Source organism: Felis catus, chromosome B1, assembly GCF_018350175.1.
Source record: "Felis catus isolate Fca126 chromosome B1, F.catus_Fca126_mat1.0, whole genome shotgun sequence".
Lineage (NCBI taxonomy): Eukaryota > Metazoa > Chordata > Mammalia > Carnivora > Felidae > Felis > Felis catus.
In genome coordinates, this window is record NC_058371.1 from 159,122,137 (window position 1) to 159,194,225 (window position 72,089).

Below are 72,089 nucleotides of genomic sequence, written 5' to 3' on the forward strand. Positions count from 1 at the left end.
TATGGGCCAATGTCAAAGAGGTCACTGCCTGTGTTCTGCTCTGGATTTTTATGGTTTCTTATCTCACATGTAGGTGTTTCATCCATTTTTAATTTATTTTTGTGTACAGTGTAAGAAACTGGTCCAGTTTCATTCTTTTGCATGTTGCTGTCAAGTTTTCCCAACACCATTTGTTGAAGTCGCTGTCTTTTTTTCCATTGGATCTTCTCTCCTGCTTTGTCAAAGATTAATTGACCATATAATTATTGGTTCATTTCTGGGTTTTCTATTCAGTTCTACTGATCTATTAAGTTCTAATGATCTACTGGTCATTTTTGTGCAGTACCATACTGTCTTATTCACTACAACTTTGCAATATATCTTTAAGTCTGGAATTGTGCTGCCTTCAGCTTCGCTTTTCTTTTTCAAGATTGCTTTGGCTGTTCGGAGTCTTTTGTGATTCCATGCACATTTTAGGATTGTTTGTTCTAGCTCTGTGAAAAAATGCTGTTGGTATTTTGAAAGGGATTGCATTAAATGTGTATATTGCTTTAGGTAATACACACATTTTAACAATGTGTTAAAGACATTTGTTCTTCTAATCCATGAGCATGGAATGCTTTTCCATTTCTTTGTGTTGTCTTTAATTTCTTTCATCAGTGTTTTATAGTTTTCAGAGTACAGATCTTTTACCTCTTTGGCTAGGTTGATTCCTAAGTATTTTATTATATTTGGTGCAATTGTAAATGGGGTTGATTGCTTGATTTATTTTTCTGCTGCTTCATTAATAGTGCAGAGAAATGTGACATATTTCCATATGTTTTCTATTCTCAGAGGATTTTTAAAGGGTGTTCCCAACACTGAGCTGAACAGTGGTCTACAGGGTCACTGTTCCTCTTCCTGACATTTTCTCTTTTATGTTCCCCAACCCACTCCCTCCTGATAATGGATAAGTTCATTGTATAGAACATATGTTTTATTATCAAAATTAACACCTTAAAAATGCTTTAATAGTGACTCAAGGGTAGATTCTGAGTGACTTCTATAGGCCTAGCATTGTGATCAGTAAGAGGTGAAGACTGAGGGGGCAGGGAGAATGAGGAAAGGCAGGGACAGTAAAGAGAGATCTGTTTGTACCCACAAAGAATTCACAATTCACTGGATGGACAAGAATATCATTATAAAATAAATTTAAAGGTAACATAATATGGTGCTTTGTGCCACAGAAACAATAGCATATTTAGCACTGGAGGAGACCAGATTCCATATGCTTTAACCTGGAATAGGTCTTGAATGGTATGAGAACAAAACAGAAAAGATAGAGGAGGTCAGTCTCTAGATAGGCCTGGCCAAAGTCAATCACCCTGTCCCTATTGGTCTACCACTATGTGGCCATATAGGGCAATGGGAGCCACAAATAAACTCGGGAGAGATCAAACAAGCCATGGAATTTTGTTTTTTAAGTTTTTATTTTAATTCCAGTTAGTTACAATACATACATAGAGTGTTCTATTAGTTTCAGGTATAATTCTACTGCATAATACAATACAGTAATTCAACAGTTCCATACATCATACCCTGTGCTTATCACAAGTGCACCCCTTAATTTCCATCATCTAATTAACCTATAAACAGGCCATAGGTTTTGGTCCCACGTTATGTTCCTCCTTAGGATTATTCAACACATAGAACCAATTCTCAGAAAACACAAAATTAAAATACTGCAACTAAGCCAACAAATTCTTCCCTTTCTACAGAGAACCATTCTATGCATATATTTATGATCAGCTTTTCTCCAATGTGAGAATTTTTAAAGAATTTTTTTTTTCAACGTTTATTTATTTTTGGGACAGAGAGAGACAGAGCATGAACGGGGGAGGGGCAGAGAGAGAGGGAGACACAGAATCGGAAACAGGCTCCAGGCTCCGAGCCATCAGCCCAGAGCCTGACGCGATGCGGGGCTCGAACTCACGGACCGCGAGATCGTGACCTGGCTGAAGTCGGACGCTTAACCGACTGCGCCACCCAGGCGCCCCTCCAATGTGAGAATTTAAAACAGAAAACAGCTAGCAAAAAAATTTTGAAAGCAGGTATGAGATCAGGGCAAAAGGGCCAGGTCCCAGGAAAACACGGCAAGAGTTAGTGCTTAAATCCCAGGCAGAAGGAATGAAGTCTTCCAGTGCAGTATAGTGCCATCCTGGAAGTGACAGTCTCCTCCCACTAAAACCCTTTATACTCATGTAAGTATGACCATACAGGTCCTGGCTATATGACTGCATGGCACATTACTTACATTCATATAGAGAATGGGACAATCCTACCCACCTCCAAGGGTACAGACGCTGGAAATAATATAGACAAAGGTTTAGGATGGGGCCTAGGCCAGAAATTATCAAGTGGCATTTATTATTAGCATTGTTAATAATAATAATTTTAATATCATCACCCTTCCTATCAAAGCTTCTTGTTTCTTTCTGACTTTTTTTGCTATACCCAAATAACTAAAAAGTTATATGCTCAGATCCCCACAGGGTTTTCTTCTCCTGTTAGTACTGTGGGTCATCCTGGTTTAATCAGTCCTTTTAAAGAATCACCAGCCATTCTTCTGGCTGACATTTTAATCAGGTTTTCCCAAGAATCCCAAAGGAGGGGAGAAATAGAGTTGCAGTGAAAAAAATCCACTTTTCTCTACATGCCAGTAAATTATAACTTTGTAGCCGCCTCAGAAAAAGAACAAAAGGCACATGGCAGAACATTTTTCTGGCTGAAAAAATTGACAAAGCAGTAGAATCAAGTTCCTTGCAGTATTGATGGTGGGGTGGGGGTGCCAGGCAGGGGCAGGGAATAAACACAGTTCTGTAGAAGCTCAAAAAACGCTTCAAATAGTGAATGAATAAATGAATGATGCAGGGAAGATTTAAGCTATTATTATTCACTTTTTATATTCTGCTGCTTCCAGAAAGGATTTGAGGAGGTTGAGGAATTAATTATACAAGTCAGAGTTTATATGTTCTGACAACTACCATGGAAGGTAAAACAGAGAAAGATTCCAAATAGCCCAAGATTGGGAGCATTAATTAACTAATGCTAACTCTTCCTACCTGAGCAAAGGCCTCAGGCTAATAACATTCTGAAATTGCTTAAAAGCAGTTATAGTCACAAAACCAAGGTACACCAGGAGTCCATTGGGAACTTTAATAACATTACACCTGAGCTCTTTATGTGAGAAGGGAGCTCAAGAGACTGTTCACAGACTGAAGCAAGATGGGGAAAAAGCCTCACTCAGCAAATAACATGCCATTAACTTGGTGTGTGTGAATGGTACTCAGGGAAGCAGTAATTGAGTCAATAAAAAGTCAGAGTGGATAAACAGGCCAAAATGGGAGGGGGGATGAAACTGCCAGTTGCCAAGGAAATACACAGTGAGACAAGTCAGAATATGTGGGTCACTATATTAGAGTCTTAAATACAATGCATATTAAATAAATGGTAGTAGTGATATTATAATGACGTAATGGAGGAAAGAAGTCATTTAATAAAAATAATGGCTCAAGTGTATCATGTGCTTACTACATTCCTGGCACTGTTCTAAGCACTTTACCCATGTCTAATCCTCATTTAATCCTTCCAACAGCCCCACAAGGCAGGTTCCATGATAATTCTTACTTCACATTTGAGAGAACTGAGGTACTGAGACCTTAAGTGACTCACCTTTCATCTATTATCTCATTTAATCCTCAGGCCAATGCTCTGAGGGAGTTACCATTTTATATATAAGAAAACTGAAGCACAGAGAGGTTAGTAATTTGGCCAAGGTCACACACTAGTAACTACTAAACCAGGGCTCAGAGCCATCTGACTGACTCCAGAGCTGGTACTAACATGCTGGCTGCTGCATGAAATCTGTCTAGTTTCACCACAAGCAATACCTAGCATGAAAAATTTGGTTGTGTATTCATAGTAATAATAATAGCAAATCCTTACATAGAACTCACTGTGTGCCAGGAACCGTTTTCAATAATTAACTTATCCTTACAATATCCCTTTAGGGCAAGGAGTACATTATGCCCATTTTACAGATGAGGAAACCCAGAGAGGTAATATGCCTGGCACAGAGTCACACATTAAGTGGTTGAGCGAGAGCATTTAGAGTCTGTGTTTTTAACCACCCTGCTTTCCTGTCTAAGAAGGATACTTTGAGGCCATGTTGAACAACATGACGATCAATAACGGTGAAAAAGAAATCAGCAGCAGCAAGGAATTTCCTTCCGAAGCCTCCTCTTATCACACAAGGGTATTCAAATCATCATTATGTCTCAATGCCAACAATTCCTTTTAAAACTGGTGGTCTAATCTGGGGGAAAATCTTCTTGTTCCCAAGAAAGAGAAAGCATATGAATGGAAGCACTGTGCTATATTGCAGACTATGACAAGATGCAGAGAGAGGGCATGCTGTATCCCAAACACCTGTCATTGCCATCCCAAATAGCAAAACCTTCTGCTTCCTACTGGATGGGTAGCAGCCATCATAACTGTTGAGGTCGCCCACGACTAACTAGAACTACAGTTCCACTCCAGTATCCTCTCTGTCTTTGGAGAGCAGGCCGTGATTTTATTTTATTTTTTCTAGACCCTGCTGTTTTTTTCTATAAATGCTATTGTGCAAAAAGACCCATAAGGAGATAAAGCTGAGAGATGCTGGCCTGTTGAAAATACGTTTTGTAGCCACTCACAAAATGTGAATATGCCTGCCACTGCTAACCGTGCTGATGGGAGGCCCTTCAAAGGTGTAAGCACTGCCTGCTCTCCCCGCTGCTAAAACATCTCCATCTGCAGTGAGTACTGTGGAGAGGCAGTCACAAAAGATCAAACAAAATGGCTCAAAAGGATTACTCTCCATTTTTATTAATGTTCTAAATTCCAGGAAAGCCCGTATACTCCAGTGGCAGTGTCTGTCCCACAGGCAAGGCTTTTGACCCACAGGGTGACCCATACTTTTGAGACCTTCCCATTTTCATCAGTGATTCCTTTCTGCTAAACCCGCTGAGATGGAAATCTTGTCCAGAGTATGCCTCGGGTTTGCAAATCAAAGGAGTAGCACCAGGGTCCAGATTTAGGGAACCTCAACTAGATGCCTCATTCTGGATTCCTATACTACCCTGTGTTTACCTCATCTCAACACACATCAGTCACCCTGTCCTGAAACTGTCCAGGAACGTGATGGTGTATCTCACCCAACAGGCAATAATTTCTCTGTGACCAGAAAATAGGTTTAGTTTACTTTTGTTTCTGCAGAACTTGGAATTGTGCCTAGCTGATATAAGCACTCAATAAATATAGTGACTCAGGAGGCAGCCTATAGGGGTAGCCCCAGTCCCAGCTATGTTCAAACAAAACCAAAAAAATGGGGGCTTGTTTTCAAAATCCTTCATTGAGTGCTTATGCCACTGTAGGAAATATTTTGATATCTGTCTCATTTTATATTTACAAGTGACCCTATTATGTAAATAACATAACTATCCTTATTTTACAAATGAGGAAATGGAAGCTCAGAAGGACTAAGTAACTTGCCCAAGATCACACAGTTAGTGATCTGAGCTGGGATTTGAAACCAGGAAATTTGATTCCAGCTTGCATGAAATTAAACAGACCTTTCCATACATCCCCTCAAGTTGCAAGTTCCATTTTTCTGTTTTGTGATTTTACCTCTTCCCCCACCCCAGCCTTCTTTTCCCCTTTGTGTTCTTTATTGTTAACTTTACAACTAAATAAAAATGGCTGAAAGGTAGAATACACAGCACCATCAGTACTGACCCTAAATGCAGACTCAACTCTTACATTTCAGATCAGACCAGATAGACCTAGGTTGGAACATCTTGGTCCTGAACAGAATCCATCCCTGTGGTGAAGAGTGAGGTCCTTCTGGTGGAGGTCTATGCTCCAGGACCAACTCTGCCTTGGGCCCACAGCCCAGGTGACCTTGGGCAAGTTTCCAAGTTCTCTACCTATTTAAAACATGAAGATAATAATCCTGCCCTGCATTTTTCCTGGACTAGTTTCTGTGAAGACTGCCTAAGGCCACTGTAAATGAGAACACTATGAATATCCTGTTGTATTCTCTGCCAGCATGATGAGATAGTGTTGGGATCCAATGACTCTTATTTAGACAATGGAGGTGGATTGCTGTTATTCACTTATCTTCTGGGTCTAATCAAAAGGAGCAAGAAAGAAAGCTTCCTTCCCAAAAAAGAGAGAAAGAAAAGAGAGAGAATGAGAGACAAAAGAGAAAGAGAAAGGCAGCAGAGAGATGGGACACAGGCAATGAGACAGGGAGGGAGAAACATAGACTGAGACAGAATCAAAGGCAAAGAGACAGAGAGAGGAGTCAGACAGAGGATCCAAAGCTAAGACAAAGTTTCATTGTCTATTTCTTAGATGTAATACGTAATTGCCTCCAAGACTGGGCACAAATCTAACTTTAATAACTTAAATTCTTTCTTCCCCCTACTGGTTGATCTTGAACTTCCTCCTCTTTAGCTGTCCCTCCACTACCACACAGTACTCAACCCACATCAACCAATCACTTAAGCATGTAACAAGTAGGAGTAGGTACTGTCTAAAAAAGCTAAAATGTCAGGGGCACCTGGGTGGCTCAGTCAGTTAAGCGTCAGACTCTTGGTTTCAGCTCAGGTCATGATCTCACAGTTCATCAGTACTGACAGTGCAGGGCTTGCTTAGGATTGTCTCTCTCCCTTTCGCTCTGCCCCTCCCCTGCTCATGCGTGTGCATGCTCGCTCTCTCTCTCTCTCTCTCTCTCTCTCTCAAAATAAATAAACTTAAAAGAAAGAAAGAAAGAAAGAAAGAAAGAAAGAAAGAAAGAAAGAAAGAAAGCAAAGCCAAGCCATATTGTCACATGAAGAAGCATTTCAGTTGCTCCTGGTTTATGACTTGGCATTTTCCCACCTGAGTCTCCTGGAGCATTCCCTGCTCTGCATCTCACCCTCACTGCTATTATCAGCCTCTGGGCAAAGATGCATTGGCCATCTTGGGGCTCACTGAATGAGGCTGGACTGCACCAGGTAAACTGGGCACAAGGGCCCAAATTCTGCCCAGTGTTCACATGAAGACTACCAACCTGCTACAGGCCCAAGAATGATAAGCCTACTTCTGTAGAATGACAGTACTGTTCCCTTCTACTCTAAAGGTAAAAAGTAAGACCCATGTTTGTGGTGAGAACATAAGACCTTAAGCCCAAGTCCTAATAGCCTGATGACTGACTCTTCCAGAGATCTAGCTCGTGGCTATTGTATAGATCATCTCAAAGACTGCTCATTTAGGGCACTCTTTCCATGGTCTTTACTGACACCCTTCCTACTTTCTAGATAGAAGTGAACAGTTACATGCCTTATATTTGTCTCTTGCATCAGTTTCCCTTTCACACACATCTGATCCTCACAGCCTCCTGAAGTGATGATAAAGATAAGAAAGGTGAGTCTCAAAGGAGTATGTAGGCTGCTAATTAATACTCATGGAGCATCTCCTATATGCCAGGTACTGTCTGAGGCCACGACACAAGCTACCTCATGGAAACTTCTGATCCTAGCAGCAAAGAAGTTATTACTTGCCCCTACTTTAGAGATGTGGAAACTAAGACTCAACAGGTTGAATGGCTCAAGTACAGTCATGTAGCATTCAGAGAGCTGCGGCTAAGACCAACACCTTTGACTCCACATTTAGGCACAACAGTAGATCTCCCTACATTCACCCAAGATTTCAGAGGTAGATTTATTTTTGAAGGGAAAAAAATTTCATAGTGGGTAGATCAGGTTTGTCCTGGCCAATACCAGCTTGAAAAACAAAGTTATGGAGCCCTCCATTTGTATACTATGAACAATTCTTTGACTTGCCACTTCACCTCTCTGTGCACTCAATAAAATGGAAGTGCTGGCTACTTAAGAGGTTTCTAAGAAATCCAAAATCTTACTTGTAGTAGTACCCTTACTACAAGTGTCTTGAACAATGAAAATTGCTTTCCTAAGTGAAACTAGACTCGAGTGGTTTGTTCTGCCCTGTTATAGTCATCCAGTCAGTAGAAGTGTTTGTGTGATTTTTTTCAAAGTTCTGAAAACAACCTGAGGAGATAATAAAATACCATCCTCTTTATTGAAGTCTGAGATTCCCTAAAGCTGAAGACTGCAAATTGTGGTGTTTGATTGCCCTAAATGAAAATGTTGGAAGATAAAGAATCCCCTTGGCTCTAACCTTCAAGGAGCAAACCATGCCCAGAGGCAAGGAAACACAGCCAGTATAATACATTCTCCCTTTGCTAAATTCTACATTCTGCAAAAATTCTCTCTCCTACCCAACTACATTAGTTCAGAAGGCAATCAATACAAAAATTCCAGGCTCATCCTAACAGATCCCAACTGCAAAACAAAAACTCTAAGCAGCTCAGTACCAAAACTTAAATGGTTAACCCCTTATTCTCTGTGTGGCACCCTCTTGGAGATACTCACGCATCTTGGTTTTCAAGGTGAAAGCTTTTCCTAATGAACCGTGAATTATGTTGTTACAGTCTGATGTAAGGCAAGGCCTTTGTAACCAATTGAAGGACAGTCCAATCAGAGACCCTTTGTTTCAGGAACCTTCAGAAAGGATTGGTTTAGGTTTATAGCACCCTCTGATAAGACCATCACATCTCTAAGACAACTACATACAACAATGCCTCTACATGTCCTCTTCCTCCTTTTAACTGATTCACGGTTTATGTCTCAGGTTGATATAAGAAAATGCTCCATACTTTCTGAGAGAACACTGAAGGAAAACCACTGTGTAACAATCATAATAAATCGAATGCCTCATTAGTCCCACTCCCTTTGTTGTTACTGCTGTAGGATGTCCTGAGAAAAAAAGGTGAGAAAAGACTGCTTTAACATGACTCTACTTAATGTAGAGAACAAATTTGAGAAATAAGTCATAATGGGCAGGGAGGGCCTGAAAGGACTTTATTTAGAAAAATGAAAGTATGTATTAAGAGACTATGTGTATTATACCTTATATTTAACAGAATGTAGGTTGTAAATATCTTTAAATATTAAATCATGATGTGGAGGAGTTTTTTCATTTATGTTCCCCCCGAAAGAACTAAATGACAACCCAATTTAAGACTGATAAATTCCCATTTGACTTCTACAGAATGATCATAAAGAGTGTGGTTATTTTTGCAAAAAATATGCAAAGGTTCCTTCAGTTTTCTCATGGGTCTCTATTTTCCTTTGATATTCATATCAGTTTCTTTTGAGGCATTCTTCTAGTTATTACAGCTATGTAACAGATTACCCCCAAAATTTAGTGGCTTAAAATAACAACACCTACCTTAATACATTCTCCCTCTGCTAAATACCATATTCTGTGAAAATGCTCTCTTCTCTACCTAGCTACTACATTAGTGCAGAAGCAGCTCAGTAACAAAACTTAAATGGCGGACTCCTTAATAAGCAATTTGAGCAGGGCACAATGGGGACAGCTTGTCACTGCTCCACTTGTCATCCACTGGAGCAAAGACTGGGGGCTAGGATCATCTGCCAGCCTGCCATTCATGTTTGGCACCTGGGCTGGGAAGACTCAGCTGGAAGCCAAAACAGCACAGACTCCTCAGGCTTCTTTCTCTCTCTCTCTCCCTGGTCTCAACACATGGTCTATCCAACATAGTGGCTTCAGGTGACTGGATTTTACACATGGCACCTCAGGGCCCCTGAGAGAGAAGGCTGAAGCCACATCACTTTTTACAACCTAAGCTGGAAAGTCACACAGTATCACTGTTCTGCCATGTTCTATTCCTTTGAAGTAAATCTCTAAAGCCAGTCTATTTCAAGAGAAGAGGCATAAAGATCTACCTTTTATGGGAGAAGTATCAAAGAATTTGTGGACATGTTTTAAAATTAACAAAAGTGTCTATCATGTCATCTTCTTTGTTGATTTTCTCTTCTGATTTTTGACTGATTCAACTCTGCCAGATCCATTTGTCATTGGTTCTGTGTAAATTTGGTGTCAGGTCCATGAGGGCTAGGATTTTCATCTGTCTTATTCAGGCCTAGTCTCCAATACCTACCTAGTACTGCTACAGGGAAGGTGCCCAATAAATATTTGTTGAATTAATGACTGATTCAGCAGTTCTCCAATATTAATTTAGTCACCTTCAAGAAATCCCACATCCTGTATATGATTTGCAATTTTACTCTGCAACTAGTTTTCCTTGTCATTTTATTGTATTGTATTGTCTGAAGTTAACAACATGAGGCAATCAGCAAGAGACCAGTTTTTTAAAATGTTGATAAGATGAGCAGAGATAAAAGCTAATCCTTCCCAAAGATATTGAAATGGGGGATTAATACTGTAAGTGGTCATTTCATTTTGGGAGGAGCATAAGGAGCTCTGTTACCCACATGAAAGCTCATAAGTGCAAGAGCCCAGATAATGAAGACTTAAATAATAAGGACTCCTAGAATACCTTTGAGTAAGTCAAAATGTCTCCTCACTTCAGGCTTTCCAATTGCAAAAAAGGCATTACCTCCCAAGTTTTAGCTTGTTGATGATTTTAGGACTTAGAATTTTAGATCAGGGTCAAAGATATAGATGGGCAGATATTTATAACCTATAATAACAAAGTTAAAATTAATAATAATCAGTATCACATTTCTTGATTTCAAACTATATTCCATAGCTATAGTAATCGTAACAGGATGGTGTTGGCATAAAAACAGACACACAGATCAATGGAACAGAAAACAGCCCAAAAATAAACTCACACATATACGGCCAATTAATTTACAATAAAGGAGCCAAGAATATATAATGGGAAAGGACAATGTCTTCATTAAATGGTATTGGGAAAACTGGACAGCCACATGCAATAGAATACAACTGGACCACTATTTCACACTATACACAAAAATCAACTCAAAATGGCTTAGAGACTGGAATGTAAGACTTGAAACGATAAAACTCCTACAAGAAAACATAGACAGTAAGCCCCTTGACATCAGTCTTAGTGATGATTTTTTTGGATCTGATAGCAAAAGTAATGGCAACAAACACAAAAATAAACTGGTAGGACTACATCAAACTAAAAAGCTTCTGCACAGCAAAGAAAACCATCAACAAAATGAAAAGGCAACCTACCAAATTAGAGAAAATATTCACATATCATGTATCTAATAATGGGTTAGTACCCAAAATATATATAAAGAATTCATACAACTCAATATCAAAAAAAAAATCTGATTTTAAAAAATGGCCAGAGCATCTGAATAGATATTTTCCGAAGTCATACAGATAGCACGCACATGAAAAGATGCTCAATATCACTAATCATGGGGGAGATGCAAATCAAAACCATAATGAAATATCACTTCCTACCAGTCAGAATGCCTATTATCAAAAAGACAAGAAATAACAAGTGTTGGTAAGGATGAGGAGAAAAGGGAACCTTTGTGCACTGTTGGTAGGAATGTAAATTTATGCAGCCACTATGGAAAGCAGTATGAAGGTTCCTCAAAAAATTACAAATAGAACTACCACATGATCCAGCAATTCCACTTCTCAGTATTTATCCAAAGAAAACGAAAACACAAACTCATAAAGATCCCCCACATTCACTGCAGCATTATTTACCATAGCCAAGACATGGAAACAATCTAAATGTCTATCTATGAATGAATAAATGAAGAATATGGTGTGTGTGTGTGTGTGTGTGTGTGTGTGTGTGTGTGGTATATATACTATATTATATATATATATAATACACATACATATATATATATATATATATAATACACATACACATGGAATACTATTCAGCCATTAAAAAGAATGAAATCTTGCCATTTGAGACAACATGGATGGACTTGGAGGGTATTATGCTAAGCAAAATAAGTCAAACAGAAAAAGGGATGATCTCACTTATATGTGGAACCAAGTTCATGAATATAGAGAATAGATTATGATTGCCTGGAGTGGGGTGATGGGAATAAGTGGGAGAGGGTTAAAAAGCATAAATTTCCAGTTATAAAATGAGTGGCCATGGGAATAGTAATATACAGCATGGTGACTATAGTTAATAATACTAAACTGCATATTTGAAATATGGATCTGAAATGAAATATGGATAGTGGATCCTGAAAATTCTCATTGTAAGAAAAAAAAATTTGTAACTATGCATGACAATGGATGTTAACTGTACTTACTTTCGTGATCATTTTGTAATATATACAGTTATTACACTGTATATGTAAAACTAAGATTATGTCACTTATACCTCAACAAAAAAAGGCTTGAAAGTAATAAAAAATACTGATGTTTAAAATAGCTATCATTTACCATGTATCAGGAATTGTGCTTTCTATATATTATCTCATGTAATCTTTACAGCAAACCTTTGAAATTGGTGTTATTACTTCCATTCTTGCAATGCTCAAATAAATTACAGACTTTTCTCTGGTAATGTGATGGAAACAGGACCAAACTCCAGACTAACAGCAGAGCCCATGCTGTTAACAGCCATGCCTTCTCACCTCCCATTACTGCAGTGCAGAATGATTACATTAGGCCTGGCTATGAAACTAGTCATACTGGGACAGGGAACCCTAGTAAGGATCTGTCCCAAGCCTCAGCAAAGGACATTAAATTACAAGAAGGACCAGAATGACCCAATTATAACCCAGGTCCATAAACAGCTTTGCATAGAAGCTGCCACACATATCCTTCTCTCTGCTGTTTCTGTACAGTCTCTCTGAATAACTCTAAATCAAAACTCTCTCTTCTCAATTAAGTAGAGCACATTTTTTCCCTGATGATTAAGTCATTGCTGCCACCTTATCTTAAGATTACACAGAATAAGGGTCTGACCCATTTTTAAGTAGTATGTTCAGAACACCAGATTTTTTAAGTGAACTAGAAATTAGAGATAGCAAGGACCTTTGTCCTTAAAACTGATCTATAAAGACTCAAAATAGTTTACAGACAACATAAAATTCACTGTCACAACAAAGCCAGCATTATTCTCTCCATTTTGCTTATGGAGAAACTGAAATAAGAAAATTAGAGCCTGACTTTGACACTGTACAGAAGTACTTCTGTTCACCCTATTACAGAAGCTGGCTGGGAGGACACTGGCAGGGAGGTAGACTAGAAGTGGTCTAGACCAGTTTTCAAACGACTTCATCAACACAGCTCAATATCCTGGAAATAAGAGGGTGGCTAGATGAGCAAGACTCTCTTCAACTAGAAGAGCCCAGCTCTGCATAGAATTTATCTGCTTTATAGATTAGGATTTTGTGAAAGATTTTCTTTTAACAAAGGCATCAACTTCTAAACGGATAAAACCACTGACCTGGAGAAATTTAAACTATACCACCTAAAGGAGATATTTAAAATATACCACCTTTAACAAGTAAACATTTAGTAATATCCAATGGTAATTCAAAAGTCCAAAAATGACAAACCCTGAGTTTCTCCGAGCTCGGTACTATGCTCAACACCTTATAGGCATTAACAGTTCATCATGGTAAACTATCACCTTACTGACAAAGAAATTGAAGCTTCAAAAAGTTAAGCAACTTGCCCATGATCATCAGCCAGCAACTGGTGGAACCAGGATAAAGCCAAGCAGTTTAACAGAGAAATCTGAGCACGGGCTCCTGTGGTGCCAATCTGAAGTCTGCCAGGGTACCAGGCCGCAGCAACCAAAACACACCACTCCATCACCCTAGGGGCCCGTTATCCCTCCTGGCAGGGCCTGGCAGCAGCCAGGGGCCCAGAAGTTGCCCTTGGGGCCTTTCCACGAAGCACAGCCTCAGAACATTGCTCTGACTCAGCCCAGTCCCAGGACTCTGCAGTAGGGCAGCTGGCCTCTTCACCCAAGCCCCTTGATTAGGGAAATGTTCCCTTGCAAACACCATGGGGGATGCTCCCAAGCCTTGTCTAGGGGGGTAAAATGCGAGGTGTCCCAGGAAGGGAAGCAGGACATGGCTGAAGCCTTTGGGGCGTTCACCTCGTGGCTAAAACTAGGTGCGGAAAGGGACAGAAGGCCGAGTCCAGATACTGAGGCAGAAATTGGTTGGGTTACGATACCATTACCGTCGGGGTAGTCTAGGAGGTCGAGAGCAAGCAGTCCCAGGACACTACCTCCTACTCTCCCCAGAGGCAGGTCGATCTCGCGAGATCTCAGGAGTTGTGCGGGGCTATCCGTGCGTCCTGGGATGAGAAACACCCAGTTGCCAGAGGCCACTTCCTCTAGATGAATTGACGTGGGTTGTGGTTCATGCCACTTTTCAGGTAAATCCCAGTCCTGACGGACACCTCCCCACTCGGCCGCGCACCTCGCACCCCTGTCGCAGTCAGTGCTGCCAGGGTTCACCACAGGGACTCGTTTAGGTTTGGGCATTGTGCTCTGGCCCACCGGAAGAGCAGGGGCGGGACCGCCTGAGGCGCCGTGGGGCAGTGAACTGCGCATGTGCGGCCCTAGATGTTTAGCCCTGCAGGAGGTCAGGAGGCAGGGTCTGTGAGCGGGGTTCCTGGGGCTCCGAATCGACTTCTGCTGAACTCTGAGGTTGCAGCAACGGCAAACAGCCTAGTGCTGTGAACCAGTCTGCTACTCGGTGTCTAACCCAATTAATGACCTCACCCATTCCTCAAGCCCCTGTCCGAGATAGAATTAGCAACTTGTACTCCTTACAAAGACTACATGACAGACAAAAGCAAGGTGTTCTAACGACAAAAATTTGGATGGCCTTTGTCCTGAGTTCCTGGAAGGCAGCCTCTAAATCCTTGGATTTTCCAGAGTAATAGAAGTGTCTTTCATGCATATTTAATGAAGCCCCAGTAGAAACTACAGAGACAGTATCTTTATGTTACGCATCGAGGAGCTGAGATTGATGCGTCTTAACTCTACCAGGAAAGGACACCTCATGCTTTTGAGTCTCTTCGTTTGCCACGTTATGATTTTAATTGTAAGTGTGCCACTTTCCTGAGTTCTGAGTCATTCTAGCAAAGTCCCAAATTTGTAGCCAATTGGTCAGAAATCAGCATGGCTTGGGAAGCCCTGAGACTGAGTGGTGGCTGCGGTCTTGTGGAGGACTGTGCCCTTAACCTGTGAAGTTCGGCCAAAGTCTAGGTGGTTAGCATAAGGAGTCATTGCTCAAGGCTGTGTGGAAAATCCTGTATTGATCATTGCTTGACTGAAATTGATCTAAAGGATTCAGAACTGACCATCAATTGGCTTTGACAAGCAGCAATTCTCTGAGGGCTGTTGCTTCCATGTCCATGTTTCATTGTCCCACATAACCAGGTGATCTTACTTTAACACACCAGACTCAGGGCTTATTCATGATAATGATGAACCACCACAGCTGCAAGATCCTTACCAGAGGGGAATTTCTGCCCATTGGCTCTTTCAGATTTCCTCCCTTAATTTTTTTTTTTTTTTTTTTTTTTGCACCTTTGCTGTGTAAGAATCTAAGATTTTTTTCCTCATTAAAATAGAAGAACAGTAAGTATCTGGGTACACCTAACATTCTTTTGCAGTTCTTCAGACCTCTAACGAGCTGTAAATCTGGACACAGACTTTAAAAACACCAACTAAGTATGTTTATAAGATTAGAAGATGAAGTGTAGAATAGATCAGTGATTTAACGTAGAATATGAATTAAGCAAAGGAAAGGGGATAGAATCTTGGAATCAGGATTTATGTTACTCTTATAAAGAACTAAGTAGCAAATTTGGAGGCTATAAAAAACCTCATATTATCTAGTTCAAAACCTTCATTTTGGATGTTAAGTAGATTTATTGTGGTGATCACTTCACAATATATACAAATATCAAATCATTATGTAGTGCACCGAAAACTAATGTAATGTTATATGTCAGATATATCTCAATTTTTAAAATTTTTATCTTGTTGGTAAGGGAACTAAGGTTCAGAAAGATTACAGTGAAATGTCTTTCCCTGAATAACAAACTATGGTATCTTAAGACAGTATTTCCTTGGCATGTATTTTATTTTTAGAAATCATACTTTCTAAAATTCTTTTTTCCAAACCAGAAAATCCAAACCATCAATGAGTTATTCCCAACATAGTTTGAAAATGTCACCATTAATAGTAGAATGACCTTATGATAATGTCATGACTTAATGCAAGAATCTTCCAGCCTTTTGGAAAAAAAAAAAAGGTCCCAGTTTTTATTTCCATGGAAGCTATTCTCTTTCTAGAAGAGTAAGGAAATGAAAATCAGGTATCCTGGATTCTCTCTAGAGCTACAAAAAGTTTCTATGGCTTTTTTCCTGTATTATTCCCAGTTCTTCAGTTATAAAATTAGATGACATAAAACATGGCTTGTTTTCCTAATAGACGTATTTCTGAGAGAGGGTTTCAGTCACAATCTTAATCTAGTATGAGATTTTGATATTTAAAGAATCCTAATGTGAATCCTTTTGTAAAACCAAAAAGAAAGTTATTTGCTAATGTAAATAACCTCACCACAATTTTTCTGTTTCATAAATCCAGATTTCTATACATAGAAGTTTCTTTTAAATGAGGTTCCCCTGTATAATATATTCTACATTATTTATTCTGGGATGACATGTGAAAAAGGCAGATAAATGTGACAAAGTGGTTAGATAGCCTCAGAAAGAGTCACCTGATTCAGGTAGAACAGGAAAAAATACAAAGGCTTTATTTCCTTTATCCTGAACTTACTAGTTCAGGGTTGTTTTTCAAGATCCACTCAGAATGTGCAGCAGCAAATAGCTCACGAATGTTTAATACATGATCAAGTGCACCTCACAATTTCACCCAAACACCCAATGTATTATTCCAGTAGGCTGTGAGAGACAAGCATCAATCAACATTCAGGCTACCTCATCCTTTCTCAAGGTGAAAGAACTAAAACAACTGTATTATCTGTATGACAATCACTCCTGTTTTATTTGGAGCTGCGTTCACTCTGACCATCAGAGAAGCAATGACATAGTTTTACTGCTGTTCTTATTAAATATTATTACTGTGGTGCAAGCTTGACGGTCGAGAGAGGAGAAAAAGGAGGCAGCTTCATTGCCCAGAGGAGATCCAGTAATCAGATGGTCTGCAGCCTGAAGAGGACATCAATCTTCTGAATCCAATTCTCACTATACACGTTAGCAGTGACTGTATAGGCTCAGTATAAAATGTTGGCAATATTAAGGCAATTGCTAACCTAAAAAGTGTGTGTTTAAGAAAGAACAAAAGGGAGGGCTATAGATTCAGAACACTGTTAGGAATACTAATTGATATTTTTAAAAAACAGTACTGAAAAAATACACTGGACTGGCCATCGGATTTTTTTTTCCATTGTAGTCATTTGTCTTCTTTGACTTCTTAATGTTTTTTGTGGGGTTTTTTTAATGGCAGTCTAGCATCCAACCTACCCCTTTCCTGGCTTTAAGGAATATCTACCTCCTTGAGCATAGGCTTAGAGGGTTCCCACAGGCTCCCACAGAGGAAGCTACAGAGACTCAATCCTTTCTCTCCCCATTCCTTAGTAGGCAGTGCTGGCACACAATCAAGGCTCAGCCTGTCAGATGCTTTCACTCACTTGAATTTTGAGCAAATGAAGCAAAGATAAAGGGTTGGTTAAATGTACTCACAGCAGCAGTTTGACCACACAGAGGCATGACCAGATTCTCTTGTTTCTTGACTCTCTCATTCTTGTTCATTTTCCAAACATGACCTCCCAACCACCACTGCCCTTATTTGCTTTAGAGTCAGAGTTGTTTTCAGTTTCTTATAACCGAAAGCATCAACTGATACCCATCATTGTGAAATTTCCGTAAATGTGAGCCTGAGGCCCAGAATTGGAGACATCCTAAGAGAAAAAAATATTCTTTCCAAAAAACTCATTATTATTTAAGGTTCCTATTTTATATCTTATTATTCATATCTCTGATGTGAAGAGGCATATGGAAAATGAACACTTTCTCTTGCACTTTTAGTATTGCCACCATATGTGTGAGACCTTATTCTTTTGTTACGACAGAAAGCCTACGTCATTACCACCAGTCTCTAGGAAGTATACAAAAACTGTAAGTGCCAATGGCCCTTTAAGAACTCATTTTCAAGGTGCATCTGCAAAGACCACTGAAGAGGTTCAACTCTACAAGGCTATAGACTATTAAGTAAAGTCCCCTTGCCGGGGGCATGGAGCATCCTGACTAGGAACATAGGACCTGGAGTCAGCCAGACCTGAGTATGCCACCCAGCTGAGTTACCTCTGCAAGTCGCTTAAATCTAGTATTGTCATCTGTGGGTAATAACACCCACTTTGTAGGGCTGTCTGAGATAAAATAGTACATGTGTTATGGACTGCATGTTTGTGTCTCAAAAGAATCCAAATGTTGAAATCCTAATTCCCAGTGTGGTGACATTAGGATCTGGGGCCTTTGGGAGGTAATTAAGTTTAGATGAGGTCATGACAGTGGAACCCCCATGATGATATTACCTTTTAAAGTTATGAGGACACTTATAAGAAGAGAAAGAGACTAGAACTCGCTCTCTCTGTCATGTGAGGATACAGGAAGAGGATCCTCACCAGACACAGACTCTGCTGACACCCTGATCTTGAACCTCCCAGCTTCCAGAACCATGAAAAATAAACTTCTATTTAAGCCACCCAGTCTATGGTATCTTGTTATAGCAACCTGAATTGACTAAGAAACAATATAAAGCTTTTTGCATAGTCCTTAGCATATAGTAAATGTTCAAAAAAATAAGAAAAATGTATAAATAAAAATATAGGTAAATAAAAATAAATAGGTGAAGCCACTGACTAGGCAAGTCTGGATTTCAGTGAAGTTCAGAAAATATCTCACTTACACCACTAATCTCATTCCACAAGGAAAACAGCTGGGAAGATGAACTAGGAGGGACACACTTTTTAAATATACTTATTCTCAGTTTTTATTTTGAAGAAGTGGAAGCAACAGCTGCCACCATCCCCATGACAGGCCAGGCAGTTGACAAGTATTGGTGGAGCCTGCACAAGGCCCTGTCACGGGAACAGTGACTCTCCAGCCGGTTTCATGTGGGAAATCAGGAGGACAGATTTTCTTAGGCAATGTTCTCATTCATTCTAGTTTCTGCTTGGCCAGAAAGAGTACATAAGCTGTTTGTCTCAAATGAACGCTCCAGTAGATAAAACACCAAAAGGGGTTTTGGGAAACATAACAAAATAAGAATTGCCATGCTGGCTTAGACCAACTGTCTGAAAACAGTACCAAGAGACATTTTGTAGGAAGGAATTGCAACTTCCTCCATAATCATGGCTTCACAAGCTTGGAAGCAACTCCTAAATGTCCTTAAGTTCCTACTAATGCTCTGTCATGCACAACTTTACTTAAACCCTCCTTGAGTTTTATTAGCATTTTCAGCTAAAGCTGTATGTGTATGAGGCAATGAGGTTATTTATTTAATCAACTTTCATTCCTATGTTTTGCTCCTCTTGACTGACTGCAGCCTTGATTCACTGTGCAACCTGAAGCATGTCCCCAAGCTGATTCTGTCTTCATATCTCCATCTATGAAATGGAAAAATAATAGTGGCCCCTTATTGAGGTCACAAAGAAAAGGAATCCTGGAGCTACCTTTTTCTCTGCTATGAACTCCATGAAGAAAGAAAGGGGCCTCAAACCAGACACTTGAGTTCCATTTTCTGTGCTAATTCCTATCAATCCCATAAGAATCAAATAGTAGAATAATGGAAGAGAGAAATATAAGAGAAAGGGAATAGACAAAGTCTTGGGATCAGGTTAAATTGTAAGCCATCACAAAAATGTTGTATAAGCCACAACAAAAATGTGTGTGCCCATCCACAATTCAAAGCTATTAGAAGTAGATTGCTTACCTGGATTATAATACTATAGAATCTTATATGACTTGTACAGAATGGTCACTTAAAAATGTTTGGTGACAGTAAGAACAAAATGGCATTTTTTTTCCCCTTCAAGCTAAGGAAAACCCCAAGACAAGTAGTGCTGAATTATCAAAGTAGGAAAAATAAGTAATAGATGATTTATATACCTAAATCACCCAGATCGCATTGGAATTTGACAAGAAATTTTTATTGTCATATATCAAATTGGCTCCAGACATGAGTTACTTTAATCACTGTTTTATGTCAGATAGGAGTAATAATTACAGTGAAGATTTGGAGAGAAGAGTTGATATTTTCTATTCAGGAGGAGGAACTATGGTAAAGTATAATTATGAAGAAGTTAACATGCTAGGCAGGAAAGAGTGAGCGATTAAATGACACAGTGCTTTCTCCCTTATTAAAAGCAAAAGAAATTTTTAGTAAAGTAACATAGTCACTTCCAGAAAGCCAAAATGAGTCCAGTGTGAAACATTTGTATGTAACTAAGTCATCTTAGTTTCTTTGGAATTGAATTTTAGAATTTATTGAGAAAATAATAATTAAAAGTAAATACCCTCTAAATAATTTATTACAATCTTATGATGCTCACATTTGTTAACTATGTAAAGAGGCAAAATTTCACTGCTAAAAGAGCATATATTATAGCTAAGGTAGTTCTATTTGTTATAATGCTGAAAAATGTTTTTAATTAAATGATATTAATATAAGTGCAAATAGAATTCTTTGGGGCCACTTCCTCTTATAAAGAGGTTTTAAATATTAAATGAAGGAAAATGCAAGCTACCTTAGTTTGTCCATCTTAAAGATGAAAGTTGTATGACCTTGTATCGAGGGAATGCAGTGTAGATTAATTAGCTAATTAGATATTTGTTGTATCCAGTATTATGAAAGGCAAAGTATGCCTGTGGCCCTGGTTCAAGCCAACCCTTTTTCTGAAACACCAAGGCATTTAAGTTGACAAAAGGGACTGTCACCAGATTGGGGCAGACTAACAAACCATAATTAAAGGTGTGGTTAGCGCCTGGAAAATCAGGGCAATTTGCCCCTCGCTAGTTTTGTGGCCTTGTCAAGTTACATGACCCCTTGTAACTCACTTTCCTAATCAGTAAAATGAATGGGGTTGAGCTTTAAGGAGTTTTTCAGGATTAAAATTCTATGGCCTACAATTTTTATACATAAGAAAAGCAAACAAATCATTCTCCACATCAGAGAAAGGTGCTGATTTGTTGTGGGGGATGGAACCACATCATGCATCATTCCATGCAGGTCCAAGGACCAGTCAAGCGTCCAGAAGTCCTCCTGCCTCCCACCACTCAAGCTTCCTCTTGCCCAGCCACCAGTAGACCCAGGAAGCCCAGGAAAATCCTCACAGTGTGAAAACCTAGTGACAAATTCAGTAGATCTCCAGGAAAGCAGGTATGTTTATGCCCCTCCTCATCAGTTTCTTCTTGACCTCCGTAACTCTCTTGCCAATCTGTTTTACTAATAGCTGAGTTGTCCCTTTGGCTTAGAACACTCAAAATGCTGCCTCCTCTCTTTACTCACACAAACAACAGGTTAGGTTATTCTCATTCTTCCACTCATTGTTAATTCATTTATTTGCTGGTCTAGCATTTATTAAGCAACTACTATGGCCTTGATCATTTATTTGCTGGTCTAGCATTTATTAAGCAACTACTAGGCCTTGATCTCCTTTGACTAGAATGTTGTGTACTGTGAAGCCAGTGTGTTGGTTTGTGGTGGCTAGCAGCATCTTCCATGGAATCAGACTGCCTGAGTTCAAATCCCAACTCTCCCACTTACTGTGTTATCTTGAACAAGTGTCTTAATTTCTCTAAGCCTCAGCGTTCTCATTTGTAAAATGTGGTTAATAATAGGAACCACCTCATAAAGATTAGTGGATGGTTAAATAAGTCAATCTGTGTTTAGTGCCTCGAAAAGCACTTGATAAGACCTGAAAAGCACTAGATAAATGTTAGTTCTTATTACTATCCCCAAACTATCTGAATTAGTCTGAGATCAGCAGCCCCATGGCTGAGCTACTGATGACATTTGACACAGTGCCTTCTATATAAAACATGATATTTCATGGCTGTGGAGTTGTTTGTCCACTTCAAAGGGCCATTGGGAATGGATTTGAGGAGTATTTGTCACTGACAAGGATTAGTGAAGCAAGCAGAGTTGCTACCTCAGAGAGCTCAGGGCAATGACAGCCACTTTGTCCAAGCCTGACAATAACCAAAGGATGGCAATAACCCAAAGAAAAGAACCAGATGAGGAAGTATTGCCAGGAAAACCCCGAATGACTTGAAGATTTGCTCTAGCCATGCCTTTTTGAAGGTACATATGTCCATGTTGCATATTTATTATAAAGGTAGTGGTAGTGATTATAATTGTTGTAGTAACAGTAGTAGTAATAGCAATAATGGGAGTATTCGAAATAATAGTGATGGTATCAGAGGTAGTCAATAGTAATAGTAGTAAGAGTAACTGTGATAGTAATAATAGCAACAGAAGAGTAGTAATCATAGTGGTGGCAGTAGCAGTGGTATAGTAGTAATCATGGCAGTGGTAATTGCAGTAATAAAGCAGTAGTAAGAGCAACGATTTAATAGTAATGGTAGCAGTGGTGGTGATAGTAACAGCAATAGTAGGAGTGATACTGTAGTAGTGACGGTAGCAGTGGTGGTGGTGGTGGTAACAGAGCAGAAGTGGGGGCAACGGCGGAGTAGTAATGGATGCAATGGTGATAATCATAGCCGCAGGAGTAGTTGCAGTGCTGGGTGCAGCAAAGTAACAGTTACACTTTTTTATAGCACTGTTCAGAGCACTTTACATTTATTAAGTCAATTCACACAACTACCGTATGAATCAGGGATTATTATAAATGTCTGTTTTACAATAGTGCCTATAACATTTTGAATTATTTCAGTTCTAACTGATACCAAACTTGGTTATGCTAGTTCCAGCAACATCTCATTAAGACTGTGGTCCTCTCAGGGTGCCTGGGTGGCTCTGTCAGTTGGGTGTCTGGCTCTTGGTTTTGGCCCAGGTCGTGGTCTCACTGTTTTGTGGGTTCAAGCCCCATGTCACGCTCTATGCTGACAGCATGGAGCCTGCTTAGGGTTCTCTTTCTCCCTCTCTGTCTCTGCCCCTCCCCTGCTCATGCTCTAAACCTCTCCTCTCCTCTTCTCTCTCTCTCTCTCTCTCTGTCTCTCTCAAAATAAATAAACATTTTAAAAAGACTGTGGTTGTCTCATCTCAAATCCTCCAGATCCCACTCACTGAAGCCCCCCTACCACTCACGTAACCTGAAGCCCCAGAGCTTCTGCCTGCTTGTAGTTGCTTCTAGTGGGAAAGACATTCATTATGCAGTGTGCTTGCTTGATTTCAATAGAGGGTATCACTCTTGGCTAGAAAAAAGTGGGGGAAAAGTTTCACCTTCTGATGATGGGTATGTTGTAACGTGGTTGGCTAGAACGGCAGAGGGAAAAGAGGAGTCCCTAACCTCCCCCTTGGTTGAGGCAGAGTCATCACACTTCCTCAATGCCTGAAAGAAGCCTGTCGTCAACCTTCTGTCATAACCTGCCTCCACATGTGACTCACTCTTTCCCTTTGATAAATCAGGATGTCTCTAAAACGGCCATTTCAAGTAGTGGTTAGGAGTCAGATAAACTGGTGTGTAATGTCAGCTCTCTCCCTAACTGCATGGCTTTCAGAGACTCAGCTTCCTCCACTGTAAAATGAGGATAATTATTAGCTCCTAGAGCTGTTATAAGAAGCAAAAGAGAAGACACATCAAGAGCCTGATCCAGAATGTGGCACATATTAAGCCTCAGTAACTATTACCCATTACTATTACTGTGATTACTGCCATTATTCTTTTCCTTCAATTCATTAAATCTGTTATTGTTGTGAATAAATATCCAAGAAATTCCTGCCCCAAAAAAACTTCTTTGTGTTATTCATAACTCAGAAAATGAAATTTCAGATCTGTAGTGTCAGGGAATCATCCAGATCTCCATTCCTCAAAGACGCTGTATTAGTCTCCCATTGCTGCTGTAACAAATGACCACAAACTTAAAGGCTTAAAACAACACAAAGGTATTATCTTACAGTTCTGAAAGAAGTCTAAAGTGGGCTGTCAGGAGACTCTAAGGGAGAAAGTGCTTCTCGCTCTTGGCTTATGGCCTCCCATCATTCCACTCTCTGCTTCCATTATCACATCTTCTTCTTTGACTCTTCAGCCTTTCTCTTTCCTTTACAAAGACCTTTATGATTATATTGGCCCCATCCAGAAAATAAGGGTAATCTTGCCATCTCAAGATCCTTAATCATCTGCAAAGTCTCTCTTGCCACATATGGTAACTTATTCACAGTTTCCAGGGGTTAGAACATGAACATTTGGGGGACCATTATTCTGCCCAACACAGATGCCCTGAAGAACTAGCCATTGAAAAAGCTGAGTTGGGGTACCTGGGTGGCTCAATCAGTCAAGCATCCAAGTCTTGGTTTCAGCTCAGATCAGGATCTCATGGTTTGTAAAATGGAGCCCCATGTCAGGCTCCATGCTGACAGCACAGAGCCTGTTTGGGATTCTCTTTCTCTCTCTCTCTCTCTCTATCTCTCTCTCTCTCTCTCTCTCTCTCTCTCTCTCTCTCTGCCCCTCCCCCACTCACATTCTCTCTGTCTCTGTCTCTGTCTGTCTCTCTCTCTCTCAATAAATAAACTTTAAAAAAAAATAAGAAAACAACTGAGTTGTCTCCACTGAGTTCCCCATTCCTTATTCAGTCTTTAAACATTCATTTCTGATCTTCTGCCCTCCCCTGATCCTCAGTACATTACCCAACTTCTTTGAGAGTCAGTTTCCACATGTGTCCAACAGGAATGGCCGCACCGAATGTATCTGAGCGTTTGGGGTACAACCAATGTACTTGGGTTGTAAAATAATTAGCAAATTTTAGAATAAAGTGTCACATAAAAACAAAAGTAACAATTTAACTGTCTCACAAGTCAGTTAATAGACTCAAACTGCTTTAAGATCTTTGGATAAAAGGCATTCTTCCAATGCTAAGTATATGTTGGTGTTTTGCCTTTGTCCTCACTTTCAGCCATATATCAAAAGCACACTTCAGTGTATTTTTCCTATTTCAGATAAACTATCTAATTTTCTGCACCTGTGGTTTTCCTGAATGTCTCCTCCCCTCAAGCCTTCCACTGGCAGAAGTGTAGCTCATTTTCTTCACTGGGTGTCCTGTGGGTGGCTAGATATGGCTTCTTTCACTAGCCTTTTTTCTCCCTTTGTTCTCAAGCTACAGCTTTTGCTTTCTCTGACTTGGCTTTTGCTGTGTAGTTATGAGTTTGCCACCTCTCTTTTGAGCCTCATCAAGGGCTTCTCTGGCCTGATATGCAGGTTTCTTTCTAGTTTGACTGTCTCCAAGGGAAATGGAGTCGATATGGTTGTTCACCTGCTGAGTTAAGAGTTTGCCCTCATACACGCACCATGTTATTTTATCCTAGTTACAGGGAGCATACAGCGATTCACTTCCATGGACTCTCACATGAAAATGAAGAAGCCACTGTGTGTCCTTCACAATCCCTCATGCATTGCCTTTGCTTCCTGTAGGGCAGGGATATATACCAGCTACACCCAGGAACGAGGTACAGATGACTCTACTTTTTGAAGTTGACCTTCCCAGAAACCAGGACCTGCAGAGAAGCAGACCTCTATTTGCTTTTTAAAAAAAGAAACCAAAAGTTGCATCACATTTTTTAACATCTAAAAAAACATGACTGCATTTAGAATAATGTGATGCTCCCCTTTATGTCTTTCTCAGGAAAAATAGTTATGTGGATGTATCAGCCCCCATTCAGATATTTAAGAGAGAAGAGATTTAATATAGGAAAATTGTGACAAAGGTGTTGCAAATGCTGGCTAAGGGAAGGGAGGCATTATCTAGAGGTCAGCAACTGCAGGAAGTTGCCATGGCCCCTATAGCTGGAGGAGCAAAGGGGTGAGTATGGTTCTATCCACAGTTTACCAGTACACAGTTGCTGCCCGTATTGGAAATGATGGATCTGCCCTTGTATTAGTTACCTATTGCTATTATATAACAAATTATCTCAAAATGTAATGAAACAATAAACATTTACTACCTCCCACCCCAACTCCTCTTTCAGAATCCCTTCTGGTCCCCCTCATTTAATCAGCTGATGCCCCACTCACCACTCTTCACTGGAACCTCTCACCTAGACTTGCTTTCTCAAACTGCACTCCAAGTTCCCACCCTTCCCTGTCTCTTTGCCTTTTCCCTTCCTCAGAGCTTAGCTATCCTATGTTTCCCTCCTTTGTCTCCTCAGGGCTCTTTCTTTATCAATTAGCACTGGATGATAATGGGAAGCTTTGAGATTTATTCAATTCAACAAAATCTATTATACGAATGCTATGTTTCAGGCATTATGCTAGGGGCTAGGGATGCAAAGACAAAAAAGAAATAGTTCCTGCCCTTGGAGAGTATGCAGTTATTCCAGGGACACAGATGTCTATAAAACAAAGTGATAAGTGCTATAATACAGGTACATTCTGGCAGATTGATTGACAAACCATACAGATCTGTCCTCAATTGGCTTCAGGTTATCTGCATCCTTGGTTCTTGCTAGGGAAAAAAAAAATGCAACCTTGAATTCACAGTCATATAATCCTTATCAAATAAACTTACAATAAATAATTTATGGAGGTTTACCTAAAAGACAAACAGCCCATCTATTACTTTAGATATCCTAAATTTTACCTTCATGTACACAGAAACATAATTCAATTTTTTTTTAAATCTATAAAAAACTTAACACAATCCATGGCCTTGTTTTCATACCTCAGTAGAACTGCTTTTACCCAACTATACGTTGGTGTCTCCTCATCTGCCTAGATCAAGCAACATTTTAAAAACTGCTGAATGAAATTAAATAAGTATCCAATGTAGGAATGTTGAGAGATTCCTCCCCGACATCCCTGTGTTCATTTTCCAAGGTCCGTATGGAGTTTTTCTCACATCTCAGATTCAGGAAGAGCCTCCTCAGAACAGCTCATTTGTTTTTGTCTTATGGATACAGCAGAGTCTTATAATTCATTGTGTCTCCATTTTTGCTGTAGCTGCTGGAAGCTTAGGAGCAAATGTGTAGTCCTCCTCTACCAACCATACGAGAGCAGGTGGTAGGCATTTGTTTTGCTGCCCTTATTTCCCCTTGATCCCAAATCCTCCTTTATCCTTCTGTAGGTATGTTGGTAAGATTTCTCAAACTCTTTATAGAATGAGGAGGTTTATGTTGATTACAAACAAATTGTGCAGGCGTATATGTGGTGTTGTTCTTCTTGGGAGGAAGGATCAAGAAAATCATAGAAAGAAATGATATTTGATCTGACTCTTGGAAAATCATAAAATTTATCCAGTCTGAGAAGATCTCTCCAAGTCAGGAGAATAATATAAGCAAAGACTTAGAGGCATAAAAATGCACATGGGTTTATGAGACCAGATCCAGAGGAAGGGAGGATATAACACTTACATGTTTATTTTCCTATTTGTGCACTATCCTTCCCAGTTAAAAGGAATAGTTAAACTATTAGAATGGATTTTTACACTAATGAGCCCTTAAGGAGTGACTCTAATAATAGCCCTTTCTATCAGAAGAAATAAGTAATTTTTTATCAAGTAAGCATTCTCTGTTTATTCAATTTATAGGGGCTTCCCACTCTATCTGCAGGTTGGCTAACCTAGTGCTAGGCCACCAAGAATAACAATAGCTGTCCCAGGCCTCTCTCAGTGCGTATAGCCAGGGTAAAACCAGAGAGCCCATCCCCCAAAGCCCAGTTCATGGTCCTCTGCTCCTGCGAAGCTATCTCCTGGCCTAGTCAGGCCTTCTGTGAGGGCAAAAAGAGCAATGGGTGGGTATGAGCAGATCTTACATGTGGGGGATTTGCTCCTGCAAGATTTTAAGCAAGATACTTCCCTCTTGCTAGTCCTCATTTTCTATTACAATGTGGATGTCTGAAGTCTGATGTTTTTACTGACCTCATTATTCTATAATTACACTGCCTGTCTTGACCATATGTGATATTCATTGATTTTTCCAACCTACACACCATCTATATACATCACCATAGACTCCCAGTAGCTAGAGATGACTTTAAAAATGAGTCATTCACCATGCTTCAGGCGGGAAATTAAGACTTGTAATGTTGAGATATGAATAATTTGAGGTACCTTTTATTACTTTGATTTCTTTTTTCTGATAAATATTATAATTATTTAAGCAGCTGAAAACGTCATGTTAAAATGTCAATAAATACAGTAACAAATCTAGCTCTTAAGTGAGTCCCCACCAAGGCATCAGGCAAACAGCAATTTGCTGGAATCACACATGAAAAACATCAGGCTATTTGAGGATTTGGGGTGATTTCCAGTCTGAAAATTGGCCTATTTGAGAAGAAAGAACCATCTCCAGGAAGGAATTAACAAAGCAATGGCTTTTGTTGTTGGTTAGGTAAATTTCAAGGTTTTTAAGTGTTGCTTTTTATAAATACCAAAGGGGAAAATTGGGTAACCCGGATTGTGGCTTTACTATTTAGCTTTTACAGAGGGTTTAGGCCAGCCTGGGGCTCTAAGTGAGGGAAAGCTGAGTGCAAGCACTCCACTAGCCTGGAAAGGCATTGGCAGCAAAAGGGATCTGCAGGTAACTAAATGCCCTCCATGCACCAGCAAGAAGCAGTGAGGCAAAATGGATGTCCTTGAGTACAAATGTAAAGAAACCCTACCATGAGAGCTCTAGCCTTGAGTTGCCCACATATACATTACTCTTACTAATCCCACCTCAGACCTAGCCCTGACTCCCCCCCCCCCACCACCACCACACATTTACCCAGGCACCTCGAATCATCACCTGTGCCCACGACATTGTGCTGAGCACTCAATAAATTGTCTCCAGATGGCCTTCAGACTTTGTCTTCCTTTACAGATTTGCATGTGCAAGTTGCCTCTTTGTAGGTTATCCTATATGCCTGAGATCCATGTAGTTTTCACTGGACAAATAGCTGTGCATAGCTGCTGTCTAGATTCTCCCAAGGTGTCTTAGGCTAAGACTGTGAATACTTAGAATATTTATTTTTATAACCCTTATGTGACAGAAGTATCAAGGAAACTAGGTTCATAAACTATGGATGGAAGTATAAATTATTATAATCTCAGTATAGGGCAATTAGGTAATAACCATTGAAATCTTAAATACATATATACTTTGACCCTTCATTTTCTTATGCAAGAATTTATCCTTCAAAAAAACTATATTAGGCGTAAACAAAAATGACTTGCTAGGATATTGATGGCAATATCATCATAACAAAAACAATATACCATAGATGACAACCAATATTTGGAGAACTCCAAATGTCCAAGAGTCTATGTAGTTACAAAAAATTACAACCAATATTACAAAAAGTTACAAAATTACAAAAAGTTACAACCAATATTTGGAGAACTCCAAATGTCCAAGAGTTTATGTAGTTACAAAAAATGCATGAGTTGGATCTCTCCCAAAAAAAGGTCCAAAATTGGCTACGTGAAAAAGAGGCTTGACTGCCACACAACATCCTATTATTTCTCTGTCACAAAGTAAGCAAGTTCACCCCCATGGCCCAGAACTCTTTACACAATCAAAGAAGCCCACCTTCAGGCAGCATGCCAAGACAGTACAGGTAATATCTGGTTATTTGATAAGGATTAAAGGCAAAATAAAACTCCAGGCAAGTATCTGTCTCTTGGTGTTCTAAAATTTCCATCTCATTGTGCTGAAAATATACCAAAGTATGATCTTGCCCAGAGAGAAGAGAATGCCTATGTTTGACAGGCCCTATTTTCATAATTTAAAAAAAAAAGTTAAACTTCAATTCAAGGAAATAAAGTATACAGGAATTTCTTATTAATTTGTTAAAGTATACAACAAAATACTAATTACCAACAGTTTGCCAACACATTTAAGTAAATATAAATTTAAAACAACCAACTCTCATAAAACTTCAATTCTCTTCTCTCATTGCTTAATATAATCTCTTTCCCCCCCTGCTTTAAGAAAAAGCTTTAACTTTCCTTCACTGAAGTTCAGGTATCAAATAGCTTGTCCACAGTTCCCAGGATGCTAGCTTAGGGCAGCAGCTATCAGATTCCATTGATTTGCTGCTAGCAAATTGGAAGATTTAATGGTGTGACTTCCATATGTTGCTGGTTGGTGATCAGGTCTCACTGGGGTCTCTCCAAATGGGAAAAGAATTGCTTCCTGCTAATCTCAGGCAGCCGCATTGCATCCACATCCATTTGCTCACTGATCTTAAACAGAAAGAATACAGAGAAAGATTATGTTTCATTCTCCCACTGCGTCTACATAAAACTCAATTGCCGTCCCTTTCTGATCAGCAAGATGTTACCTTGGCAACTACTTTGTAGAGCTCTTATTCCTCCCTCCCCTGAAGCTCATCATTTATGTAAAAGTTATTTTGCCTCCTAATGACTAAGACAAGATCAGCCAGCCTGACTGGTTCCCTGGTTCCTCCAGACAAAGGTTATAAAACTGGTAGCCTAGGGGCCACATCCAACACTTAGGCATGTTTGACCACACAAAGGTTTTGGGGTTTGGGCTTTTTTCTTTTTTCTTTCTTTTTTTTTTTTTTTTTAAATGTAAGCTAACATGTATAAGCCAGAAGGTTTGACATGGAAATCCAATATTCCAGTTGTCTTTAAAAATATTTAGACCTGAAAACACTGGGCCCACATTCTCAACAATCAGCTGTAGCTGAATACTGGCTGCTGCCCTGTACTCAGACTTCTTCCTTTGATAAGATTACCTGATAGGCATTTAGCTTGTGACCCCTGTTTGAAGATATATACTCTTCTAAAAATAAAAATATTCAGGGGCGCGTGGGTGTCTCCATAGGTGAAGCATCCGACCTCAACTCAGGTTATGATCTCACAGTTCCTGAGTTCAAGCCCCACATAGGGCTCCATGCTGACAGTGCTGAGCCTGCTGGGGATTCTCTCTCTCTCTCCCTCTCTCTGTCCCTCCCCCACTATCTCAAATGAACTTTAAAAAAATCTAAAAAAATCTTTTGTAATGAAAATATTCAGAATGTATGAAAGTTGTTTCTAAGCAAAGATGTTTCTTTCTCAAAATTCAAAGGAAATTCAAACTCACCAAACATCTTCACAACTGCACCAGGTTTTCTAACATTATTCTTAACTTTTTGCCACCATTCCTAATTAAAGCCAGCAATTTAAGAAACTTTGAGGGATACTTTGAGGGTTTGAACAAGAAAAGGCAACGTTGAGGAGAAAAACAACTCATGTCTGCTGATCAGTTAGAGTGGCAGTGAAGTTGATAAAGAAGGCAATGGCCTTCAAACTTAAATATGCATTAGAATCACCTGGAGAGCTTGTGAAAACAGATTTCTGGATCTGAGTTTCTGATTCAGTAGGTCTAGGGAATTTGCATTTCTTTTTTTTTTTTTTAAAGTTTATTTATTTATTTTGAGAGAGCACAAGCAAGGGAGGGACAGAGAGAGAATCCCAAGCAGGCTCCACACTGTCAGCACAGAGCCTGATGCAGGGCTCAATCTGCTGAGATCAAGAGTCAGATGCTTGACTGACTGAGGCACCCAGGTGTCCCAGAATATACATTTCTAACAAGCCCCAATGATGCTGATGCTCTTTGTCTGGCATCCATACTTTGAGTATCATCAATTTCGCACTGTGTCAAATATATCTGTAAATGTATACTGGCCAAATACCATAGAAGTTTATTTTTCTTTCACAAAACAATCAACAGCAAGTTTATTTCATTCAGTGAGTGTGGGACCCAAGATGTTTTGAGCTGAAATCTCTACTAACCACTAGGAGCATATACAGGTGGAAGAGAGAAAAGGTGTCCAGAAATCAGACCATTTTTTTCTTCTTTTTTAGTTCAAGCATAATTAACAGTGTTATATTACTTTCAGATATATAATATAATGATTCAATAATTCTATAAATTACTCATTACTCATCACAGTAGATCTATTCTTATCCTCTTCACCTATTTCACCCATCCCCCTATCCACTTCCCCTCTTGCAACCACCAGTTTGTTCTCTATAGTTAAGAGTCTAATTTTTTGGTTTGTCTCTTTGTTTAATTTGCTTGTTTTGTTTCTTAAATTCCACATATGAGTGAAATCATGTGATATTTTTCTTTGTCTTACAGACTTATTTCACTTAGCATTATACCATCCAGATCCATCTTTTTATGATTCAGTAATATTCCATATTATTTATATATGTCACTTCTTCCTTATCCATTCCCTCTATCAATGACACAAGCTGCTTCCATAGTTTGGCTATTATAAATAATGCTGCAATGAACATAGGGGTGCACATATCCCTTCAAATTAGTGTTTTTGTATTCCAATAGTATGATTACTGGACTATATGGTAATTCTATTTTTAACTTTTTGAGGAATATCTATACTGTTTTCCACAGTGGCTGCACCAGTTTGCATTCCCATCAATAGTGCATGAGTGTTCCCCTTTCTCCACATCCTCACCAACACTTGTTGTTTCTTGTGTTTTTTATTTTAGCAGTTCTGATAGGTGTGAGGTGATATCTCACTGTGGTTTTGATTTGCATTTCCCTGATGATAAGTGATGTTGGGCATCATATCTGTTAGCCATCTGTATGTCTTCTTTAGAAAAATGTCTATTCATATCTTCTGCCATTTTTAATTGGATTATTTGGTTTTTGGTGTTGTACAAATTGTACAAAATGGAAGGGAGAACACAAGTTTTTGTGTACATCTGCACCTCAGCAGCTATGAATATGGCTCACTCTTCCTCTGCTAACTTCCTTCCCAATTACCAGAAGGCTTTTCTCCCTTCTTATTGCTCATCCACATCTCAGCCCCCTTCTGGTTATATTTTACCTCCACTAGAATTCCCAGCAAAAAAATTTCTAGTCTTTTATCTTGACAAGTAACTAAAGTAACTTTCCCAAAAGAGTCTGTTTCCTTGAAGATATTTATTTGATAATTATAAGTTTAAGAACAAGATTCGTTCTTCTCCAGTTAATCAGAAGGAAAATATAAGCTGTTTGCATGATGAAAGTTTTTGATTAAAGACTTACTAGAATCAAGTACCACGTCAAATTATGTTTCCAAAAAATAAATAGACAAAGGAAATAAGTAATGAAAAGTGCCTAAAATAATTAATATTGTGACATTATAACCTAACTACTCTCCCTGTAGTAAATTAATACTTTCTAAAGTCATCTCTAGCTCCTGGGATCTAAAGTGAGTTATAGAAGTTGATCTGTGAGCTTCTAAAATCAATCAGAACTAACAATGTGAAAATAAAATAAAGTGTGGCTCATTTACCATTGCAAGTAGCATAAAACTGAGTCTGAACTAGCTTAAGCAAAAAGGGAATTTATTGTTTCACTTAGGATGAAAAGTCTAAAGGGATATTTAGCTTCAGCCATGGCTGAATCCTGAGCTCAACAAATGTCATCAGGACTGTTTTTCTCCATCTCTGAGCTTCATGTTGGAACAGAATGGCTACACTGGTTCTAACCCTTACACCCTCTTTAGGTCCAGCAGATAAGATCAAGAGTGCCTCAGTGTGGAAGACATCACTGTGGCTCATTGGAATTGATTGGGAGTCATACACTCATCCTTAAGCTAATTATCATAGCCAGTAAAAGTAACTGTGGTGTCATGCGTGGAATCAGTTTCACTTAATCCAAAATGAGTTGGACAAGGTAGATCTTTACAGGGGAAATGTATGCTTACTGTTGGGGTTTGAGGAGGCTCAATGCCCCACCATTGGAACCAGCTGAAAAACCCAGGAGCCAGATAGGCACAAAAAGGTTACCTTTATTATATGAGTTTAGGTCTATTAACCAAGAGGGCTTGCTAATTCCTGAACTAAATGAATCGGCCCCATCACGGACATGTAGGCTCCCACAGGGGCCTGTCCCTATCAGATTTATGGCATGAAGAAGCCCAGAATGTTCTCTGCATACTGATAGGTAACATCAGAAGAGGAAATAGGGCTCAGCCACTGCACCAAAACTCACCTATCGAATAAGTCACTCTTCCCCAGTTGGGGCAAAGGGAGAGCAGCTAGGGGGTAGAGGAGTTAAGATTGTTACTCTGAAAACTTTCATACACACAATGTAGGAATAGAGAATAAATGTCACCTAACATTTAACAAGAGAATAAATGAATGCTGATAGCAACAACAGATGTTCATTACCAGTAGAAAGTAAGAATGAGTTTTAAATACAGAGAGCAAAAAATATGCATCCAAATGGTTAGATTCCTTAACCTTTATAGTTATAAAAGAATATTGATCCTACCTGCTATGAAAACACCATAATACCCTTTAGATGCTGTACTTCACCATTATTGTCTCTTGTCTGATTTAGTGTTTTTCTGTAGATGAAAGGTAACCAAGTATAAAAGTGGAATTTAATTGATGCCCTGGGATGAAACAAGAATGAGTAGCCAGAAGAATATGGATGAAAGCTTAGCAAAAAGAATCATACAAGACAAAGAGGAGACTCATATTGATCTGGACCTGATTCTAGAATATGAGTTCTGTGAGATCAAGCTCCTGTTTTCCCTGGAGAAGACACCATTGTATCTTTCCCCAGTGTCTAGAATATGGCCCCTGGCATATAGTCAGTGCTCAATAAACATATGTAGAATGGATAAATTGGGAGATGGGGGAGGGTTGGAATAAGAGAAAGTGAAAATCTTGTTTGGAGTTATAGTGGCTACAAAAGAGTAGTGTCAATTTGGATCTATTATCCTGACCTTAGCTAAAAGGATCCAATTTCATGCTAGTAGGAAGTAGTCAGCTGGCCTGGAAGAGTTCAATAATTAGGAAACCAAAAATATCTGAAATTATAGGAGTCTAACAGGTAATTTAATATAATTCCCAACAATGACTGCATGTTTAAATCACTTGGGGAGATATTTAGAAAATTAGAGACCCAGACCCCACTTCTAAAGATTCTGACCCAGGCATCCATAATTTGCAACAGTTCCCAAATGATTCTGACATTCAACCTGGGCTGAGAACCACTGTTCTACTACAACCACTCATCTTTTAGAAGAGGCTGCACTTCAAAAGGTAAAGGATTCAGAATATAACTTGATTGTCAATGGCAATGTTTAGATATATTTTAAAAGAATCATGAAAAAGAAATAACCAGCTTTTAATGTCAACCCTAGTCAATTCCTGAAATGAATAGGTCTGAATTTCTCAAAATATTACCAGGACCAACTAATTTTATAGATAGCAAAGGATGTTTATTCTAGCCCCAGTACTCTGCCTTGAAATCCCTGGGGAGCCATTGAAAAGTTTTGCAAAAATATCATGATGAGAAGGTAGTTTCCAGAGATGGACCAGGCTATGGTGGAAGGAAAGTTTGAAGGAACAAGTATAAACACAGGGAGGTCACACAATGGCTATTATCCCGGAATGAGCCCTCAAATCATCTAATGTAAGACAGAGACGGTGAATATGAGCAGTATCATGTAAAGCTATTCACAGAGTATGGGACTGTTGGCCTAGGAAAATCAACGGTGAGCCAGTACCCAAAGCAACTACCAGTTCCAGCTATTTACTTAGTCCAGCTTTGCATTCTAAATAACTGCCTGGCCTGGAGCTTCCAGAAGCCCCTCTAAGGAAGGGGAAGGAAGGGTATAATGGAAGAGAATGTAAATCACTGGGGGCAAGGGGCAAGTCTGATCATTTTGTCTACCTAGGGTACTTAACAGACTGCTGTGTTTTGTGACTAGAACCAAGAAAGACAACGGTTATGGTTATCTCAGGAGAAGCCACTTCCTGGTCACTTGGGTGACCTCCAAAGTCCTCCAGGAAACTGGGGCCATCAGAGAGAGGGGTAGAGGAGTGACACCTTCTACTTGGTGGACACAGAGCTGTCTCATCACCATGTTTTAAAAATTAAGTGTGCTAGAAGAATAAATCTATCCACTTCAAACAAGCCCACCCCCAAAAATATTTGACAAACCATCACCTAACCAGTGAAAATTTTGTTTCAAAATTTCTCTGATTTAACCCAGCAGTCCCTCCCACACCTGAGGGGCTGTGGGGTGTACCGCATGTATTTATACACATGCATACACAGCACCTTCATTTTGCAGAGGCAAAAATCACTCCAAGGTGAAATGATCCTGCTGAAAGGGCTTGTATTAAGTGGCTCTTCCAACAGGACTGAAGGGGTGGGGAGGTCCAAGCAGTTAGCCTTAGGCCAGCTCTGGTAGAGCCCCAGCCCTGAGAAGGAGCAATGCAATTCCCAGCAGCCCACTCCCCTCCACCCCCCGGTGTCACCAGGGCCCCCTTAAATGCCTCCAGTAATGGGTCTTCTCAACTTCCCTTAGGAGACAATGCCATCGGCTAATAGACATCACTGTCAGGAAGGTTTTTATGCTGCACGGCTTACATTTTCTTTTCCGCAGTTTCAGCTCATTGCTCCTAATTACCTCCCCTTGGACCCCCCAGCATACAGGATCAACAGCTTGGCCTGCCTCAGCACCTCTCTGCCATTCATTCAGAATGGCCCACTTAAAATGCAGCCCCACACAACTGGTCTCCAACTCAATGACAGGCCCCTGGAGTTGCCTACCTTCCTGCTACCCCTGCCTGGCTTGGGGCCTCCTACTGGCTAAGCCAGGGAGCCCCAGCAGATGAGAGCACGCCACCATCTCTTTCCCCTTTTTCTGCCCGCCTGGGCTTTCTCACAGGGTATGTGTTCCTACAGTATTTGAGTACAGCTGACAGAAGCAGAGCTCTGGGTACCAAGCCAAGGAGACACAGCATTAATTATTCTCTCTTCTACAAGCAAAGGTGCGAGGGCTGTGCCCTGCAATGAACACGGACTTGGAGTACAGTCAGCACTACATCTACGGGCTGAAAACCAGAGAGGTTCATTCAATTCCCTCACTCCTCCTGTGCCTTTTAACTAACTTTGAAATTCCTCTCACTGCTGCGGGTCCCTCCGTGCTTTTTCCAAGGGCTGGAGCCCAACACAGATTTATTTGGTAACCATTGCAGGAATTTCAAAAAAAAAAAAAAAAAAAAAAAAAATGAGAACTGGAGGAAGAAGCCAGGCCTGAAGTAATTAAGATGATTTGTTTCACAGGGTTCAGGTAGGCACAAAGGGGATCCTGAACACAGAGAATAGAAGATCAAAGGGACAGCAATGAGAAAGGGAAGCTCAAGTCTGCCAAATGAAAACCCCTCTCTGGATTTTTAGCCTCTCCCAGAGATAAAACAGAGGGAGATAAAAAAAAAAAAAAAAAAAAAAATTTAACTTCTGCTTTCAGCAGTTAGCTTCCAGAATAAAATATTCAAATGTATGATGCCATATTTATAAGGTCATAAGATCTCCCACTCTGAAATCATTTGTCACTAGAAAGTACTGCTCTATTTAAGCCCCAGGAATCTAGCTGCAAAAATGAATATTCCTTAGAAAGTACATGTACTTCGCAAGCTTATTGGTAGCTGCTGAAAATCCCGTCTGCCCAGTGGTACCCTACCAGCCATGGGATGTAAAGGTAGAGGTCAAGCAGGAGACAGGCAGTGCATGGGAGCACGTGGGTACATCTGATTGAGTCACCTTTAAAAACCATAACATGGTGTTTATAATCCATAACATGGTTTTTGGCTGTGTGGTTCTCCTTCCCAGGAACACTGATCATCAAGAATCAACCATCATGTTATTTTCCAACACTATTGAAACCTCAGATCTTCTGATATTTTGCCAAAATAAATATGTTTATCTCTCTCCTCTGTTAACTAACTCCATGGCTTCCAGCTGACTTGTACCATCATATGCCTATTCCTCACTCATATTTCGTCCAGAGTTCTTCACAGGTCTTAGGAAGTTATACTCATTCGGGATCATAGTGACAGACCTAGAGCTGGAACCTGGGGCTCTGGCAAAATGAAAAGAGGCTTTTTCTCTTCGTGGTTTTCCTTTCTCATCCCCTTTCCATAAGGTGATTTCAAGATTCCTTCCACTTCTAAATATAATTCACCTCCTGTGAATATGACTTTAAGTCTGAGTAATAGAGTCTTACAGAGTAAATACTGAGCTTACTATATACAACACACCTATAAGACCAGTACCATTCTGATAATCAATTTAAAAATCAAGAAACTGGGGCACCTGGGTGGCTCAGTCCGTTAAGCATCTGACTTCAGCTCAAGTCATGATCTCACGGTTCATGGGTTTGAGCCCTGCATAGGGGTCTGTGCTGACAGCTCAGAGCCTGGAGCCTGCTTAAGATTCTGTCTCCCTCTCTCTGCCCCTCCCCCACTCACTCACACACTCTCTCTCAAAAATAAAATAAACATTAAAAAAAATTAAAATCGAGAAACTGAAGTAGGGGAAGTTAAATCACTTGCCTCCAGTCAGAGCTAGCAAGTGGAGGATATAGGGGTTTCTACTGCCTCTTAAATAACCTGAATTCTTTTAACACCCAAGGCTGCATTCACCGGTTGTCTGAACTGCTGTGGTAACTGAACTGACCAAGCAGTCATAAACCCATGAGCTATTGTTTTCAGTGAATGGACTTTTGACAGAACTGATTGACCCGAATAAGTGCTGCATTGTCTGGGAGACTTCCCTGTGCTTCACTAGGGCATTTTCCTAGGAGGCTGCTGCCTCAGTGATGGTCTTGCTCCGGGTCCCCTGGAGGCCTACACACCATTGGTAAGGTGATACCAGAAGTACTGACCATGATTATGGAAAGAGGCAAATTAATCTGTGTGATGGTCCCTAACCCATGACATGGTCTCATTATCCCCTTGCTTTGAGCAGAAGGTCCCAGTCATTCTGCCATAATCCAGGAAAAACCCCTCAGAGGCCATGTTGATTTCTCAGCTCCAGAGCACAAGGATGTCACAAGACTTTCTTCCCTGAGCCAGGCTTCATGGAGTTGTTTCCTGTGGTGGAGGGAGATGTGTGGACAAAGGGTGGTGTGGACAAAAAGAAATGGCCCTTTTTGTGTGTATCAGTGCTTCTCAGGCTTTGGCATACACACAAGGAGCTTGTTAAAATGCAGATTCTGTTTCAGTGGGTCTGGGGTCCTGAAATGCTGCATTTCTTTTTTTTTTTTTTTTTTTTAGATTTGTTTATGTTTATTTTTGAGAGAGAAAGAGAGCACGCAAAGCATTTGAGCAGGCTGCATTTCTAATAAGCTCCCAGCAATGCCCACACTGCTGGTCCTGACACTGCGTGTGGCCCAGTATTATTTGCACATATCTCATTTCCACTGTGAAGCCCTTGATGTCTCCTTTTGACAAAGAAGTTCCGTAAAGACTAGAGGCCATGGCCTTACATCATTGCTCTGAGTAGAAGGAGGGCTTTCCTCTGAAGCAGAGAACATTCCTCAAGTCAATCACCTGGGAAAAAGCCCTTCAGACCGCCCAGAAAGGAAATTCCTCACCTTCTGCTGGACCTGCACAACTGAAGCTGAGGCTTGAGCAGTCCCTCAGGGATCAGGGACAGGCTGACCCATGAGGCCATAAGCAGAAGGAAAGTAAACTCTGCCATGTAACCCTTCCTGCATGTAGTTCCTTTTGTGGCCAGCCTGACTCAGTTGTGAGTCATCTAATGGGATCACCCCAACCCTCAATGGACAGATGGCATGTGTCTGCCAGGACCCACCAGTTTGCCCATGTGCCAACACCTGTGTGCCCACTGTGGGGTGGCACAGGTAGGGGCCCAAGGTTGGGCTGGCCCCAGGCATTCACCATGTGCATGGTCAGTCACTCCTGTTCATGTGTTTATGACACAGCATCTGTGCAGCCCATCTGGGGCCCCAGGGCCACGCTTGACTGTGTTTGCATTGACCTAGTGTCTGCCAAAATCAGGTGAAACCCATGGCCATGAACTGGGCTGGACCATGTTCTTCCTGTCATACACACACGTGTACACGTTTCTTAGAAACTGAAATAAAGTCTAATTTAGAAAAACAAAATCCAGGGCATGGCGATAACATGAAGTTTAAAAACAAAAACAAATAAAACTTAGGTCTCAAAAACTCAGTTCTTCAATACTGCTGGTGGACATGAGGTTGCCAGTGCTATGGCAAAACTCTGAAACACAACTCAAGAAAGGGAGACTCTGGGTGAAGCCCAGCAACCTGGTTTAGCACCCCCTACTGGAGGAGGAGCTAGCATTCATGGTCTTTGCTCTGATGAGTTAAGGGACTTGTGCATTTGGGATTTCTTGAAAGGTCATTTTACTAAGCAGAAATCAACCCAAGCTCTGATCTTCCCTAATAGCTTAACTACTTGGTGCACATTTAGGCAACTATTAAATAACGCCAGTTCCAAAGGCAGAGAGTCTGTGGCCAAACCAGCTTTTAATGAGCAACCCAGGGCCTGGCCAGACTTTGAAGGAATGAGCATATTGAGATATTAGTCGAACCTCAAAAACAATAGGTGCCTGCGCCCTCTAAGTAGCTCATGTGTTACAGATCTGACAAGTCTCATTGATTTAAATGGCTGGAGCACTGCTTGGATTTTAATCTCCTTCACCCTTATACCAAGGAGGTCGCTGTTTAAACGCTTTTACTTAATAATGTAAACACCTGTCACACGCCAGGGGCAAAGCTATTAAAGAGAAGGATTATTTAAAGCAATGCTCCTGAATACAACATTGCTATTATTGTCTTATCCTCAATTTCCAGGGCTTCTTCCTTAGGACCAGAGCCAATGGCCAAGTCACCTAGTGCTCTGTCTCCCAGAGAGATCTGCAGAGGGTTCCTTTAACCCACACACAGAATGAGCATCTGCTCATGTCTTGTCATCTGAAGGCCCCCAAATATCTGACCTGCAAAGACTCTTGCAGTCAAAGCATGTATCTCCCAAAGTCCATTACTAAAATGGAAAACTATTTCCATAAAGGAGTATTACACCATTATCCTGGTAGCTGCAAGGAACAGAGACTAAACTCTTTACAAGCATCATCTCTTTTATACCTGCAACAACCCTATGATTTAGTGCCATTGTTATCCCCATAATCTGAAGTACAGAATGGTTAAGTGACTTTCTCAAGGACACACGGTATCTAGCATGAATAAGATTAGAATCTGTGGCTGACTTCAAAGCACATACTTTCAAGGGGTAAGCACTATGTCATATTGTCTCTCTCACTCTCAAGGATGCATTTGTTTACCACGTAACTTAGTGACATGAAAGCCTAGAGGAATGATACAGAAGACAGTAGAATGTGGAACAGAATATTTGGCATCAGGAGGCCCAGAAGTTAGGACTAGAAGGGCAAAGGACCCTAAGACATTTAAGAAGATACAAAGACTAAAGATGTAAGAGCATCACCTACTGCCAAACTTAGAGGAGGGATGGCCTTGCTCCCAACTCTCTCTGTTACTCTCCACAAGATGCCTCATGGGAAGGCACACAGGAAGCCAGTGCACAAGGCCCTCCCCACCTTTACCTGCCCATGTCTTCTAAATGGTCATCATAGCACTAGTCTTCATAAAACTCAGGTCAGCCTGGACCCTGCCAACAGTACCCAAAGCCCTGATGTCATCTAACAAACTGCAGGTTCGTGACATTGGCCTTAGAGAGGAGGTTACACTCATGGGACAGCACAGGTCCCAAAAGACACTGATCAGATATTGGTGTGGTTTATCAAGACCGCTCCTCCACAAACTTAGTGATGAAAGCCAATCCCTTTGGCTTAGTGTCAGCACCTGAATTCAGCAGTGCTTTGGTGAACAAACCCTTTATAATAGTACAGAACAGGAGCAAAAGAGAGAAAATTGTTCATCCATTCAAAAAATATTTAATGTCTTTTATAAAACCAGGCACTGCCCTCGGTACTGTGGATAAAGCAGAGAATTAGGGTCATCAATGTCTCTCCGCATATGGAGCTATCAGTTGTGTAGGAGACAGAAAGCAAATCATTAAAAGATGAGGGGAATAATGTTATGTTTTGAAAGAAAATAATCAGAGCATTGTTTGTCCAGGAGTGGTGCCCAAGCCAGCATCATCAGCATCACCCAAGAACATGTTAAAACACAGATCCTAATGCCTCTCCCTAATGCCTGAATCAAAAACTCTGGGCGTGGACCCCAGAAATCTATATTTTAACAAGCCCATGAGGGGATTCTGATCTGTGCTAAGGTTCCACTGGGATAAAAAATAAGGGTGGGGAAGGAAGTATCTTAAGATAAGATGATCAGGATAGGCCTTCCTGGTACTCAACTGAGACCTGAGACATGAAAAAGAAACATGCCATGCAAAAGCCAAGAGAAAAAAAATCCAGGCACAGAGAACAGCAGGTGCAAAGTCTCTGTGGCAGGGAAGAACTTGTTATGGTCAAGTAACAGACAGGAGAAAAGTATGACCAGAGTATAATTATTAAAGAGGAAGCTAATGAGAACAGAGACTAGATCCTGCAAGAAATTACAGACCTCAGTAAAAAGCATGAATTACAAAGTGACGTAAATGCTCTAATGAAAGAAACATGCTCCTATGCTGTAGAGCATGAATCTAATCCAGACTGAGGGTCAGAGAGGGATTCCCAAAGGTAAAGATTTTTGGGATATCAATAACAAATACAAGATTACTAAGGAGGTGGGGGAACTATCACTTGCAAAGGCCCTGAGACAGGAAATATCATGACATTGTTAGGAGAACTTGTAAAAGACTTTAAAATAGGCAAAACTGGGGGTGCATGGGTGGCTCAGTTGGTTAAGGGTCCAACCGTTGGTTTCAGCTCAGGTCATGATCTCACAGTTCTTGAAATTGAGCCTCATGGGCTGTGTGCTGAAAGTGTGGAGCCTGCTTGGGATTCTCTTTCTCCATCTCTCTCAGCCCCTCTTTCACTCATGCACATGCTCTCTATCTTTCTCTCTCAAAATAAATAAATAAACTTTAAGAAAATTGGCAAAAATTATTACTGGATATTCTAACACACCCTTCCTAGTTATCTGTGCCTTCATTATCTTTGACCTATTTTATAACTATTGCAAATTGTAGAAAACTGAGAGTAATGCCCATGACTCTTGTCCAGAGAAATGCAAATTAATTTTTTCCCACTGGAATGCAATTGATTATTTCCCTATGAATATGGCTAGTTTTGCCTCTATTAGCTAATTGATTTCAGCATTTCCTGATTGTACATATGTATGTGTCTATATGTGTGCTGAATTCTCTTTTGAACCAACTGTAACATCTTACTTGTTCTCTCATTAATCAAGGAGTTTAACCTTTGATACATGTTTATGTTTTCATAGGGGTTATGATTTTATCTCTTTAGAAATTATTTTCCGGGGTGGCTCAGTCGGTTAAGATTGATTTCTGCTCAGGTCATGATCTCCCAGTTTGTGAGATGGAGCCCCACATTGGGCTCTGCACTGAAAGCCCAGAGCCTGCTTGGGACTTTCTTTCTCCCTGTCTCTCTGCCCCTCTCCTGTGCATGTGTACACACACATACACACGTGCTCACTCTCTCTCACAATAAATATATAAACATTTTTTAACAAAGAAAGAAATTATTTTTTAACAACAATACACCCAGTTAAATATGAATTCAGATAAACAAGAATTTTTTTGTATTAGTATGTCCCAAATATCACATGGGACATATTCATGCTAAAAAGTGTTCATTGTTTATTGGACATGCAAACTTAGCTGGGCATCTTGTACTTTTATATGCTAAATCTGACCACACTGTAGCATGGTCACTGCTGACTGTGCTCCCACAGCAGCCCCTGTTTTCTCCTAGGGTTGGGAACATAAAGGAGCACCTTTCATTCAGTCTTTGACCTCTGCTCAGAGGCCACACCAATGCATCTTAGAACATACACAGTAGGATTTGATAATGTTTCCAATCTCACACACCCTCAGCCCATCCAAGATGGCCTGCCTTTTCCCCAGTGAGGATGTGCTGCTTCAGTCTGAAGCTTTTCCATATTCAAGCTACCTATTAAAATGCAAATACCCCCCCTCACCCTCCCCAAAGTATCCTAATATTGGCTAACATTTTAACAGGAATCAGCTGACAGGACATGATACACAAACGAAGCACTTTGATAGAATGCAGAAGAGCAGCTTGGTAAAGGGTGTAGGGGACAGGCAGGATGGGGGACCCCCAAAGAGGAGGAAGATATCCAGGAGACCTAAAGTCATGCTTTAGTCCTTAGATCAATCTTGCAGGCCAAGTCTTTAATATAAAATATAGGAAAGGATCATTTTAAATCTGGGGCTAAATGCTCTTGTTATTGGGAGGGAAATAAAAAATGTGATACAAGATACCTCCAAAAGGCCTATCTTCACAGTAATGTATTTTTGACTCAGTGGGCAACTCCACAGGCTGGCAATAGAAAACACCTGCAAAATGGAAAACCCCACACAGACACATAAAAAGCAGTTCCAATCCCATTCTCCTGGGCCCCATTAGGCTCAGAGGAATTATTATCATTTCTGAATGCAGAGTACAATGAATGGGCCTAGCTCTTCCTGGGATGTAGGAGTAGGAGCCTGGCTGACAGATTCTCTCCAGACTAAATAAATGCTGGGGGGCCTGGGGGGAGGATCTGTCCCCAAGAAACATCCATTCCTTTTTAAGCAATGGCTGTGCACACCAACTTTGGCTCCCAACTTCTGTAATATTTCTCTTTTATAAATTGGGCAGCCCAGCATGTGGTCAAGGAGCCATTACAAGCCCTCTCAAACAAGATTTTTTTCCCAGGGACTTAATTTCTTACAACATTGGAACAATTGTTCTCTTGGAAAGTAAGACAGGCTCTCTTTCAGCCTGCCAGACAAAAACACAACTAAACAAAACAAAAGAGCAAAGTCTCTGGAAGTTTAATGCAGGAGCAGGCTTCCTTCTAAACACCTGGCGGCCCCTCCCTCCCAAGCCAGAGCTGCTAGATCTCTTTGATGAGAGCAGATGGCACCTGTCTGGAGACAGGCTGCACATTCCATACTTCCCATGTCCTCCTCCTGAAACCTGATTTTAGCAGGTTTGGAGCCCAGTTGTTTAAGTGGTAGCCTAGATGCGTGCCAGGAAAGGAGGATGTTAATATGCACTAATACATTTGCTGCTGACTTTTGGAGCGCTCAAGGCACTTCATAACAGACGGGGAGAAATCTTCAGGAGGCCCTGCTCCAAGGATGGAGGAAAAGGTTGCCATGAACAGCCCACAGGAGGTGATTCATCTAGTCACTAGCAGAGAAGAAATTGTACCCCCAACCTCCCCACTCCATGATTCCAGCTACCTAATGCCACCATGTGACTGGAGCATGGAACAGCCCAGGGGCAGAGTACAGAGTGTGGGAGGGCAAAGATTCCTCGGGAAGGGGGGGAAGAAGGTTAGGAAGCTCATTTTAGGTAGAAGAGGCTAGGCTGAACCTGAACCTAGTATCTCTGGTTCACTGCACCCTCACCCCTCCAAGTGGAGAAGTCACCCACCTGCACGTGATAGCTGGTTCTTAGCTCCTTCTGGTTCAGCAAAGAGGTCAGAGGTGACCTTGGAAGCACCCCTGCAGGGGTATCCACAGAAGGAAGACACAGAGAGTTATGTTTCCAGACCAGACTCCTGAATTTTAAACTCTACTTTTCACAAAAGGTGTTTCGTTGTCGTCATAATTGCCAAATTTAAATTACCTCTTTTCAGGTCTCAGGAAGCCATAAAGAGAGAAAGGAGAGATTTTCGCGGTGAGAAATGAGAAATGATGCGGGGAAGAGGGTGGCCTGTGGAGCAGAGACTTAAAGAAGAAAAATGCTTCTGGAGTCGCTGCAGGTGAGGAATCTGGAAAGGAAGGAGAAACAGGATGAGTGGACAGGGAAAGGGGGAGGGGGGTGAAGGCGAGAGCCGATACAAGGAGCTTTGAATTAGGTCAGAGGTATGGCCCAAATGAAGTTCTAGGAAGGAACTTTTCAATAATGGTCACTTAAAATGAATACAAAAACAAATGTAGAAATTGAAATCATGTGGGTTTGTGTGCCTGTGGGCAGTGTCCGTCAAGGATGGGGATTGAACCCTCAGAGTTCTGGGTTTCTTTTCTGCCTTTAATAATAAAGCAAAAACAGGAGTCACTGGAGAAATGACAATGATAATCAACCACTGGACCTTTGCCATGCCCCCAGGGTGCTTATGATATTGTGACTTATAATAAGAAATACATATTTGGTCTTCCTCCTGTTTCTCACACAGACCTTCTAAAACCCTAGGAATTTCTTAAGTGCTAAGAATGATCAAGGTTTCTTTTGTTAATGCGGTGACTTTAGGATTTCCCCTAGGTCACCTAAGGATGGGGCCTGGTTGGCAGAGGAACCAACCTTGTGATTACAGGATTGGTATCTTTAGGCCCACCCTCCTGACCCCCAGGGAGAGGAGAGGTACTAGAGTCTGTCTCAGTCTCCAGTGGCCAATGAGTTAATCAATCATGCCTGTGTAATGAAGCCTCCATAAAAATCCAAAAGGATGCGGTTTGGGAGAGCTTCCAAGTTGGTGAAAGCATGGAGATTCCAGAAGAGTGACGCCATGGAGAGGGCATGGAAGCTCCAGGCCTCTTCCCCATGCCTTGCCCTATGCATCTCTTCCTTCTGGCAGTTCCTTTTTTTTTTTTTTTTTGTTTATTTTTTTATTTTTGGGAGAGAGAGAGAGAGAGAGAGTGCATGTGGGGGAGGGGAGGGGCAGACAGAGTGGGGCACAGAGGATCCAAAGCGGGGCTCAAACCCACAAACTGTGAGATCATGATGTCAGCCAAATTCGGAGGCTCAAGCTCAACTGACTGAGCCACCCAGGTGCCCCAATCTAGCAGTTCTTGTTATAGTGAAACAACCATCTAGGGGCGCCTGGGTGGCTCAGTCAGTTAAGCGTCCAACTTCAGCTCAGGTCATGATCTCACGGTTCATGAGTTCGAGCCCCACATCGGGCTCTGTGCTGAAGGCTTGGGGCCTGGAGCCTGCTTCAGATTCTGTGTCTCCCCCTGTCTCTGCCCCTCCCCTACTCACACTCTGTCTCTCTCTCTCTCAGAAATAAAATAAACATCAAAAAATTTAAAAAAAAAAAAGCAATCATCAAGTAAGTAAAATCTTTCTCTAAGTTCTGTGGGCCACTGTACCAAATTAATCAAACACAAAGAGGAGGTCATGGGAACCTCAAATTTATAGCCAGTCAGTCAGAAGTACTGGTAACAACCTGTACCTAGTCTGTCATCTGACACCTACCCCTGTCTCCCCATGGGGAGGGGGGTGGGGAGGGGGAGAGGGGGGAGAGCCAGTCGTACATGACTGACCCTTTAACCTGTGGAATCTGATGCTATCTCTAGGTAGATAGTGTCAGAATTAAGGAAACCAGGAGGGTGTCTGAGAATTTCTTGGTGTTCAGTGGGAGGCTTCCCTCCCCCTTCCCACCCCTCCCCCCATACACACACACACTGGAATTGGGTCCAGGAACCCAAAACAGAACACCTGTCAACAAAAGCTGAAATCCCTTTTCCCTCTATTGTTCTAATATCAGCGAAGTGTGTGTGTGTGTGTGCATTTCTCAATAATTTTTAAATACTTTGTGCAGAGGTGGACTCTAGATTCTAAATAGATCATCCCTCTGAGTAATATCCAGAAAGTGATTACCTTTTGGTAATTCTGGCTAATAACTCTCTTTGATGGAGTACCTGTTCCATGCAGACACATTATGTAATGTGAGTTTTACAACACCCCTCTGTGCATTATTCTCCCAGTTGAAAAATGAAGAAACTGAGCCTCTGGTTGTTAAATAAATCGCCCAAGGTTACCACTATGGATTAAATGTTTGTGTCCTCCCAAAATTCATATGTTGAAGCCCTTTACCCCCAGTGTGATAATAGTAGGAGGTGAGGTCTTTAGAAGGGAATTAGTATGAGGGTGGAGCCCTCATGAAGGGAATTGGTACCTTTACCAGAAGAGATAGGAGAGAGATGATCTCTCTTAGCCACGTGAGGCTGTGAGGACACAGCAAGAAGGCAGCCCCCTACAGAACAAGAAGAGAGCTCTCACTAGGAACTAAATCAGTCTAATACCTTGATCTTGGATCGCCCAGCCTCTAGAATTATAAGATATAAATGTCTATTGTTTAAGCTACGTAGTCTTTAATAGCATTTTAAGCCGACTTAGATAGTTACACACCTAGTAAATACTGGAGCAAGGACTTGTACAAAGTCAGCACTCTTTCTACTACACCAGACTGCATCTCAGCAGCATCCTAGCTCAACCCAACTCCGCTGGGCATGACAACCACAGTGACATCTTTATACTTGTATGACTCGTCGCGTTAACAAAGCACTTTCATATCTAGCACTTAATTTAGAGTGTGCTGTAAAAAGTAGGGTCTAGAATCTTTAGACCTCAAGTCCTAGATCCTAATACCCAGTGCACAGACCCATCATTGCATGTTATTTCTTTTTTTTTAATTTTTTTAAATGTTTATTTACTTTCAAGAGAGAGACACACACACAGTGAGAGTGGGGGAGGGGCAGAGAGAGAGGGAGACACAGAATCCGAAGCAGGCTGCAGGCTCTGAGCTGTCAGCACAGAGCCCTACGTAGGACTTGAACTCACGAACCGTGAGATCATGACCTGAGCTGAAGTCAGACACTTAATGGACTGAGCCACCCAGGTGTCCCACATGTTATCTCTAACAGAAACAAACTGGTCAAACAGACTTTAATAATATACCGTTTTGGGGCACCTGGGTGGTTCAGTCAGTTGAGCATCGAACTTCGGCTCAGGTCATGATCTCACAATTCATGGGTTTAAGCCCACGTTCGGCTCTGTCCTGGCAGCTCAGAGCCTGGAGCCTGCTTCAGATTCTGTGTCTCCCTCTCTCTGCCCCTCCCCTGCTCACGCTCTGTCTCTCTCTTTCTCTCTCTCAAAAATAAATAAACATTTAAAAAATTTTTAAATAATATGCAATGCAATGTTCCTGAGGATGCAAGGACATTGGCATTCTCTTACACCTGGCTGAATATGCCATGTGGTATAAACTTTCTGGAAAATAACTTAGTAATAAACGTTTTTAAAAATGACATCGTTTGGGGCGCCTGTGTGGCTCAGTTGGTTAAGCATCCATCTTCAGCTCAGGTTTTGATCTCCCAGTTTGTGAGTTCGAGCCCCACATCGGGCTCTTTGTTGACAGCTTGGAGCCTGGAGCTTGTTTCATATTCTGTTTCCCCCTCTGTCTGCCCCCCCACACCTGCGCTTTCTCTCTCTCTCTCTCTCTCTCTCTCTCTCTCTCAAAAATAAATAAACACTAAATTTTTTTTTTAAATGACATTCTTTGATCCAGTAACTCTAATCCTAGTACTATGTCTTAAAAAAAGGATGAGAAATGCACAGAAAGATTAATAAAAAGGATATTCATCACAAGGTAATAAGAGTAAAAACTTTCAAATAGCCTGAAAGTCCAAAAAATCATTAATTGACCAAATAGATTATAATATATATAATATAGATTATAATATAAATTATATATTTATAACAGAGTACCATATATCCACTACATATTACGTCATCAAAGAACATGCTAAGGTATGTGGAATGCTCCTGATACAGTCTAAGTGAAAAAGCAAGTCAAAAAAACAGTAACATATATGGTTCCCAATTTTGTTTGTAAAACCTATCTACACATAAGTGTGACCAAACATAATTGCATTTCCTGTTAACCATGGTTGCCTCTGGATGAAAGTTGCAGGTGACCTTTAGTTTCCTTTACATTTTTCTAAATCATCTATACTGAACATGTATCTTTTCTAATCAGAGAAAAGGAAAATAGAATGTCATTTTTTTATTTATAGTATCTGTACAGTGAAGCCTCCCCACTAATCATTTCTTTGCCAAGAGACCCCCAAACCCACATTCATACCCATACTCTGCCTCAGGTCCCAGGGAGACCTCAGGCCCATCTGTACTGTCACTATCCCTCCCATCGTTCTTGCATCCACACAGGAGGCTTGCTCCTAGCATCCCTCCAGCACAGTTCCTTGTTTCTATACAGACAGTCCCTAGTAATTTTCTTCCTTAAAAAGTGAATTTTCAGTTGAGAATTTGGAAGCTTGGCAAATGCCAGGTCACAGATCCTATGATAACTAGCCTCACGTGTGATGTTTTCCACAGCCTGACTTGGAGCAAGCAGAGAGACCATCACCTCACTTCTAAATAGCCTCTAACCAAGCAAACTAAACATTTCTTTTTTTAATTTTTTTTTTCAACGTTTTTTTTATTTATTTTTGGGACAGAGAGAGACAGAGCATGAACGGGGGAGAGGCAGAGAGAGAGGGAGACACAGAATCGGAAACAGGCTCCAGGCTCCGAGCCATGAGCCCAGAGCCTGACGCAGGGCTCGAACTCACAGACCGCGAGATCGTGACCTGGCTGAAGTCGGACACTCAACCGACTGCGCCACCCAGGCGCCCCTAAACATTTCAATTGAAAAGGTTACTTGAGGTTTTGTTTTGTTTCTTTTATTGAGCACGCGCACACATGCACGCACATGCACACATATACACACACACAGGTGTACCTGCCATTTCTTTTTTGGGGGAAGGAATGCAGGAAAAAATAATTAGGAGGCAATGTGATCAAGAATTTTACTTCTCCTGTCTCATTTCTTATTCTACCACCTCGTACTCTCTGACCAGCCAATCTAAAATGGGTTTCCACACTGACATGCTGTCTACACCTTGGGACTTGTACACTTTACCATCTCCTCAAGTTGACCTGTTAACTCCTACACATCCACAGGATCTCAGTTTGAACACCCATGCTCCCACAAGCCTTTTCAGACCCTCCAAGACTGGGTCAAGCAACCTGTATCACTCTGACTGCTTTGTATTAAAATTGCCTCTTTCGCTTGTCAGTACCTCCACCTGGACTAGAAGCATGTGTAAGGTAGGGACTGTGTCTTACCCACCTCTATATGTCTGGCATATAGTGTGGTGTCTGGCACAAAGTAGACACTCAGTAAATATTGGATTACTAAATAAAGGTTCATGCCCCCCATAACCCCCTAAAGTCCCTGGCAGTCCTTGCTCCACACAGAGAGAGTAGCCACTGATAGGACCACACAGTGCCTCCTACGGTGTCCACAAATGATGTCTTTTAGTTGCTCATGGAGATCTGGCTCCAGGCATGGAAGCTTTGGAAACTGCTGGTTATGACTCTCAGGATCAGAGCAACTTGCACGACCGGATTGAATGATCCTATATCCACCTCTGTCGGTTAGAATATTTAAAAAGGCATTTATTACCTTTACAGCAAAGCTCATCCCACTACTGCTCTAGTAGTAGTGGACTAGCAGGGTAGTGGCCCTGTTAGAGATTTACCCTGACATGTTCAAGCATCATGCTGTAGTTCTTGCTGACTGTGTTGCAACTGAATGCTGATAGTTGGGCATTTTTAACAAGAACTGATTCAGTGGGTGTGAGTTTGCAAATGTGCTACTTTAATGGCTATTCATATTAGCTCTGTGTAAAAAGGTCCCAGGTTATGTCTCCATCTAGTCTGCTGTTTATTTAGTGTTCAGTGTTAGAATGAGTAATAAGCCCCTTAGCTTTGTGACAGATTGTTCTTTAAACACCAGACCCATCAGCATGCTGCCCTTGAGTTCCTGCTAAGCAGAGAAGATTCCAAGGGAGTAACTCCTCGGCCCCCTGGGAGTTTGTGAAATGTGAAATTGGAGGTCGATGACAGCATAAACAATCTGAAAATAGCTCTTGTGAAAAATCTGCTCTGCAGTGTAGAACCCATTTTTGCTAGAGCTGGTTGAGACCTTCCATGGGTCCCAGATCCCTCCCACTGAGACTAGCAGGAGGTAGGAAGAAATGTGGATTTAGCTCTCGCAGCTGACTTGGAGACACCAAATTTGGATACAAGTAATTTTTTGTTTTTTTTTTTTTAAATCCCAGGATGTTTTTCTATGCCTCTGAGAGGACAGAAATAGATAAGATACTCTTACTTTTGTTTTATTGATGGAGAAAGCAAAGCATAGCGAAACTGTTGGCTTGACCCATGTGAAAGGTGCTACTTGATAAGTCAGTAACAGCACTTAGGATTCTGGAGCCTAGAGTATGTCCCAACTACTTGTTTATGTGCCTGACACAGTGCCTGGCACATAACACATAGGCATACAATAAATGTTGAATGAATGAATGAATGAATGAATGAATGAATGAATGAAATCAACTAAACCAATGTCCTTCAAACTTGAGTAATATAAGGACTTCTTTTGGAGAAATAATAGTCTCTTGACCCAAGATGTTATCTACAAAACCTCAATTTAAATAATAGAGTCTTGGGGCACCTGGGTGGCTCAGTCAGTTAAGCATCAGACTTCGGCTCAGGTCATGATCTTACAGTCTGTGAATTTGAGCCCTGCATCAGGCTCTGTGCTGACAGCTCAGAGCCTGGAACCTGCTTTGGATTCTGTGTCTCCCTCGCTCTCTGCCCCTCCCCCACTCATGCTCTGTCTCTCTCTTTCTCTCAAAAATAAACATTAAAAACATTTTAAATAAAAAAATAATAGTCTTAAGAAACTTCATTCTTATTCTTTAAAATATATATCATAGCAAATTATCATGCAAAATATAATTTCAATCCTCATATATGATAAAAATACTTTATTATTATTGAAAGAAGAACACAACTTTTTAAAGTTCTCATAGAATTCATAGATCTCAGTTAATACCAGCCAACTTCATTTGCAGAGAAACTGTACTGGATTGTAAGCCCTTGAAGGAGGGCCAGTCTGAATGTTGTCCTGTATGATAACCTTAGCACCTTCACCCGGTAGTTTTTCTCCCACTACTTGAGAGTGATGATGGCGACATGACCATGGCCAACCTCTGCCATAAACAGAAAAGGCCAGCTTGCAATGCCAGCCTGTGGGTGCCAAGCACAACAGCAGAGCTCTGGAGAGTGATGGCTGAACACACTGCAGCTGAGCAGAGCTCACGTCCAGCTGGAAGTTCAGAGAAGGTGTGCTAGGGCAGGTGGAATGTGGACTGGGCATGGGAACATGAAGAAGACTTGGTGACAGAGAGAAGGAGGAGGGCTTTAGCCATGAAGAAAGAGGAGTCTTTTCCTTTCCTGCTGATTTGCTGCCTCCTCGTAAATTGGATTTGCCAACAAAGGCCCTAAGGACATCAGAAGTCCTGCCCAAACCTCAAAGGATTACATGGGTTTTGAGTAATGCCCAATCAGACAGGACATAATAGAAAGGTAATTAAAACTCTCTAGAAACTGTTATTCCTCGATGAAAAAAATCATCTGAGAGAGATGGAAGAAAATTACTCTTTTCTACCACTTTGTCTTCGTTTCCCCGCTTCTGAGTATAAAAACAACTTTGGCCGCCCAGATCCTGTTCTTCTCAAAACCTGAAGTTTGCCTTCTAAGCTCTGAAACTTCTTTATGTTTTCTTATGTGTCTTAATGTACAGCCCACATCCCTGCAACAAGGGGGTCCCTAAAGTCAACTAGTGTGTCTTTTTGGTGTGTGCTTCCATATCCTACTGCCAATTCATATACAGGCATTCCATAAACGTTTCCGAAAAGAATACTGCTTGGCCAAATATGTACCCAGAGTTATCCCACTGCGCTGTCTCTTTTCCCACATCAAAATTTACTCCTACCAAAGCAGCTAAACAATTCAGCCACATTAAGACCTAACTAATACCACTTAGTAGGCTGCCCTGCGCAGTGGCATTTTAAGTCTCATATAAGTAGCATTTTTTTCACAAACAGAATTGCAAGATAGTTCAAGGCTAAATAGGAGTGTTCTTTGTTTCTAACAAATATGTATATCTTCTTTTTTAAGGTTTATTTTTTTTTAATTTTCTTTTTTCAACGTTTATTTTTGGGACAGAGAGAGACAGAGCATGAACGGGGGAGGAGCAGAGAGAGAGGGAGACACAGAATCGGAAACAGGCTCCAGGCTCTGAGCCATCAGCCCAGAGCCTGACGCGGGGCTCGAACTCACGGACCGCGAGATCGTGACCTGGCTGAAGTCGGACGCTTAACCGACTGCGCCACCCAGGCGCCCCTAAGGTTTATTTTTAAGGGAAAGAGAGAGCACAAGCATGGGATGGGCAGAGAGCAAGGGTGAGACATAGAATGCAAAACAGGCTCCAGTTTGATGTGGGGCTCAAACTCACAAACCACAAGATCATGACTTGAGCCAAAGTCAGACATTTAACCAACTTAGCCACCTAGGTACCCCAAATGAGTATATCTTCTTAAGGCTGACTTTGAAGCCAACTCTTACCAAAAAGATGAGGTGAAATTTTGGCATACTTAGAGAAGGACAATAAAGTTGGTCCTGTGAAAACAGATATGAGCTGCAAAGAACAGCCTTAAAAAAAAAATCTACACTCTACAGCCTAGCAATACTTATTAAGATGAGATTTAACCAAAGACTATAAAATCTTAAATGGTAGATAATAAGGTCAAGCCAAGTTACTATTTTCAGCTCAGAACAGATGACAAGACAGGAGGACATAAATGGAAATTAAAAGAAAAGGGATTCAGAACAGATCAGAAGGTCACCAAAAATAATCAATGGCTGAAATGACTTTCTGGACTCATTCACTTGTACAGAAAATATTGGGTCATTGAAAAAGTAATGAGATGATATTCTTGGGAAATGGAATAGTTAAAATGAATGAGTCCAGATAGGCCCAGAGACTTTAATCATTCTGAAAAGAAACACTTGCTGGGACACTCTCTCCTAAACCAAGTTGAAATTCCATTCTAGGGAGACAAGTAGGTGTAAGGTAGGAAGACTTCACTTTTCACATTCCATGAGTATTCGCAGCTCCTTCAAAATTATAATGGTATTTAATATCAAGGGGCCTTTTATGAGTGGTGCCTCCTGCAGGATCTTAACAAGAAAAATGAGCAAGACAGCCACTGAAGACATGTGGCCTTGGCGTTCATTCTCAACCAGGCTCCTGTCCAAAGTTGAAATCTCTGTGTATACACAAATCACACATCTGCCAATGCATAATTCCAGGGCCGGGACAACACAGAGGCGGTCTACTCTGCTATTGGGCAGCTCTAATTATTAGAGAGCCAACACTGTTTTTTGCAGAGTCTGGCCTTCCTAGAGTTTACCCATTGGACAGATCCTTTGGATCTACAGCACATGTGACTACTTCTGCTTCAAAGGGTAACCAGCAAATATTTAAAGGCAGCGCAAGCTAGGCTTTCTCTTTTCCAAGATAAATATCCCCATCTCATTCAGATGATGTTTTCCAGACTCTCTGCCTTCCTGACCACCATCTTTAGAAAGACTATAAATGTTCAATCAATCATGCACACTCACATGAACACACACACATACACACAACACACAGATCTTAGAGTGGAGTGCCCCAAATTGAACATGTGTCCCCAGGTGAAACTGAGCAGTGTGTCAACTGCTTTCATTGATCTAGAGACACTCTGTTAACATAGCCAAATTATATTAGTAGTAGCTACTATTCATTGTAGCCTTCCATATGCCAGATACTGGGCTAGCCACTTAGCATCCTTTATTTTTAATCAGAACCACAATGTTACTATTCCCATTTTATAGGTGAAAAGAAATTAAAATTCAGGAAGCAAATAACTTGCTCAAGTTCATAGAACTAGGAAATGGCTAAGCAAGATTTAAATTCAGTCCTGTTTGACTGCAAAACTGTCATTCTTCCCATAATGCTATACTGCCCAATACTTTCTAAATGACTACCTCTCAGTTCTTGCATTAAAGCTTATGATCAACCACAGACCTCTTACACTTTCATATATGTTATAGATTTGCACCCATCAGGGAGTAAGTTACCTTGCAAGGCAGTGGCATTCATCACAAGGCACATGAGGAGAAAGGAGCTGGACCCAGGTTGGGAGGGGTACAGGGCTATGTGGGTAGAGCTGTGGCACCAGTACAGGCTATCAATTGTCCAAATCCTAATCCAAGCAGACACATAGCCAATGCAGCCCATTTGCAGGGGTCTCACAGAGACCTGTGGGAAGATAGGAGCAGGGACACAGTTTCAGAGATATAAAATATTGACCATGAGAATGTCAACCTAGCCCAAGGTCCTACAAAGAATTCTGCCTCCACCAGGTCCTCAGAGAACAGTGTTTAAAGCCATGAGGAAAATAAAATAGGCCTTTGCCCACCTGGCTCAGGCCCCATAATCTAGAAAGGGGTGAAAAAGAGGAAAATTCTAAGTACCCAAGAGATCTAGACAAAAGAGAGCTAGGCCCAAGCTTGTAGAGCCTGGTGTCCTGTGCAGTAAAAGATTGGGCTACTCAAATTCTAAACATTTCAAAGAAAGGACTTGCCCTTAACCAGCTACTAAGAGGTAACCTGTAAGCCCTTGGAATATCCTATGTGTGAAAAGAATCTTTGTATACCTGGGGCCGGGGCCATGACAGATAGCTAATGTTAACAATGTGATATATGGTAAATACCCCTTTTTGTTTGCCTGGAGCCCTGGGCCCTATTCTGGGGATGCTGGAGACTGAGTAGCTAAGGTCAGTTACCTGAGCACTCCATGCCTACATGACTGACCCCTCAAACCCTGGACACCAAGGCTCAAGTTAGCAATACTTCATGTGTGTTGTCATGCATCATTGCTGGGGGAATTGAGTGGTTGCCATGCCACACCACTGGATAAGGACAACTGGAAGCTTGTGCCTAGTTTCTCCTGGACTCCACCCTATACACCTTTTTCCTTTGTTGGTTTTAATCTGTATCCTGGGGCATCTGGGTGGCTCAGTCAGTTGGGCAGCCAACTTCAATTGAGGTCATTATAGCACAGTTCATGAGTTCAAGCCCCACATAGGGCTCTCTGCTGTCATGGATCCCGCTTCAGATCCTCTGTCCCCCTCTCTCTCTGCCCCTCCCCTATGTATGCACACTCTCTCAAAAGTAAATAAGCATTAAAAAAAAATCTGTCTCCTTACATTGTAATAAACTGTACCTGTGAGTATAACAGCTTTTCTTAATTCTGTGAGTCCTGCAAGCAAATTGTCAAACCTGACAGTAGTCTTGGGGACCCCATACATACCTCCCAATGGCAGAATATGTAGAGGGGTAGTTAAGGGGCTCAGAACTCAGAGGTAGAGCCCAACACAAAGGCTAATTCATAACCTCCCTCTTTGTTGCCATACACAACTTTTATATAACAGACCCACTGACCTCTCAGTGGTACTAGGGGACAGCAGGATCCCTGCAAAAAATGGGATTGTCTTTTGGAATAACTGGGATGGATCTAGGACAGGGGTAAAAAGTCACACAGATGTCCTCATCTGGTATCCATTCAAATGACTATGTTTGTTTTTGTCTTTTTTTAATAAATGTATTGGCAGAATCTATGACTCTAATTGTGAAAGTAATACATATTCATTGTCAAAAATCTGGAAAATATAACAAAATATATTAAAAAGAAAACAGTTCATTGGAATCCCACCACCCAGAGGTAAGCACGATTAATACTGTGGTATAGCTCTTTCCAGTCAATTTCTTTTCATGAATATGCAGCAGTATCCCTGATGAGACAGAATTTAAAATTTTTTGTTAGCAAGAAAATCTGCAAGTTAAAAGTTGCCAGCCACTTCTATGTCTAACAAGTCATCTTGGGACACGTTTTTGTTCTGGAAACAATCACATGAGCAGTTTCTTTTAGTTTTGCAAATGTAAGGCAGAGGCACCCATCATAAGGCAACAATGTTTTTTTTGTCATGGAATATGTTTCTTGACAAAGGCTGCCCATCTCACCCCACTGGTACTAAAGCCAAATTGTCGCAGGCTTTCAGTGTGGATTTCTCTCTTGTCCAGCAAGAGAATGGACACAGCATTAAATACAAGAGAGGCTAATGTCTGGGAGGAGACCATATTCTTTTCCTTCCAAGTGGAAATTCATGCACTTCCAAGTGGAAATTCCAGTCATTAAATTATCTGATTAGTAGCTGTCTCCCTTATTCAACAAAAGATTCTATGACAGCAACAGCCATACCTACTTTCTCAGAATGATAGCTAGTGCTGTACTTGGTCTGGAGTGATATTCAATGAATATTTGCTGAATGAATGAATGTATGCCTAAATGAATGAATATAGTACCCCACGGCACAGCAATAAAACCACTGACCTTCTGTGTTGATAGTAGCATGCCTGGATTCATCAACTTTCTTTGATTATAGTGCTCAAGTCAATTACAATTTATGACCTACCCACATACTATCTTAGCCCCAAAATATTGCTAGAGGGTGTCCAATACAGCTGAGATCCAGCCATACTGTGATTGACTTCCTCTCCTCTCTCCAGACATCCTCTATACAGCCTCCAGTTGACCTTCCAAAGGCAGCTCTGATTACACAACTCCCTGATTAAAAACTTTTTTGGGTCCACAGTTTCCTCAGGATGAAGTCCAAGCTCTTAATCATGACATTCAAGGCCCTTCACATTTTGGCCCTCACCTGCCTTTTCCTGTCTTCTGCTGCCTCTACCACCACCCCAACGCCCCCACTTCACCTAGTGTAATACCACAGGTCTTCCTATATATGATGTGTTCCTCTATCTCTGAGCCTTAGCTCTCTGTCCCCAGAATGCAAACCCCTCTACTCTGACAAACACCTACTTATCATTCAAGGTCCAGGTCAAAGTCACCTCCCATTTCAAGTTCTCCCTATCTCCTTCCCACCCCCATCAAAGGCAAAACTAATGATTCCATTCTTAAATTCTTGTAGCATTTTGTACATAATTCTACTTTAGCATTTTTAACCTGTTATATTTAGATGTTTGCATTCTCTGAAGGATTTTCAGCTCCTGGAAGGCAGGGACCATTATCTCATTCACCTCTATTTCCCCCCCAAAACACACAATAGGCACTCAATAAATGTTCCTGCTGCTATGTCTTTTGGTATTACCCATTCCACGAGTCTTGTGGCACTTTCAGAAAACAGACTTTTGGAGCCATTGCTGACCAACTCGCTGAGATCCAGTGGTAGTGGGATGTGGAGATTCTCGGGAACAGAAGTGGTAAATTCCACATGGGGGCCATGAGTCTGCTTCCTCCATCACCACTGCCAGTCACTAATCTCCGCAACTTCTTTCAGTCCAGTGGGGGTGCCTGCTCAATCCTGCTAGTCCCTTCTGCTGCCTGTCTTTTCTTTCTTTGCTTTTCTGCCCTCTACCTCTTCATGAATTAGCTATAATTCTGGGCTGGCTCAAGGTGAAGAGTCTACTGAAAGAATATAGAAGAACCTTCAGTGGATGCCTGGGTGGCTCAGTAGGTTAAGCATCAGACTCTTGGTTTTAGCTCAGGTCATGATCTCACCTTGATTTCGAGCCCCATATCAGGCTCTGTGCTGACAGCATGGAGTCTACTTGGGATTCTTTCTCTCCACCTCTCTCTTCCCCTCCCCTGATTGTTTTCTTTCTCTGTCTCTCCAAATAATTAAACTTAAAAAATTTTTTTTAAACAAAAGAAAAACCTTCAGAAGCCAAAGGCAGAAAAGACTGCTAGCTTATCAAAAAATTGAAATGGAGACATTGTGGGACTTTAACCCTCATCTCTTTCTTCCTGCTTCTACTCAGCTGGCTGCCTCAGTTTGCTCATCCTTCACATGTCCCCTACCCCCATTTATGTGACTTTTCAGCTCAGCTCTCCATATTCTAACTAGACGATTCTTTTCAGTGTTCTGGTCCCAAAAATCTCAAAAGAAGGCTCTGATCATCACATAGCCACTCCTATTTTTGTAGCTTTGGGTCAGGTGTCCTGTCCCAGTCCAACAAGCCAGAGCTAAGACAGAGATTCAGATCATGTGGCCAGGTTCCCTGAACAGGAGGTGCAAGGAGATGGTTTGGTTAGATTAACTGACTGCGTCTTTAATTAAGCACTAGGTAAGGACATTTTTCAATCTCAGACAAGCTGTGAAAGAGAAGTACCAGCTGTGTGGAGGTGAAGCATTGTTATTCAAAGCATTGCTATACAGGAGACATCCTTTCCCACTATCCTCAGTGTAATAGCACAGAGATGGCTTTCTAAGCATATTTCCAAACAGCCGCTGTCAGTCTGGCAAAATGAAGAAATGGGTCTGTAGCTCAAAAGATAAATTTTGGCTGGAGATGAAAATGTGGTCGTCATCAGGATTACTGAGCAATAAATGGTGGTAGTGGAGAAAGTGGTGGCGAGTTTTGTGTCTGTGCACATAAACGGGTTCTCACATAGGTAGAGGAAAGTGAGAAGGGACCAAAGACATAATGCTGGGACCAGGGACATTGAAAGAGTTGGCAAAGGAAGAAAATTCCTGAAGAATAGAAAGGAACAGCCAGGGCAATGGAAGTCTTAAAACCAAGATCTAGCCAAGGTGGGATAGAGTTTGGAGGAAGGGAGAGGATGCCAAATCTAGGGAGATCAAATAAGATAAGGATGAGCTTCTGAAAGAAGATGGAAGATACCCTGAAAGATAGAGGTGGGCCGCAGAGAGGAACTTAGTGTTATAGAGATTTTTTTTTCCTCCAAGGTAAGGTTTACTTGAAGATGTTTAAAAGCTGATGGGAAAGAGCCAATCGATTCTGAAAGGTTGAGAAACAAACGAGGAGGAGGAGGATGGGTGGAATGACATTTCTGAGGGTATGGGATTCAGAGCACTCCCTGAAGGATTCCACACGGTCAGGAAGAGGGAATGCCTCCTCCACCAGCAGTTGCGGGTGCCAAGGTCAAGTCTAGGACAGCACGGGACTAGCCCGCCACCTTCCCAGCCGGGATCCTGCGCACCGCGTGACTATGGTGTCCTCTAGTGGCCATTGTTGGCATCGCATGGGTACACGGAGCCTCTGTTGGCGGAAGAACTTGAAAGAGAAGCAGCGACCCAGCACTGAGAGCGTCGGCGGGGGTGGAGGGGTGGTCGAAGACTCGGTGGTCTGTAAGGATAAAGCTCACGACCCAAAAGGATTGGGGGAGGAAACCATATAGATGGGGACATTTATCAGCCTTCCTTATGTTTCTCCTAGATGAGGGGGGTGGGGGGGAGGGGGTGGGGGGAATAACGATCTGGGCTAATTAGCCAGAGCAACGGTTGTGCCCGGAGCCACTAAAACACCCAAGTCTAAGTAAGCCGCGTGCTGTGGATTCGGACCTGTTGTGACCTGCCAGGCGCAGACCATCTGTAGATGGTGCAGCACAGGACAACGGGGGAGTCAGAGAGGCGCTGCTACCTACGCCTCGAAGCCAAGCACCGGGAATGGGGGGAGGGGAAAAGTGGGGCTCCCGCGGGGAGAGGACGCATCGGCTGCACAATGCTGCCATCTACCGGGAAGGTCCAGGAATGCTCTGGCCCAGGTGGTGGCCCGGCACTTAAATGCATAGCTGCTCTATAGTAGCACCAGGATCTGTTATCAGGATCTGTTATCTGTTTTCAGCCTTAGCGACTGACACTCACCTGGGTCACACAGCAACTCAAAAAAACATGCAGGTGTTTTATGTTTTGCGGTCACCTGTCTTGTATTTTCCATCTTAAAACAACAAAGAAATATCCTACACCTAAAACTAATATAACACTGTATGTTAACCTACTGGAATTAAATTTAAAAAAATAATAAAACAACAAAGAAGCTGCTAGAAACAGAAACACTGGTCTGGCAAAATAAAATCTCCAATGAAGTGTATACAACAAAGAGCAGATCAGTCTCTGGGGTCTGGAATGGTGTGGGTGGCAGTCTTAGGGTCCAAGGTCATTCTCATCCTTATAGATCCATGGAGTGCATGGAAAGAGTATTTGGGTCTTAAGTCTGTTAGCTTTTGTGAGCTCAGTTTCTTCATCACTGACATGGCAATAGTGATGGCCTCAAAGGAATGCCCTGAGGAAAGCTACATGTTATCGCTAATGTGATCAAGTGCAAACTCTTGTTCCCCATCAGAGGTGACTGAGCAGAATGTCACACATCCAGAAGCTGTTGGTGTTGAGGGAAGAATTTAAGATTCTCCATTCCATTTTTCCAGATACTGTTGTTGTTGTTGTTGTTGTTGTTGTTGTTGTTTAATTTTATTTTTTAAAATTTTTTTTTCTACGTTTATTTATTTTTGGGACAGAGAGAGACAGAGCATGAACGGGGGAGGGGCAGAGAGAGAGGGAGACACAGAATCGGAAACAGGCTCCAGGCTCCGAGCCATCAGCCCAGAGCCCGACGCGGGGCTCGAACTCACGGACCGCGAGATCGTGACCTGGCTGAAGTCGGACGCTTAACCGACTGCGCCACCCAGGCGCCCCTAATTTTATTTTTTAGAGAGAACGCACCAGCAAGGGAGAAGGGCAGAGGGGGAGGTGGGGAGGGAAAGAGAGAATCTCAAGCAGGCTCCACACGGAACACAGGGCTCAATCCCATGATTGTGGGATCATGAGCTGAACCGAAATCAGCAGTCAGACGCTCAACCAACTGAGCTACCCCTTCCCAGATACTGTTTTTAATAAAATCTGTCTTTCCTAAATGGTTCTCCCATACCATCACTAGGGATGTTGTAAGAAAGAAATTAAATCATTTTAATAAAAAGCTTACCTCTCCCTGAAGAGAGAATGACAAGGGCATTTGTTTTGGGGGGTGGTCAACTTGACATGTGTGTCAGTCTTATTTTGGGTAGCAAAACAGACCAAATGCTAGACATTTTTGCAGCAAGGATGATTTTCCCCATATTACTTAAGAGAAAACTGAAGTTCATAGAGGTTAATTTTCCAAAGTCAACGAGCAAGTAAGTGATGGGAATAAAACTCACAATTGGGGGAGAGAAAATCAATAAACTTTAGGTAAAGCCAGTCTTGAGCATAGACAGCATACCAGCACATCTGTAATGTCATTTCAGATGCAATATGAGAACTTCTCTGCCTGATAACAAGCACTTTTCTCTACCTGCTTATAAAGAAAATGTTACCAATTAGAGAATAATTCTTCAGGTTTAAGACATTTTTGTTCCCCTTTTTTGAAAAGCAAATTCTCCTGAGAACGCTAATAACTTTAAGCTTTAGTCACTTATACCTGCATAAGGAAAAGTTTATTGTATTCTTCCCCCAGAGAGAAGCTTTTGATGAAGAAAGAGATGGAAGAAAAGCATGTGGAGGGTCTGAATACTCACAGGAATTTTTTTTTAAAAAAGGAACACAAAAAGGGAGGCAGTCAGCCCAAAATTGCCTATTTCACTGTTTTACCCAGAATTTCAGTTTTGATGATAGGATGTGTTTTTGGTGCCAAAACATCATATACTGAAAACAACGAAGTTGGAAGACTCACATTTCCTCATTTCAACACTTAGTGCAAAGCTACAGTAATCATGGTATAAGTGTGGCACTGGCATAAGGATTGACATAGAGATAAATAGAATAAAACTGAGAATAAGAAATAGACCTTAACATTTATGGTCAATTGACTTTTGACCAGATTTCCAAGAAATTTAATGGGGGGAAATAGCCTTTTCAACAAATGGTGCTTGGAAAACTGAATATCCAAATATAAAGAATAAAGTTGGACCTTTTAGTCATACTAAATGCAAAAATTAACCCAATATGGCTTATACACTTAAATGTCACAGCAAAAATTATAAAACTCATAAAAGAAAATATAGGAGTAAATCAGACTTCTTAAATATGACATCAAAGCACAAGCAACAAAAGTAAAAACAGATAAACTGGACTTAATTTTAAAACTTGTACTTCAAGGGCCACTCCCACAAAAGTGTAAAGACCCCCTGCAGAATGGGAAAAATAAAATTTGCAAATCAAATATCCAAAAAGTGTGTCTAGAATATATAAAGAATGCGTATAAGTCAATGATATAAAAGACAACCCAATTTGAAAATGGGCAAAGAATTTACCCAGACATTTCTGCAAAAAAGATATACAAATGGCCAAGAAGAACATTAAAAGACCTTCAGCATCATTAACCTTCAGGGAATTGCTAATCAAAACCACAATAAGACACCACTTCACACCTAACCAGATGCCTGTGAAATAGCCTCTAGGATCCTAGCCCGCAGGCATTCAAGTTTTCCCACTGAGGCCCCAGACAAGGTGGAGCACAGACAAGTCAGTCTTGTGTGCACTGTCCAAATCTCTGACCCATGTGATCCATGTGCACAAAATGGCTATTGTTTTACACCAAGTTTGGGGTAGTGTGTTATGCTGTCATAGATAACCAGAACATGGTTTAACTCTGTTGCTCAGACTCTCTTGCTCTGTGAACCTGACCAACATAGGACCAAGAAACAAGAAGAACACAGGGGTCTTCCTATGAAAATCACTAGAGGTAGTTAATTGGGCATCTGCTATATGCTAGAGTGGTGTTAGGTACTTTCCAGGCTTTATCTTTAATCTTCCTGGCAACCCACCCAAGTTGTTGTAGGAGCCCCATTTTACAGGTAAGGAAGCTTGGATCAGGCAAATTTGAATGACTTGCCCAGGGTCACATAGACAGTAAACAGCCAGGATTGACATCCACACTAATCCGACTATATTCCACCACATCCAAAACTTACGTGCTGCCCCCCCCCACACACAGTGTAGCATCCACCCTCCCGCCATCCCAAACTGTCCACTGTGAATGCAAGACTATTCCTAAAACTACAAGCAAGGTATTGAGGTATGTAAAGAATGGTGACATTTTTAGTTCCACTGTCAAAACTATATGAAACATGCAGAACACCAAGTGGCAGAGGTGTTCAAGGTGTTTGTTTTCCTTAATTCATCTTATCAAAAGAATTTTAAGTATTAAAAAGGAAATGAGGGGAACTGAAAAATAGGTATTTCATTTTTCTGGCCTCCCCTCCCTGGAATCAAGACTGGTCAAGGGATAGGGAGAGCCTATTCTCATTTTGGACCAGACTTAGGGGTATAGACCTGGCTAGGTCATTTCTTACTGCGAACAAAAGAGATGACCAAATTGTGGTAGATGATCCAGTGGTCCATGGCTCTTTGGGAAAAGGCCAGAATCTAGAATAACCCTGAGATGTTAGAATAGAGTTAGCCCCTAGGTATTTCCATATTAACATACCACATGCCATACCCCCAAGCAGTTCTATAAGTATTCAGTATGTAAATCATTTGTTTAATGTCTGTATTAGTGTTCTCCAGGGAAATAGAACTGTCAAGATAGATAGATACATAGGTATCTCCATAGCCAGAGAGAGAGAGTTATTATAAGGAATTGGCTCATTGCATATGGATGCTGAAAAATCCCAAAATCTGCAGCTGGCAAGCTGGAGACCCAGGAAAGCTAATGACGTAAGTTCCAGGACACGTCTGAAGGCAGGTAAAGGCCAATGTCCACTTTAAGAGGTCAAGTCACTGAACTCCTCTCTTTTCTTTTTTAAGTTTATTTATTTATTTTTGAGAGGGAGAGGGGGCAGAGAGAGAGGGAGAAGAGAAATCCCAAGCAGGATCTTAGGATCCATGAGATCATGAGCTGAGGTGAAATGAAGAGTTGGACGCTTAACTGAGCCACCCAGGCAACCCTGAACTCCCGTCTTATGCAGCCTCTTTGTTCCCTTCAGGCCTTCAGTGGATTGGATGAGGCCACCCGCATTGGGAAGGGCAATCTGCTTTACTCAGTCTTCCAATTCAAATGCTGATCTCATCCAAAAGTACCCTCACAGACACACCCGGAATAATGTTAAACTAAATATCTGGACACCCCAGTGGTCCAATCAAGTTGACAAATAAAATGAACCATCAAAATGTCCAGTGCCCCTATCAGACTGTAAGTTCTTCGAGATCATGACTATTTCTTTCCGGTTCTCAGACACAGTGTCAGAACCTGGTATAATAGTCTGTTATCAATAAATGTTTGTTGAATGAATGAAGCATGACCCTAGGAACCTTCTTCACTGACATTAAGCTGCTGACTCCCCTAGGAGCACTAGATTATGACCACGCTTACCTGAGTATGAAATAACACTCATGCTGTGAACTACTTGTTAAATGTCAAGGTCCAAAGCAGATGACCTGCCCAGTCACCACCATAACAGTGCTATCAAATGAAGAAGCAGAAGCTGAAAATAGAGTAAAGGCATTTAGGGATGCAGGTGACTCTAGAGTAATCCAATAGAAATGTAACATGAACCACGTGGGTGTTTTTAATGTTCTAGTAGCAACAATTTTAAAAATTAAGAAGCAGTGGGTCAAATTAATTTTAATAATATAAATTATGGTTTTTAAATATAATTATTTTACCCAACATATGCAAAATATCATTTCAGCATATAATCCATATAAAAATCCATATAAAAATCACCATATAATCCATATAAATATCCATATAAAAATTATAAAAATCCACATAAAAAAAAAGAAGGTAGTGGTTTACCTTCTTTCATACTAAGCTTTTGACACTCACACTTACTGCTCATCTCAGTGGGGACTAGCCACATTTCCAGGGCTCAGCAGCCACAGGTGGCTCAAGCCAGCGCAGTCTAGAGGCAGCAGCGAGATGTCTGACCACTTTCAAGTAAGGATGAGTAGCATCCTCTGAAGCCCTACTTATTCAGTGAGCCTGGTGTGAGTCTCCATGGGATTAAATGTCCACGTCCCCATGTCTTCTCTGATTTGAGAAAAATTGGAACAAGGATCACTATGTACCTAGAGTCTATGGAGCCAGATGGGGCCAGGACTCAGGACCCACTGTTCACAATTGGTAAAACCGGGGAAAGTCGCTCAATGTCTCCGGGTGCCAATATCCTGGCAAATGAAAGGTAGTGCAGCTGGGAGAGTCCAGTCTGAGGACTGTGGAACCCTGCACAAAGATGTTCAGGACTCCAGCCTGAAATCCCTGAATGTGGAACTAGTTTGGGCTCCTACTATTGGCTTCTTCTGCAGAATGGCTGAGGCTTGACCTTAAAAAAGAAGGAAATTTGGGACACTTGGGTGGCTCAGTCAGTTAAGCATCTGACTTTGGCTCAGGTCATAATCTCGTGGTTCCTGAGTTCGAGCCCCACATCAAGCTCTGTGCTATCAGCACAGAGCCTGCTTCAGATCCTCTGCTCCCTCTCTCTCTGCCCCTCACCCACGTTTTCTCCCTCTCTCTCTCTCTCTCAAAAATAAACATTAAAAAAAGAAGGAAATTTTACAATATGTGACAATATGGATGGACCTTAAGGATATTATGCTAAGTGACATAAGCCAGATACAGAAAGACAAGTACTGCGTGATTCCATTTATATGAAGTCCCCAAAATTGTCAGAGTCATAAAATCCAAGACTGGAATGGTGGTTGCCAGGAGCTAAAGGGGTGGGGGGGGGGGGAGGCGGGGAATGGATCATTATTAATCAACAGGCATAAAGTTTCAGTTAATGAATAAGTTTAACTTTTCATCAAAATAAGTTTTTTTTTTCTTAAATGGCTGAATCTTGAAAGGGAGTTCCCACTTCCCTAGGATTTCATGGGGCCCCTGAAGGAAGCTAGCCCACAAGAGGCCATCATCAAGTGAATTTCAGAGTTGCAGACCCTGGAGGGAGCTGCTGGTCTTTTCCAGTCCAGATGCGGGAGATTTCACAAAGAGCCAATCAACTGCCAGAACACAGAATCAGAGGCATGCTCTACAATGTGGCCAAGCGATATACATGCTCTCGCTCTGTCTGCCATTTTTGCATCATCCCAGAAGCTCAGAGACATGTGGACTGGAACACTTAAGGACGCTGACATCTCCAGGGAATGATGCCAGGATCAGTCATATTAGGAAGACCATCCCAGACTCATCTGGGGCCCTCACAGCTGCTTCCAATCCTCTGCCTGTGGTCTGGTTTCCCACTGCCTGCACACCTTCAAATTTCTGTAAGAGCAGCTTCTAAATGTCATAGCCATTTAGGAATCTAAATGGTCTCCTATTCTCTAATTTATACATTGGTTTCCTAGAGCCCTTGACATTAACCTCCTCCCCAATGTTGTCAAATTCATATCCCCATTCATGATCTGTCAGGCTCTTTATCTCTTAGAAAGGTAACAGAGGAACAAGGAACAGGCCCAAATGGCTTTTTTGGCTGTCCATAGTGTTCTTGGAAATCTGTTAGCGAGGCATCCAATCCCTTCTCCCCTATTGTTAGTACCAGCTGGCGGGCCACAGGCTGACAGTGCACTTGCCAGCATCTGGGTCGTTCTATACTGCAGAATAAAGCCTGGCTGTTTTCTTAATCTCTACCAAAGTAAATGAGGAGTCATGAGCAACTGGTAAATTATATGAATGAGATAAAACAATGTTTACGATACTTCCTGTTTAAATGGAGCCATACAGGAGGGCCGCTGAAGTATGTACCATTTCTAGGTCCCCTACTAGGTAGCCACAAGCTCTCAGGACTGCTGGGGAGGGTGGGATCTGAGGAAGCAGGTACAAGAGAAGCAGACAGATGGGGAATGGAAAGAAAGTGGAGAAAAGGTTTAAAAAAAAAAAAGGATGGTTCTGGTGGCAGGGAGGAGACATGTTTGTTGAATGCCTATGTGGAAGACTTGAAGATAACCAGCTGTCAGGAACATGCTTGCTGCTTCACTGCAGGAATATGGCCAGCAGACAGCCTCCAGATGTCAGGGCAGGGCCTGCCTCTGCTGGAGGAGCTCCCTCACATGAGAGTGTGCCCTCCCAGGTCAGCCACATCTGGTGGCTGAGTGAGGCAGGGGTATGAAAGGCCTGCCATCATTGCCCCTTGTAGGGCACCTTATATCGGCAGTACTCCCTGCAGCGCTCATGGGTTGGCTGAGGCTTTGTGGGGCTTGCGTTGCCTCTCAGCTTCTGCCTGGTCCTGCTTCCTCCTCTTGTCATGCACAGGAGCTGACCCCTCATAAATGCCTTGCGCATCAAATGCCATCTCAGCATCTGCTTCCAAAAACCCAAACTGCAATGGCCTGGATTTGATTATACTGGATATTTTACATACGTTGGCCCTCTTTATGTGCACTATTGTATAGTGTGTGTGTGTGTGTGTGTGTGTGTGTGTGTGTGTGTGTGGTGTGTACAGTATATTGTATATAGTATATATATAGTATAGTGTACATATAGCATACTATATATACGATATTATATATGGTATGTATTGTGTATTGTATATGTTTCAGTGCCCTTTTACAACTGAGGAAACCAAAGTTCTGAGAGGTTTAGTAACCCACCCTTGGCTCATGCAGTGGCAGAAGGGCGTTTCAGAAGACCTTCCAAGGGGCACCTGGGTGGTGCTGTGGGTTAAGCTTCGGACTCTTTATCTTAGCTCAGGTCGTGATCTCAGTTTGTGAGTCCGAGCCCCACATCAGGCTCTGTGCTGATGGTGCAGAGCCTGCTTGGGGTTCTGTCTTTCCTTCTCTCTGCCCCTCCCCTGCCTGTGTGCTCCCTGTCTCCCCCTCTCTCTCCCTCTCAAAATAAATAAACTTTAAAAAAAAAAAAAAAAGACCCACCAAGTACCAAGTATATTGCTGATGACCTGAAGTGTACCAGAAGGTCAGGGAAAGAGTGGGCCCTTTTAAGGAAAGAAGAGAGATGGGTGAAAAATTGCAGTCACGTTTCAGTGACTTTTGGAATCTACCCGGCACCCAAAATATTCCTCCCACCTGGCCAAGTGCTGACTACAATCCCTTTCTTTCCAAAATTGGAGAGGAAAATTAACATATAAATCCTGAGAAGAGAATTGTATCCACTTAATATATTCACACGGTTAAGTCAGCAAGCCCCCCCCCCGCTACCCCCTCTGCCACCCCCTCTCTCTGCTCCTTTCTATCATCCCCTGCTTTGCCTCCCGTTCCTATGTTGTCCTAGACCCTGCCATCATGAGAGAAGCGATCTGATAAACTCACTCCTTCAGAGTGACATGCAAATGACAATGTGTGTACATTTTGCAAGATAATTCGGGAAGCTGCTAATGTTTAACCTGAGCAATGGGGTGCCAGATTGGAAAGATATTTTAAGGCAGGAGGATCATGACATTTGCTGTCACTTTGTAGATTTGTGTTTGGAAATCCAATACTCCCAAAGCTGTTTATCTCTTCCTGGCTATGTTGCCCATAATTGAGATAAGGTAGACAATGGTCCTCTAGCAATTATCTACTGGTTAAAAAACAAACAAACAAAAACTGTTTTTTACACAGACACAGTTAACATAGATATTTTCTAAAAGCTGAAGTAGAATTCTTCGTTAAGCAACATCATTAAATACCAGTCACTAAATATAACAACAATTAAGGGAAGTCTTTTCAATAAAAATAAATAAAATCACTTGAAATCCAATCTTACTAGTCCTTTCAATAAATGCTTAATCTAAGCAGAGCTACCCTCAGCCTGGACTGTCACTCTGACTCTTTCACCCTCTGACACTGCTCTATCACACATCTGAGTTTCTTCAGCCCTCATGTTGGCAAGTCTCTGGATCCTCTATCCTGTGAGAGGGTCCAAAATGTGCCACCCCAAAATATGCCACTTTGGCACAGGATTATTTTGAGCTAAAGGCAATTGAGAGCCAAAAGATGTAAGAATAGTTTTCTGCCCTCCCTGTACCTGCTTAAAAGGAGGGAATAAATTTCTCCTTGTGATCTTATCTACCACCCCCTTCCTTCGCCCCCTCCCAACCCCAACCAGGAAGAGAAGAGCATTCTCTTTATTTTTTATGGAAGTATAGTTGACATACGATGTTTAAGAAGGGTATTCTTATCGCACTGAGACGAGTTTGCATCAACATATCTTACTAAAATAATTTTTATGTTCCATCAGTTCCTCCATATATTCCCTAGCCACTTCCCCACAATTCGTCATGCCTTGAAACCTGTTGGGGAAGGTCATTGAAAAGATGTGACTGCCAGGTGACCCATGAGCTGGACCCAAGCACTTGGAAGCTCCTCATCCTCTCCCCTATCCCTGGAATGTAGGTTCTGCTTGCGTTTCCCACTCCCAGAGGCTGCTCCAAGGACACAACCTTGGGATAGTGATGTGTTGAGAACACCTGCTTTAGAATACATGACTAAACCACTTACAGTCTCTTTATAACTTTTAAGATTTGGTGGGCGGGTGTGGGGATCTATCCATCTTACTGCCACCCAAGAGCAGCCTTTGCTTGTTAAAACCTACCACCTACCAAGCTGGAGTGGTCTGTTGCTTTCTTCCATCTCTATGGGGGCCAGTTTCAGATTACACCTTGGGAGAGAAGCTGCCAAGAGGGTTGTCTAACCACTTCTTTGAGTTTGATTTCTTTTCTGTGAACTTCTGTGCTCATAAAATTTGGTAAAATGTTGTGCTCTTTTCTCTTGTCAATCTGTCTCTTGTTAGTTTAATTCACAGACCCTCAGATAAAGAACTTAAGAGGGTAGGGAAACTTTCCCCTCCCCCCCTCCCAATATCAGCTATAGGCATCTTTTTACTCAAGCCAGAGAGCCCTTTTGAGTACTATTGAGCTTCCCTCTCTCTGGGCTCAAGACTTATTCTACCTAACAATGCAGGCTCTCCTTGTTCTCTGTTTTAAGGGAAAACACTTTCTGAATCATCTGTCTACTGAAAGGTAAAGTTCACCATCTCCTGGGCTTTCTCTAGAAGAGGAAAGCTTGAGACATAAGGATAAAGTGCCACCTGGAAGTCAGGAGGTTTGGGTTCTTTCCTAACTCTGTTTTATGGTCTTTGCAATATCCAGTCTGGGGACAGCTTCCTTACAGAGGAAAGGGAAGGGAAAGGAAGGGAAGCAGAAGAATTGACTCTGACTTCAGTCCTCTGCTCACTCTCAGAGTCACCTTGACCCAGCCCCTCATCTCTCTAAGTTTCAATTTCCCCATCTATAAACTGAGAGGAAGGGAAGTTCACTAGATCAGTGTTTCTCCAGGTGTGGTGCTCCTCCACCACTACAACCCACACCCCACCCCAGCAGCCCAGCAACATTTGGGAATTTAGTAGAAATGCAAATGTATGAGCCTCATCAAGACCTACTGAATCAGAATCTCTGGGATGCAGCCCAGAAATCTTTTAGTAAACTTTCAGGTGATTCTTACTCAAATTTGAGAACCACTGGCAGAAATGATCCTTACAGGCCTCTTCCAGATTAGAAACCTT

At 41.5% G+C, this 72,089-nt stretch overlaps 1 long non-coding RNA gene across 2 annotated transcripts; it reads left to right on the forward strand.

Moving 5' to 3' along the window:
* The first annotated feature begins 14,203 nt into the window (after positions 1-14,203).
* LOC123385064 lies at positions 14,204-45,825 on the forward strand. 2 transcript variants are annotated; one of them, XR_006597080.1, is made up of 3 exons: positions 14,204-14,313; positions 21,207-21,356; positions 45,700-45,825. It is a non-coding gene; the product is annotated as an uncharacterized LOC123385064 (long non-coding RNA). The 2 variants fall into 2 exon arrangements; XR_006597081.1 differs by lacking the exon at positions 45,700-45,825 and adding an exon at positions 35,055-36,070.
* Positions 45,826-72,089: the final 26,264 nt, after the last annotated feature.